At 46.2% G+C, this 72,089-nt stretch overlaps 4 long non-coding RNA genes and 1 other non-coding gene across 6 annotated transcripts; 1 reads left to right on the top strand and 4 right to left on the bottom strand.

Annotated features, from left to right (window-relative positions):
- Positions 1-2,032: 2,032 nt before the first annotated feature.
- Positions 2,033-31,454, bottom strand: LOC123330351. Its single transcript, XR_006546207.1, has 3 exons — positions 31,236-31,454; positions 15,082-15,207; positions 2,033-2,279 (listed from the first exon to the last, which is right to left on the bottom strand). It is a non-coding gene; the product is annotated as an uncharacterized LOC123330351 (long non-coding RNA).
- An 813-nt stretch (positions 31,455-32,267) lies between these two features.
- On the bottom strand, positions 32,268-34,171 carry LOC123330352. 2 transcript variants are annotated; one of them, XR_006546209.1, is made up of 3 exons: positions 33,778-34,171; positions 33,047-33,096; positions 32,268-32,428 (listed from the first exon to the last, which is right to left on the bottom strand). It is a non-coding gene; the product is annotated as an uncharacterized LOC123330352 (long non-coding RNA). The 2 variants fall into 2 exon arrangements; XR_006546208.1 differs by lacking the exon at positions 32,268-32,428 and adding an exon at positions 32,437-32,708.
- A 1,814-nt stretch (positions 34,172-35,985) lies between these two features.
- LOC123330396 lies at positions 35,986-37,716 on the bottom strand. The gene is made up of 2 exons (XR_006546273.1): positions 37,105-37,716; positions 35,986-36,062 (listed from the first exon to the last, which is right to left on the bottom strand). It is a non-coding gene; the product is annotated as an uncharacterized LOC123330396 (long non-coding RNA).
- Positions 37,717-43,573: 5,857 nt separating this feature from the next.
- TRNAG-CCC lies at positions 43,574-43,646 on the top strand. The gene has a single exon. It is a non-coding gene; the product is annotated as a tRNA-Gly (tRNA).
- A 23,640-nt stretch (positions 43,647-67,286) lies between these two features.
- Positions 67,287-68,280, bottom strand: LOC123330397. Its single transcript, XR_006546274.1, has 2 exons — positions 68,087-68,280; positions 67,287-67,911 (listed from the first exon to the last, which is right to left on the bottom strand). It is a non-coding gene; the product is annotated as an uncharacterized LOC123330397 (long non-coding RNA).
- Between the last annotated feature and the right edge of the window lie 3,809 nt (positions 68,281-72,089).

Here is a 72,089-nt window from a genome sequence, read left to right on the forward strand (position 1 = left end):
ATACTGGAGTGGGTAACCTTTCCCGTCTCCAGGGGATCTTCCCAACCCAAGGATTAAACCCAGGCCTCCTGCATTGCAGGCAGATTCTTTGCCAGCTGAGCCATTCACCATAGTCACCACAAAAATACAAAGAAAAGCAAATACTGCACCTCAGGAAATGCAGAGCAAAAGCAGCATCTCCAACACGTGACGCAGCAGCTCCTGGAATTGGGGCCCGTGAGCATTACAGTCACTGGGTCCCCCTTCACCATCCTTCACCCCTGATGGAGCTCCCTGGTGGAGCTCAGCCTCTGAGCCTACAAAGTGAACACTAATTTGAAAGTCAAAGTCCTTTTTGCAAGAGAACTGACATTCTGAGATAAAGTTCAGACTTAATATACTGAGTCTTGGCGATACTGTATGTTGACAGGATAAGCTGTCTTTAATATTTCTGCTTTAAAAATTACCAACAACTGTTCAAGTTCAGATCGGAACATGTTTTGCTCATGCTGAACGGTACCGAAGTTAGATAAAGTTCAAGTCTCCTCTTCAGAGACTCATGACTTGCAGGCAGTGTCGTGGCGAGGCGGGGCTGTGTCACTCAGCCCTGCCGGCTAATCGGGAGATCTGGGTCCCACCCAGCCCACCCTACTCACTCCATGGTGACAGACAACTCTGGACAGCGCCCTCTCCACTGGCAACACACGATGTACACCAGAATTTCCAGGGCTCTCATACCCAGAGCCAGATGGGAACAGAAGGAAACAGGCTGGCATACTCTCTATCCCCATCTGAAGTCCCACATCCCCAGGGAACTATATCCCTGCGTTCCTGCTCCCATTCCAGGCTCTGACCAGTTTACACACACCCATCTGGACTAAGAAGGACAGCTTGACCTCCCGGCTGGAAAACCATGGACCTCTCCCACTCTGTTCCTACAAGGCAGCAGAGCACTGTCCCCTTGTCCAGCAGAGCTGACTCCCAGCCCAGCACAGCAGGCTCCACACCTCTAACGGAATGAAAATAAAGCTCCCTTAAGCAGGGAAAGAAGGGAGGGGTTTCCGACTATCCCTTCTCTGGGGAGCGTGAGCTAGTGGCCTCAGTGGCAGCTGGCTTCCTCAAGAGGGAGGGGAAGGAAACCTGCCTGAATGATTCTTCCCAGGAAATGCAGAAAGGGAGGGAGGAGAACAGGTACCTGGGGAAAGAACATTCCTGAAGGGCTGCAGATAGAACAGGAGAAGGGGAGGGACAAGGAGACGGGTGTATGTATGCCTGTGTCTTTCAATCAGGCAGTTCAATCTCGGGTTATTTTATTTGACAAATAAAACTAAACTGCATATTTATGGACTAATGATGTGAGATATTGCTCTTTTACTCAAATCCACTGCTGTTTAAAGACCAACTGTAAATATTCCTGGGACTTTGCGCAGTTTTGTGCGGCAGAGGGAGTCGGCCCCAAGCACGATCTGGCAGCTCTGATGACAACAGCGTGGCCTCGAGGTCAGGGTCATGATTTCACCTCCTTAAGAAAACTCAGCTATGGAGAGTGTCTCCTCTCGTAGGCCTCAGAACCGTGTGTTCTTTCAGGAGTGACCCAGTGTCAGGCTGTCTGCTGGGCTTGGGGCTTCAGAGCTGGCTAGAGAACACTAGGCGCTGGTCCTGATGGTCAGCCATCGGGAGGAGTCGTTTCCCAGGACAGAGAAGACGTACATAACCATTCCACACCCGGAGCTGGGACAGGTACCCCTTTCCTGCCCCTCGCCATAGGCTGATGGGCACCCATCATGAATGAGGGCAGTTTGATAACTGTCCTTCCAATACAAGTGAAGGGCTGATCAGTTCAGTTCAGTCACTCGGTTCTGTCCGACTCTTTGTGACCCCACGGACTGCAACATGCCAGGCCTCCCTGTCCATCACCAACTCCCGGAGTTTACCCAAATTCATGTCCATCAAGTCGGTGATGCCATCCAACCATCTCATCCTCTGCCATCCCCTTCTCCTCCTGCCTTCAGTCTTGCCCAGCATCAGGGTCTTTTCCAATGAGTCAGTTGTTCACACCCAGTGGCCAAAGTATTGGAGCTTCAGCTTCAGCATCAGTCCTTCCAATGAATCTTCAGGACTGATTTCCTTTAGGATGGACTGGTTGGATCTCCTTGCAGTCCATGGGCTTATAGTTATAGCCAGAATGTGTTTTTTATCATTTGATTTCATGGCATTTGCCACCAAAATTAGGAGCAGGAGATGGGGGCCACTTGAGAAGAAAGATCTCCTTGTCTCTTGTCTCTCCAGGGAGGAAAGAGCTGTGGGCAGTAGAGAACAGGTTAGAGCTGGCAGAGGGGGTGGGGGTCCCGAATGGTCCCTGCATTCTACCCAGAGGATACTGGGCCAGTGGGTGGGAGTGGGCAAAGGAAAAGGCTGCCCCTGGAACCGAATGGAGGCAGGTGGGACCAGGGGGATGTAAGGTTCTCAGACTTCAGAGGGGGCTGAGTGTGCTGCCTCCCAGTTCCCATGAGGCCCAGGCAGTCAAAGCAGGCTGTGTGCTCAGGAGGCTGTGGCAGAATAAATCCCCCTGGTGAACCCATGGGCCACCTCTCTATGGACTGGAACTGACCTTGTCCAAAGAGGGGGCATTGGGGTGGGGAGGGGTCACACAGGAAAAGTCCCAGGAAGACTTAGCCTCAGGAAGACACCAGGTAAATGGGAGTGGCTCTCATGGAAGCACCATACCACATGGGCCTGAATATTCATTGGAAGGACGGATGCTGAAGCTGAAGCTCCAATATTTTGTCCACCTGATGCAAAGAGCTGACTCATTTGAAAAGACCCTGATTCTGGAAAAGACTGAAAGTAGGAGCAGAAGGGGATGACAGAGGATGAGATGGTTGGATGGCATCACCGACTCAATGGACATGAGTTTGAGCAAGCTCCAGGAGATAGTGAAGGACAGGGAAGCCTGGCGTGCTGCAGTCCATGGGTTGGCCAAGAATCAGACACGACTTAGTGACTAAACAACAAGGATAATAACTCACGGAAGCACCACACCACGTGGGCCCTCTGCAGGATGTCTCCCAGCTGAGAGATGGCCCAGGCCAGCCATCACTCAAACAGAAACCCTACTCTGCAGAAACCCCACCACCTGCACGTGGGTCGGGGCCTGTCCGCGGAGACGGAGGCCTCCGTGTGGCATTCACCTACAAGAAGCTACCTCCATTAACAGCTCCTGTTCAAGGTCTAATGAATTTTTATTGCCCATGGTGAGAAAGATGTACTTCACCATTGGCTGTTCCAGGGACAGCTCTGGTTTCTGCAGCTCCACTGGGCAGTCCTCAAAGATACTATGCGCACAGCCCGGGATGCTGCTGGTACCCACAGCCCTCTCCCTTGGTGGTCAGCCTGAGCCATCGCTTATGCAGCGGCTCACTCAAAGCTAAATATAACTGACACAGATGTCTAACTGCTCCCTCAGGTCCCTAGCCTAGGGCTCCTCCAAAGCAAGCTGATACGGGAAGCCTAGCTCTGGCCTTGTCTCCCAGGCCAGAGACTCATTTCTGAACAAGGTTTCTGCTTGCATAGTGTGCTTCAGGTACTGTGGGGCACACAAGGGAACATAACCTGGCCCAGGGCTCAGAAACAAGTCAGCAAAACCATGGCACTGCTGCACAGGAGGTGCCCTCGGGTGGCATTCACTGCTGTTCACGTTGTGGCTTCTCCTGCAGTGCCCTGTCCACAAAACCCAGTGAGTCCTTGGATCTGATGGGTGAGTCCAGCTGGACTCATCCCAGCCTGGCTGAAGGTGGGGGATCCCCAGGTCACCCCACTCTGCCCTCTGTCCTGGTCCCTTCTCACCACCATCACCCCATGCTCCTTCTCTCTCTACATTGCTTATTGCTGCTATTCAGTCACTCAGTTGTGTCAGACTCTTTGCAGCCCCATGGACTGCAGCATGCCAGGCTCCCCTGTCCTTTACTATCTCCAAGAGTTTGCACAAACTCATGTCCATTGAGTCGGTGATGCCATCCAACCATCTCATCCTCTGTCATCCCCTTCTCCTGCCTTCAATGTTTCCCAGTATCAAGGTCTTTTCCAATGAGCCGACTCTTCGCATCAGGTGGCCAAAGTACTGGAGTTTCAACTTCAGCATCAGTCCTTCCAATGAATATTCAGGACTGATTTCCTTTAGGACTGACTGGTTTTATCTCCTTGCTGTCTGTGCAAGGAACTCTCAAGAGCCTTCTCCAGCACCACAGTTTGAAAACATCAATTCTGTGGCGCTCAGTCTTCTTTATGGTCCAACTCCCACATCCATACATGACTACTGGAAAAACCATAGCTTTAACTAAATGTACCTTTGTCAGCAAAGTGATGTCTCTGCTTTTTAATATGCTGTCTAGGTTTGTCAGGGAGCCTTGAAAAGTTTACACAGTGAGAAGCTGATACGCAGAGCAGCAGAGCTCTAGGCTACACAAGAACACGGGAAACTCCTGCTCACCAGTCTTTGCGTAGTTGCCCCTCCCCTAAAAGGAACTCAAACATTGGCCATAGAAAGAACATTCCGGAGTCATGATTATCCAAGTCTCACTTGACCAGAGGGAGGGGAAGTAGGAGGGACCCTCCTCGGAACTCTGTGTTTGAAAGAGAGAAACTCTCGGGCCAGCGAGAGGCTGGGCTCAAGAAGTTGGGAGTTTCCCTGAGGAGGCGAAAGATGAAGCGTTTGTGTTTTGTTTGAATTGATAATGATGTCAGTTTCAGTTATGGGCTCATTACAACAAACCTGGGACGTATTAACGGCTCTTTAATTGAATTTGGAAATAAGAAGGAGAGTTTTCAACGGTCTTGTAAAAAGCGGATGCACGGCCCCCACAGCGACTGCCCGTGCACGCTGAACAGAGCTGGAACGCAGCGCCCCCCAACGGCGGTCCCTCTCAACACCCTCAGGTCCCCAGGTTACACTGTGAGGCCGTCTATGTCCTTCTTGAGCTCATGGCGGGGCTCTGAGGACAAAGTTAAAACCAAAAGGCATTCCCAGAGAGTGAAAGCAGGCCCCATGAGATGCCATGTTCTACTTTCTATTTCAAACCAACAACGGAAGAGGAGTTGCTGACTATCCAGTCCCAAGCTGAGAGCCCTCCTGTGAGCCCCACAAGGTCCATGGCAGCCCTCACCCGGATGATGCATGCCCGATCCCCATCCGCCTTCCCCACCAGAAAGTGTGGGGGTGTCCCTGGAGGCGGGAGGGGGGGGAGGGGGGGGGGAGGGGGGGGAGGGGGGGGGAGGGCGGGGCGTGGGGTGCGTCCCTGGCCACATCCTCTTGGAATCCTAGGTGTCTGCTCCAGGCCCTGACACACAAAATCTGAACAATCGTTTGTAAAGTGCACAAGTGAAGGCATGACTCTGCACCTGTGGGCTTTTCCTTTTTCCCCCTCACCCTCTGCCTCCCCGCTTGACTTGCTTCCTATCAACCCCTATGCAGCCTTTTCCAGAAAACCCGTGTTAATTATCTAGAATGTTTGCTTCTTGATTTACTTCAAGCCAACATATTGATGTGCTGTATGCATGCTCAGTCACTTCAGTCATGTCCGATTCTGTGCGACCCCATGGACTGTAGCCCTCCAGGCTCTTCTGTCCATAGGATTCTCCAGGCAAGAATACTAAAGTGGGTTGCCATGCCTTCCTCCAGGGGATCTTCCCGACCCAGGGATCTACATACAAACACACATCCTTACACATATAAATACACACATGCATGCATCATGTACATACAAATGTCATATTGGGGGGAAAGGGAGATAGTTGACAGATTTAGCAAATGAAATTACAAAACATCCAGTTAAATTTTAATTTCAAATAAACAACAAACACTTTTTCAACTATTTTTAAATAATTTCTTAGTAGCCTGGTATTCAAATGTATTAAGCATTCTGTATTTTATCTGGCACCCTTGGGAGGAAGGCAGTTTTCTTCTTTTGTAAATCTGATCATAGGATTCACACACTCTTCTCTCTTAGTTCCATGGATAGCTCTCCCATTCAACAGGTATTTGCCTAGTGACTACTTTTTAATGGATTCATAACGTTCCACAGCGTGGCTCTTTCTCAATTGCCAGCAATTATTTCTACATTTGGTTACTGTGTCACTGTAGCATTGCTCAGCAAATCCCCATCCTCAACCAAAGGAAGGCAACATGATTAGCTGTGTCTTGGCTCCCTAAATTAGCTGCCCTGGCAAAGTCAGACCCCAGAGCCCACAGCAAGAGAGTCCATTGCTCAGAACAGTCATGAGACCCTACAACTACATCAGAGGCTGTGGCTGTGAAGGAAGGACAAAGGAATTTTGATTTACCCCTATCCAACAAGGACCAGAACAATGGAGACACTGAAATGCCTGCCTCTGACTTGAAGCTCGAAATACTCGCAAATGCAGAAATCCAGACTTGGCTCCTTTGGCAAAACCCACGCCAACCTAATTATTGTGTGTGGCCCCTCCCACCCCTCCTTCATCACTGGTATCTTTAACTTCAACCTCGTTGCTGAAAACACAAAATAAAAAATACGTAGCAGCTCGGCTGACATTACAGCAACAGCGTAAGCCTCATTTTACCAACCATTTAACTCCCTCTAAGGACCCCGCTCAGAGACACAGGCACGTTGATGGGAGCTGTACAAAGGTCAGTGATTTGGAGGCTCTTTCCGACAATTTGCCAGGATTTTGGCATTTGTAAGCATCCATAGGACAGCTCTCTAGCAAGCTGACCTTGACAGCGAATGGGATAAATAAACCTTCAATTTACCCCCTCCAGCTCTCCGCAAGCCGGGCAGGTCCCCACGGAGCCTTCACCTGTCCATATCGTTCAACTGCCTGCAACTTTCAACTGACGAACATCCACAGCTCCGCAGCCCAGTGACAAACACCATCTAACAGATAAGGCTTCTGAAAAGTCAAAGCCAATACTGCTTCCATTGAAAATTTAATGCTGGCTCCATCTTTACCCATCATTCTTCTGACTGTTGCACGTGTCCCAAGAGGCCCTTGAAGCTAAAGCAGTGCTCCATAACAGGTAATGACGTGGCATTTAATGATACTGTCCAAAGTGATCCCGGTCTTTGGGAAGTAATGTGCACTCATGTACCAGATAAGCACCGCCAGACGTACTGAGCTGCCGTATCTTTCACGGCCCTGTCACCAGATACGATGCGACACATCCCCGGCCATCGTACCTGCCGCTCTTCCGACCCCGCGCATTTTCAGAGCACAGCTCCAAAGCGTCCAGGGAATTCAGGCAAAAGGTAGGATGGTAACATACCCGTAATTAAGTATTCACAGCCTCTTTAATACTTCAGTGCTCTTGGATTCGCTACTAAAATCTGTGAATTATACCTCATTGAAAAATGTCCTTAATCGACTCTGACATGTTTTATTGGAGGCAGAAAAAATGTTTCAGTATGATAGATAAGGTTAAAGATGTTACTACTCTGATCATTTACTCTAGTGCCTGGCAAAAAAACTCCAAAGCCAAAAACCATTTACATCATTCATCGGATGCAAGAGGGGAAGAAGGGGGGAAAAAAAGCCTTATCTGACAGCCCATTTTAGCTGATGGGAGAAAGTGCAGATTTTCAATTTTCTGACAAAGTTATGTTGTTTATGTAGATAAGGGGGAAACAACTGTAACATCGCTGCAGCATGCCATGAGGCCTGGAAAGGGGGCTTCCGCAGCAAACTATCCCCCGGGCATGTGGAGCGCTGAATAACCTGCAAAACCATACCTTCACGCATCTGACCAGATCATGCAGGGCTCGTTTTCCTCCTCAGAAGCAGCTGAGGGTTTTCAAACTGCCCCAGAGCCCCGCTGGGATGTGACAAGTCTACAAGCACAAGAAGTCCTTTCCTCCCCAGATGCTCTAGGAAGCTGCAGAGGGGACCAGAAACTTACCAACAGAGAGGCCTTTTAGAAGCTGACTTTTTCCACAAACATTGAGTTTTGCAGTTTTCTCTGCACATTGACTGGTACCAGTGACCCCAGAGGTGGGAATCTAAGCTCCCGACCTCTACATACCCTTCTGAGGGATGACAAGTGACAGTGAAGTCGCTCAGTCGTGTCCCGACTCTTTGCGACCCCATGGACTGTAGCCTACCAGGCTCCTCCCTCCATGGGATTCTCCAGGCAAGAGTACTGGAGTGGGTTGCCATTTCCTTCTCCAGGGGATCTTCCCGACCCAGGGATCAAACCTGGGTCTCCTGCATTCCAGGCAGACGCTTAAACCTCTGAGCCACCAGGGGATGGGTCCCATGCAATTAAACCTGGGTACACATTGGGACATCACCTGCAAATCCTGTTAACCCTTCCCCAATGTTCACTCCAATGCCACCTCCTTCCAGACCTCATAGACATGCTCCCCTAAGCAGACTCGCCTTTCTCCCTTTACAACAGCCAAGATCTCGGGCACAGCACAGAGGCAACGGATTTGGGTCCTAACTTGCCAGCTGGAGACAAATCTCCTGTCAAGGGCTAGGCAACGACGTGATCTCAGGCCAGCGACTGCCTCTCCCTGTGCTTCATCTGTAAGGGGAGAGGATGGCAGGAGCCGAAGTGAGGATCTTCCAAGCACCGTAGCTAATACCCTGGTTACAGAGGCTGGCAGTGGTTGCTGTGGGAGGAATTTGGACTCCAGCTCTCACCAGGGAGAGTAGACTCAACCTAGCAGACTGACTGCTCAGAAACACATCCGGTGACATTTTCCAAAAGTAAGTCGCTCTTAGGGTTTCCCTGGTGACTCAGCGGTAAAGAATCCATCTACAATGCAGGAGCCCTAGGAGATGTGGGGATGGATCCTTGGGTGTGGAAGATCCCCTGGAGGAAGGCATGGCAACCCATTCCAGTATTCTTGCCTGGGAAATACCATGGACAGAGGAGCCTGGCGGGCCGCAGTCTATAGGGTTGCAAAGAGTCAGACACAACAGAAGAGATTTAGAACACACACAAGTCTCTCTTAGGCCAGTCCTAGACAGGATTGTTTTCCAAATAGACTCCAACCCTGTGGGACTGAAGTTCATTATAAACCCAGCAGATAACTTATCTGCTCAACCCATATCTGAGGAAAAGCATCTCAACACCATGGTCCCAGATCAGGGTCCCCTGGGTCAGAGAGAGTTCAGGAACTTCACAAGAAAACTGGTTACAAATCAATTAATGGGATTAAACAGTAAGCAAGAGTGAGAGGAAAACACAATAACACAAACGTTGCCTCTTTCCAAATTCCTGGTTCTGGGCAGCCAACAAACACCCTTCCTCTTTGAGCCACGTGGTCAGAGCTCACGTGGCCGGGTAGGACTTGCAGACGTGCTGGTTTTGATATGTATACGTGTCACTTCAGCGCCTCCCCTGACACCTCCCATGCGCAAGCCCAGAAGGCCGCATTCCCAGTGACCTTATCCCAATCCTACCTCCCAGAGTTGGAGGTGCTGCTTAGTAGCAATAGCATTTATAAACTAGCAACGGTAAAAATTAGGAAATTCAAACAACAAGGTCTTACTTGGAATAAGGCACAAGAAACTATATTCAATATCCTGTGACAAACCATAATGGAAAAGCATATATATATGTGTGTGTGTGTGTGTGTGTAACTGAATCACTTTGTTGTGCAGCAGAAAGAACACATTGCAAATCAGTTATACTTCAATACAATTTTTGAGTGAAAAAAATTAGGAAATTCCACATTGTCTTTCAAGGGAAAAAAATCAGGATTTTTCTAGGCCTACCTCCTGTTTCTATCAAAAGCGGGAAGACATTCTGCACCTACGGCCAGCACTCACCGAGACAAAATCACCATGAACACAAGACACTGTCACAGACCAGAGGAAGTGAAAGCAACGTGATGACTAAATTCAATGTAGAATCCAGGACTGGATCTACAGTCCAGAAAAAAGGTGGGGGGGTGGTATTTATGGGGAAATTGGTGAAATCCAAACAAAATCTTAAGTTCAGCAATAGTAATAGACCAAAGCTGGGTGTCTTTGTTGTGACCGCTGTCTCTAAGGGATGTCAGCTACTAATGTTAAGGGGAAATTAGGTGAGGGGCGCATGGGGACATTCTGTATTACCTCCGCAACTTTTCTATAAATCAAAAATTATTCAAATTTTTTAATTTCCCTAAGAAAAAAGTCAAATGGAGAACAAAACTCTTTAAGACCACTTCTTTTTTTTTTTAATTTTGTTTAAAAAAAAAAATGGAGTATAGTTGCTCTACAATGTTGTTCATTTCTGCTGTACAATGAAGTGAATCAGCTATCAAGCCAAAAAGATATAGTAATTGTAATCATTTAAGGCAATGGCAACCCACTCCAGTACTCTTGCCTGGAAAATCCCATGGATGGAGGAGCCTGGAAGGCTGCAGTCCGTGAGGTCACTAAGAGTCGGACACGACTGAGCGACTTCACTTTCACTTTTCACTTTCATGCGTTGGAGAAGGAAATGGCAACCCACTCCAGTGTTCTTGCCTGGAGAATCCCAGGGACGGGGGAGCCTGGTGGGCTGCCGTCTGTGGGGTCACACAGAGTCGGACATGACTGAAGTGACTTAGCAGCAGCAGCAGCATGCACCAACGTAGAAGCACATAAGTATATAAAGCAAATGCTAACAGCCGGTCCAAGATCACTTCCTACATATGGTCCACCTCACTTTTCGGTTTGATGCTTGGAGCCCAGAACCTTTTGAATTCTGGACACCCCTCCCCCAATACCTCCTTCAGCGGGTGTGTATATCCTGTCTCCTGGGGCACATACGTGCCTGTCTCCTGGATAACCTGGTCCACATACAGGACTTGGGGTTCCCGTAGGAAACTGTGGGGACCCCCAAAATCTGGTTGGACCTTGAGGAGCAAGGGAAGGGGTCTCCTGGGGCAGCTCCAGGGGAGACGACACCCACCAAGCCTCCTGAGATAAGGATGAAGGACCCTAAGCAGAGCACCTGGGCACTCAGCCCAGGTAGGTGTGCCATGCAGCTTTCCCTGTGGCCAGTGTCAAGAAGGTGGGAGATGTCCTCCACAGAACACCTATCACTCTGCGTACCCCACCCCGGGGTGCTGCTGTCAGAGAACAGACCTCAGTGTACCCCAGCTTCTGTCCAGCAGAGCCGATACCTCTATCAGAGGTGCTGGAGCAAGTATCTTACCTCCCCTCTGAGGGCAGGCCCCCCCATTTATATCTCCCCAGAGCACCCACCCAGGACTGAGCACAGGCTCTCAACTCTGAGGATTTTTGCTGAATGACAAGTCCCTGCTGGACTAATCCTAGGGCCGAGGGTCAGTCAGCACCTGTGTGTGTGGTGGCGGGCTGGTGGGGGGTGCTTTGCTGAGCTCTGCAGGGAGCATGGACATGTTAGACCAGCTCTCTGACCTCCAGGAGATGACCACTCTGCCAGAGGGATCATCTCCAGGTCACAGGACAGGTTACTGGAGGCAAACATCACCTGGGGGTGACGCCCTCAGACAGAATCAGGAAGGAGCTAGAACACCAACAGGACTTGGGAGGACACTCCAGAGGAGTGGGAGGGGAGGTGGGCAAAGGGGAGGGAGACAGATCCACACCCGCAGAGCGGTGAGGGCAGGGAAAGGCCGAGGTCTGCTCGGTCGCAGAGGCAGGTCCTGAGTGACTGCAGCTTAGGACAAGCTGGGCGCCAGGGCGACGGTGGCTTCCCTGCTACCTCCTGGGGAGAAAGTACCATCACGGCAGCACACAGAGAGCCCTAGAAGCCAAGGCAATCATCTAGGAACCGCTACCTCGGGAGCATCCAGGGACCACATCCCAGGGAGAGAGGGCACCACAGAGTCACGTTACTCCTAAATTCCTTTACTGTCCTGTGACCAGCACCCCTACCATGCAGAGGGATTCTGTTTTTCAAAGTGTCGGTATTTTTAAAGGCAATCATCTCAAATAGAACTCAGTGCTTTTAATCTTGAGATTCCTTTATTTTAAATTTTTTACTATTATTTTTATTCAAATTTGTTTGGGGCCTCTGCCCCCTGACCTTGTAGCTGGCCACCTCTAGCCAGATCCCAATGTTTGGGTTTAGAGCTCAGCTCTGCCTTCACCTGTGGACACTGGGCACCCTCCGTGCCTCATTGTCCTCATCTGTGAAATGGGCATAATAAATCCAGCACCCACCTAGCAGAGTTGCCATGAGGCTTAAATGAGCTAATAAGTGTCAGCTGCTGCTCACAGACCCTGGTACCGAGAAACCAGTCCTGAGTATCAGTGATGCACCCCATGCAGGAAATGAGCCTGGGAAATAGTCCCAGAAATATGTCGTGGGCAGATGTGGCTGGACATGAGGCAGAGGAGAGCTTCCAGAGCCTTCTGTGCAAGAGTGACCTCACAGGGGCCACATTCCTGGGAAAATGGCCCCAGGGGTGAGGTTAGGTCACAGTGATCCCTGGGGCTAGCTCTTCAGGGCAGGCCCAGCCCAGGCCTTCACAGACCTGAGCCCCATCCTGGCCAGGTGCAAGCACAGTCCAGGATGAGGGGTGGGTGAAGTGGGGGGTCCATTACTCCACCCCAGCCATCCGCCACGCCTGCCCCAGCCCAGGTCCCCCCCTCCACCGCACATCTCCACACAGTCGTGCCTTTCAAAGAGCCCTGTGCTTTGGTTTGTTTCAGAAATAGGGTCATAAAATGAGTGTATCTTTCTGGTTATTAATTTTCTGCCTTTTTTTTTTTTTTTTGCTTATTTGTCTAAATGGAAGATGTTTTATTTCCTAACCAGCTGTTATATGAAGTGTGAGGAGCAATTTAAAACCCAGTTCTCTGTGTGGCTGAAACCCTATCAGTTGAGGCTGAAAAAAGGATTTTTTCCCCTTGTTGGAAAGAAAAGAGACAGAAAAAGAGAAAGAATAAAGGCAGGCAGGCAGGAAGGGGCCCTTGATTAAGTTTGGTTTATTGCTGCATTTACTCAAGTGATTCCCTTCTTGAGTCAGACTGTCAGGCTGGGCCCCCAAATGGGATTCTTGCCCCATGCTGCCAGACCCGGCTGCTAAAACAGCAACACCTTGGCTCCTAGAGTTGCTACACACCTTTTGTTGTTGTTCTTCAGTCGCTCAGTCGTGTCCAGCTCTTTACGACCCCATGGACTGCAGCATGCCAGACTTCCCTGTCCTTTACCATCTTCTAAAGTGATGCCATCCAGTCATCTCTGTCACCCCCTTCTCCTCCTGCCTTCAATCTTTCCCAGCATCAGCGTCTTTTCCAATGAGTTGGCTCTTCGCATCAGATGACCAAAGTATTGGAGCTTCAGCATCAGTCCTTCCAATGAATATTCAGGGGGTTGACTTCCTTTAGGATTGACTGGTGTGATCTCCTTGCAGTCCAAGGGACTCTCAAGAGTCTTCTCCAGTATCACAGATTGAAAGCAACAATTATTTGGCTCTAAGCCTTCTTTCTGGGCCACCTCTCACATCCGTGCATGACTACTGGAAAAACCATAGCTTTGACTAGACGGACCTCTGTCAGCAAAGTGATGTCTCTGCTTTTTAATTTGCTGTCTAGGCCATGAAATTAAAAGACACTTGCTCCTTGGAAGAAAAGCTATGACAAACCTAGACAGTGTATTAAAACCACTTACTGCTATGTAACAATTACCACAAACAAAGCAGAATAAAACTCCATCCATTTATTATCTCAGTTTCTGTGGGGCAGGGAGCATGGCTCCATTGCCTCCTCTTCTCAGGGTCTCACCAACCACTATTAAAGTGTTAGCCAGAGCCTCAGTCTTTCCTGAGGCTTAGAGTCCTCTTCCAGGCTCACTGGGTATTGCAGAACCTTGTTTCTTGCCATGGTAAGACTGAGGCTCTCAGAAAACAGGGGCCGCCACAGATCCCTGCCACGTGGCCTTCTCCACCATGCACCAGTTTGCATCTTCAAGACCAATAAGAGAGCGTCTCTGCTGTTTCAGCTCTGACTTCTAGACCCTCTTTTAAAGGGTTCACCGGATTAGGTCAGGCCCACCCAGGCGCTCTCCCTTTTGATTAACTCAAAATTAACTGATTTGGGACCTTCATTATATCTGTAGACTCCCTCCTCTTTGTTGCACACCATGTCCTAATCACAGGTCTCACTCACATTCAAGGGGAGGGAGGGATACAGGCTGTGCCCACCAGCGGGAATCACAACCACCTACCATACTGTCCTGATGGAATTCCATCCCAGCCAGGAGGGCAAGTCTGGGCAAGTGATGGCAGAGGTGGTGAGCAGGGGACAGGGTGCCATGGGAGGGCATCTTGGCTGCAGGGAGGACTTGCTGTGTGCCATGCCCACCACTGCCTGCCACCCAGGAGTACAGCTCAGCCTCTCTCTGCTCACACATGCTCCTCACACATTCTGTGTGACAACTGGCACTGGCTTATTCATCATTTCAGATTGCAACTTTCTGTTTTCTCAGACACCCACTTTAATACCCTGACATTTCTGTAGAGCCGTAACATTCTGTCAATTGTTTATATCTCCTTCTCACACTGATCGCCTTTTCTGTTGAATTCTTGGCCCTTCCCAATCCTGGTGTGTGATGCTTACCAAGAGGTTCAGAGTCGCTTCTCCTCACTGCCCACACCACTGATTTCCAGTAAACTGTGCTACATCCCCACATCAATTATCTCCCAAAGCACTCACAGCCTATGCTCCAATCTCAGTATAGACGCTGCCTGAAAAAAGGCAGCTTGCCTAAGCAGAAATTCTTTGCCTGCACATTACTAGAGGTCTGTTTCCAGATCCCACAGGTGGGTAAAACTGCCCCTGCACTTTTTACCTGACTTTCCATCTGCCCCAAGTCTGGCTCATCAGCAGGACATGTTGCCCATCCTCTGCAGCCACACTGGACCACCAGGCTGGACCACCACCATCACCTGTCCCCAGCCATCCAAGCACTAAACTATGTTCCCACATTCTCCTTTTTCTCCTTCAGTTCCTCATCCACGTCACAACAGGAATGGTCTTCTGAAAACAGGGTGTATCGCTGCTTTGGCAACATCCCTTTAGGGGCTTCTCATTGTACTAAGGATGCAATGCAGACTTCCCTCTGTGGTCCACAAGGCCAGGCAAGACTTGACAACTACTTACCTCTTGCACCCTTCTCAATCAAGCCCTCCCACATTCCAGATTCTGGCCTCAGGGGCGTTCCTTTCAGCTCTTCATGTTCTTTCTACAGCAGGGTGTGCAGGCGTGTGCTATTCTCTCCATGCCCTCCTATTCATGGATGGAAAGATAAATCTTAAAATAAATGGTGTTGGGAGAAATAGACAACTGTTTGGAAATAAGAAAAACAATGTTTAGCTCCTGTGAAGCTCCTACCTACCACGTAGGATTGGACTTAACCACCAATTTCTCAACTGGAACTCTCCCAACCACCCCAACTAAAACAAACTTCCTCTGCTGTTCTCCGTCACACCATGTTAATTGTTTGCTTCATATCACATGCCATAGCTTTCAATTATTTTTATTAATCTTCTCATTTTTCTTTTCTTGTCTCCATGCTATAATTCAAATTCTAGCAAGGCAGGGACTTGTTAGACCCTGACGTGACAGGACCATGTCATTGATCCTGCCACCATCACTTCCCTGGTCATCACGTTGCCTGGCACACAATGCAAGCTCAGAAGCCTTCTTTAGTATGGAAGAATGAATGAGAAACTAACTCTGTGAACTCATGCTAACTCTGTGGTTAAAAATGTAAGTTTGTTGTATGATTTGAAATGTAAGCAGGACAAAGGGAGGATCTTTGTCACACTTCATAGAAGAAGCCATTCTAAAAAGATACAAGAATTAAAACAATAGCATTTCCAATGAAGAGTTAATACAGGAACAGATCAATGGAATAGAATCAGAGATCAAATCAATAAGCAAACCCATCATTCAAATATTTAAACAGTCACTTTTCAAATAAGCAGGAAAAGATTATTCAAAACTTGGTCTGGGACAACTATCTAACAACAAGGAGAAAAAATAAGTGAAGTCTGAGTTCGTTACAATGAAATAACTGAATTTGGAATGTAGTCAGTTCATTTGAATGGAATGAACCATAATATCATAGAATAAAATTTCTGTTAATTAGAATGGAATCTTGAAATGAAGATATCTAAGTATGACACTACAGAAAACACTGATATATTCAACCATGTGAAAATGAAAAGGTCAAACTTAAAAACAATTATTGTGGTAGAAAAACTTCCAGCCATAATGGAGAAAAGAGATCAGCAATCTTTCTCCCCAGAAAACAACTACAGAACTGGAATAAAATGTCAAAAGCAAACATTTAAGGACTCTAGAAATTGACCAACAGCAAACAGCAAATTGGAAGTGTTTATTCATAAAAAACTGGTAGAAGTTTGAGAATCTGTGGTTTTCTTCCTAGGGCTGCCCCAATTTACTTCCTCAACTCAGTTGGTGCAGTAGTTATGTCAGGGCAAAACTGGCCGTGAAAAACAGCATTTTACTGCCAAAGGGGGCTGACCTGTCTTGGAATGGAGGGAAAATCTTCACCTGATGGTGCTGTCAGTAAAAGTTGCAAACTCAGAAAAAATCAATGTAGGGGAACCCATAGTTAGGCTAGTGTCAAATTGTAGTCCCACTTAGGCTGAGTGAAAGAATAGCCAGAAAAGTAATGGGGAGATCCTGGAAGAGCTAACTAAGCTATCCACACACTTTTGGCTGCCTGGAGAACCTCTGGCATAGGCAGGTAAGACTCAAGAGAAGAAAATAAAACTAAATCTTGAGGCAAAGTTGCCTCAATGCTTAGGAAGCCAGAAGTTTTAAAAACAAAGCAGATATATCAATAGCCACACACCCTTAGAAGACATATTGTACAGACTAAGTGTAGGTAAGTGCAGGAAAAGTGAATGGGAAGCAACACTTTAATAGGCACAAGGTTTCTTCCTGGAGCAATAGAAATATTTTAGAACAACATAGTGAGTTTACTGAATACCACTGATTTATACACTTTAAAATAGTTAATCTTATGCATGTGAATTTCACCTCAGTAAAAAAAAATTTAATTAAAGGAATGTGCTCAGAGGCACTAGTAGGTAAAAAACCCATCAGGAAATGCAAAAGAGGTAAGAGATGCGGGTTCAGTCCCTGGGCCAGGAAGGTCCCCTGGTTGAGGACATGACACCCCACTCCAGTATTCCTGCCTGGTGGACTACAGTCCATAGGGTTAGTTGCAAAAAGTCAGACATGACTGAAGCGATTTATCATGCACTCTCAGTCGCTCAGCCATGGCTGACTCTTTGCAGTCCCAAGGACTGTAGCCCACCAGGTTCTCCTGCCCATGGAATTTTTCAGGCAAGAATACCAGAATGGGGTGCCATTTCCTACTCCAGGGGATCTTCCTGACCCAGGGAATGAACTCGCATCTCTTGTGTCTCTTGAACTGGGAAGCAGGTTCTTTACCACTAACGCCACCTGTGTAGCCCAAATAAAGGAATATAGAATGGCATTTATTCAAACCAAGAACAAAAATAGAGAAGTATACGCTTAAAAAATAGACCTAAATGAAAAATGATAATTCTAGAGTGAAAAATACAGTAATCAAAATGAATATTCACTAGATAAGCTCAATACCTGAGATGGCAGACTAGAACAACAGTAGGAAAATAAAACTTCTCCAACATGAATAACAGGGGGGAAATTTTTCATAAACGGAGACAGACTTGTGGAAATTATCAAGTATGCTAATACACATATAGTAGAATTTCTTGAAAAGAGAGAGCAAGATGCAGGAAAAAAGAATATTCAAAGAAATAATAGCCAAAAGTTCTCAAATTTGATGAAAAAGTGTAATCTACAGATGCAAGAAGCTCAAACAAAACATAATATAGGATAAATATATTGTATTCAGCCTGAGGAGAGCCAAAGACAAGCAAAAAATCATAAGAGTGGCAAGTGTAAAATGACTCAGCATGCAGAGGAATAACATGACTAGCAGCTGACTTTTTGTATCGAAAACAGTGAAACCCAGAAGGCAGTGGAGCGACATATTCAAAGTGCGAGGGAAAAAACCTAAAGCTGTCAACCAAGAATTCTATAATCAGCAAAACAATCCTTAAAAAATGAAGACAAAACACATTCCCAGAAAAACACTAAGAAACTTTGTTGTTAGTTGACCTGCCTTATAAGAAATACCACAGGAAGTTCTTTAGGATGAAAGGAAATGACACCAACTCAAATCCATAGGAAGAAATACAGAGCCCAGAAATAGTAAATATATAGGTAAACGTAAAATTTAATATGAATTTAAAAATTTTTTTCTTTTTTCTTATCTTAATTTCTTCTAAAAGCCTAAGATTGAAACGAGTAATTCTAGAATTTCATTGTTGGGCTTATAATGCCTATGCTGCTGCTGCTGCTAAGTCGCTTCAGTCGTGTCCAACTCTGTGCGACCCCATAGACAGCAGCCCACCAGGCTCCCCCGTCCCTGGGATTCTCCAGGCAAGAACACTGGAGTGAGTTGCCATATAGATGACAATAATACCATAAAAGAGGGGAGAGTAAATGGGGCTATATTGTAGCAGAATGGCTAAATTTTACTTGAATTAGGTGAGTGTTAACCTGAAATGGTGATACCTCAAGCTGTGTATTTTAAACCCATAGAGCAATGACTATGAAAATATATATATATAAACTAGAGAAATAAAAATGGCATACTAAAAATGCTTGTTTAATACAAAGGAAAGCCACACAGAAGAAACAGAAGAATCAAAAATCTATGACTTCTTAAAAATTAATAGCAAATGGGTAACAATTGGAAAGTTGCACAGGGAGGCTGCAGGCCATGGATGTTCACAAGGGATTATCATGGAACTGCCTGTTTCTGTTCTGTGCATTTTTCTACATGTGTGTTATATTTCATTAAAAAAAAGCTTTAATAGCCTTAAAGAAAAATATATTGCATTCAGTACACTGAAAATTGTATGTCTTTATTATATAATCGGCTTTTATAAATCAAATGGGCAAACGATTATCATATAGAAAACCAGAAAATTCAAAAACTAGAAGTACAGGTGTCTAATAAAGAGTTTTTAATAGTCAATATCAGAAATCCAGTAAAGTTAAATTATATAGTAGGCATGTCCAACAATAAAGGAATTTCCATGTAATAGGCAGCTATTAATCATTTAAAATAGCATTTTAAATAATATTTTGATACAAAATCATAGTCACGACATAGTAAGTGAACAATATAAATAATATAAAACTATTTGAATATTGAGAGGGAGAGCCCTTTATATATTAAATGAAAAGTCCATGTTATAAAACTGAATATAAATCATGATCCATTTTAAAAAAGAAATCTCTGTGGCGATCAAACCAGTCCATCCTAAAGGAAATCAACCCTGAATATTCATTGGGAGGACTGATGCTGAAGCTGAAGCTCCAATACTTTGGCCACCTGATGTGAAGAGCCGACTCATTGGAAAAGACCCTGATGCTGGGAAAGACTGAGGGCAAGAGAAGAAAGGGACAACAGAGGATGAGATAGTTGGATGGCATTACTGACTCGATGGACATGAGTTTAAGCAAAGTCAGGGAGCTAGTGAAGGACAAGGAAGCCTGGCATGGTGCAGTCCGTGGAGTGGCAAAGAGTCGGACACAACTGAACAACAACAAAAATATATGGATATGTACCTAGGCCTCTGCATAAGAAACAATGGGATGAAATGTTTCAAAAGTCTGAATTCCTGTCTCTGAGTGCTGAGGTTAAGATGATTTTAATTTGATAATTCTTTAGATGTGTGTTCTAAATTTTTCACAATGAGCATGTATTAGTGATGAATTAAAAAAAAAAAAAAAAAAAAGATGTTTTTAAATAAGAGTCCAAGAAGTATGAAGCATTGTTACAGCGAAGCTGTGGGACACGGCAGGGCAGGGAAGGTCCACCCTATCCACCACCCCGTTAACCCCTTGCAGCAGGAATTTTTTTTTTTTTTTATAAATAAAATAGATCAACACCTAATCTACAGCAGCAAGATGACTCTGTCCAAATGTCAATGCTCAGGCAAGCAGTAAACATGAAAACCTCGGAAGGAGCCCACCAGCCCATATGGCAGAAAGCCAGCGGAGAGGGAGGTGAACATTTCCTATGAAAATATGCTCATGCCTAGGGTGGGATCCATACAGGTAGCATGTAAAAACCCAGAATATTGAAAGTAAACGTGAAGGTGTGTACATGGTGCTCATTCACTCAGCCGTGTCAGACTCCTTGGGACCCTATGGACTGTAGCCCACCAAGCTGCCCTGTCCATGGTTCTCCGGAAAAAATATGGGAGTAGGTTGTCCCCTGCCTTTTGGGACTGAAATCACTCCTCCTGCTTAGCGGGCAGATTCTTTACCACAGAGTCACCTGGGAAGTCCAAACATGAAGGCACCTCACTGAAAATACAAGTAAAATCTCTAGGAAACTTTGTTAATGTTGTTACTTTTTGACCACTGATCAGATTATTTTTTACTTTAATTGTCATGAGGAACGCCAGGATGTCAACAGAGACCGCTGTCTGAGCCACCTAAAAGGTGGAAGGATACAGCCAAAGCAGCCAACACGTTAGCATACCTCCCAGGACAAAGAGAGCTGTGCTCACCCATCAGACCATCTTGGGCAGGGTTAATAAAGGCTTCCGCTTAATTCTAGCTCTCCAGCATGCTCTGGGGAGGGGCACCTTTTAGCAATTATTACATGCATAAAGTGAGTCAAGACTGCAGCATCTAATAACCACTTCTCAGCAAATTTTTCAATCTCCCTTTTCTGATGGGCAGTAGGAGTTGTCCAACTGTGCCCAGACACACCCTGCAGACAGAAGCTGAGGGTGGGGGCGGTGAGGGGTGTCCCAGAGGACAGCAGGAGGACAGGGCACCTGCCAGCCTCTTCTAGAGTCGGGTTCATGCCAGAAAAAGCCAAGCACCGGAACCATCAGGAGAAAGAATATAGGGCTTTCTGACTCCCCTCCCCCGACAATACCTAATTATAACTCTAAATAGCAAACATACATTAAGTTCAAGAAAAAAGTCCAGATTGTTTTCCCCATAATGTCCATTCTGATTTTGGAAGTTATCATATTGGTTTTCCTCTTTAATACTCTGCTTTGTGGTATCTTCGGCACTTTGCCCATTCATGACATTGGGATGGTTTTGTTTCCTATTGCCCCTTTGAGAAAACCTCTAGGTTATGCTTTTCTTCACAACCAGATGAGTAGCACCACTCATGGGAAAGAGTTGGGCTGACTCCTGAAACCTTCTAGATGAAGGAGCCCAGACCTCGCTGCAGGACTGTCCACCAGACCTTTGCCTTTCAAGGAAATGCAAGCAGCAAGTCACCTGCTGGAGGAATCCCAGGGACTGGAAATCAAATTGCTCTTGTTTGTTACTGCTTTCTTTTCATTCCAGACTTAGAGTGCACAATTTTTTTAGAAACTGGAAAATAGTCTTGGATGGTTGGGCTTTTCTAACTAATTGTTAGACAGAGATGCGTGTATATCTTGGCCAGAGCACATGTCATTAAAGATAAGGGGGGTTGGGACTCAGAGCTTGCTCAGTCCCCTCCAGAGGGAGAAGGTGCAGATCAATCACCCAGCCACCGATGGGCATGGACTCTCCGACTGAGTCCTAGAGATGCTGCCCTTGCAGTCTATTGCATCAGGTGTGGACCAGGTTCTAAGCCTGACAGCCATCCTTTTAATTCAACTCAGTGAAGTGCTCTTGCTGCCCTGAAAATATTCTTTTGTGTGCCAAAGGAAGTGAATAATAATTAAAGGGCCCTTTGGACAATATCCTTCTGCCTGAGGAATCGTTTACTCAAATAATCTAATTTGTAAAAACCTCTTCACTACCTTCCTACCCAGGTTCCATTTTCTTTTGCATATATTTTTGACACTCAACTAATGATGGATAGAGGGAATTCATACATGGTTGACTGCATCTTATAAAGACACTTGGATGTAGTTAAGATCACTAGCAGCTTTTTTTTCTTTCCAGCACCCGATAGCATAATGTGTTTTCTGAACATGTGTATAAGACACACATTGATACCAAAAGTTGTATTCTACATAGCCTGATAAAAAGGACGACACATCAAAAGCCAAAATGAAAGTCTAATGTGTACTATAATCATTTAAGAGATTAAAGAAACTAGTGTAAGGTTAAGGTCACCAAACAGTCTCCACGCACTACCCATATCCATGAAGGTGATGCTGAACAGCCATGAAAAGATGGCAGGACTTCGGTGCCCACAATGATGCGACATCCATACTGCAGCATGCATTTGTCATCACTTGCCCTAGCTATTTCTGAAAACACGAACAAATGCATGCAGTGATGAAAGACACTCAGTATATCCTGAGTGGCCTCTAGAAGCAGAGGAGGAACATGCTGTCAGGGCCGGGCTATGATATATTTCATAATATAATTCAGCCATTCCACCGTGTGTCCCAAGCCTGTTAAGCAGAACTTTGGGTTTCAGGTCAATGTAAAAATGAGCTGGGACTGTCCATTCGGACTCAGAAGAATGCGGTGGCACTGTGCTTGGGCTCTGCAGCAGACCTTTCTGGACCAAACCCTGGCTGTATGGTACCCTTGCCTTGTGACCCTTGGCAAGTTACTCTCCAAGTCCTGCTTTCCTTATTGAGACAGGGACTCAATACCACTCCCTGAATCCCAGGATTTTTATAAGGATTAAAGTAGCTGGCCCAGGCAAATTAACACATTGTCTCTTAAAAAAGTAAATGATCAAGAGATGTTAATCCTCATTTTTAAAGCAAAGAATAAATTCATAGTGAACTTAAATCATTTCCCAAAGTAAATTCCATGGGTCAATTAGAATATTAATAGGTGCTCCATGGGATAAATAAAAAATTACCTGGTCAGTTGAGGGAGATAAACAAAGTTGACCTGGTTTCTACTTCTCCAAGTCTTTTAACAGGTAAAGGAAATTGTGAATATCTCACAACTGATCGGGATTTTGTGAACGGTGAGCTGAACAAGACTATAAAAGAAATATCCAGCACATTCAAGATGCTGTTAGGGATAGACTTTTGTCAAGAGCTTTAGCATGAGGCTGAAACAGAACCAGGAAGGTGTCCAGGATAACCCTGAAGTCACCTCCAAACTCTGAAGGAAGAGTAACAAAGAGCAGGGTTCTGCTTAGATGAAAAAATAGACTCAAAATGGAAGCTTCGGTAGAAGGCAAATACCTCCATAAACTGCTAAGAATGTCAAGTGAGGAATGGACATGATCAAAACTTGACATTTGTTTTGCCCTCTCGAGGGGAGCATGATTTTGAAGGAAATGGTAGCCACTGAGGAGTTTTTTCCTAAAGCTGTGGATTTTCCAACTAAGCATCATTTCCTAGGCGGAATCCTCATGCTCATTCCTGACACTTGGGAACCTCCCACAAAACCCTCAGCGGGAACCCCAGTGACTGGGTCTTTGGTACACTGACTGACCCTCCTCCTCCACTCTCAGATCTTAAACATCTCTCAGTTTGCCATGTGTAGGAATCCTTTAACACTTGCCAGGTTCTGAGACAGACCAAAGGAAAACACTTTGACCATCCCCCCCAAGCCCTCTGCTTCACTTTCTCCAGGAAACAGTTTCTTACCAAAAGTGATCAAACCCAACTTGACCACCACACAAGACTCAGAATAATCGCTAGCCATTCTGAAAACCCCATCCAAACACTTTCAAAGCATGAAATCACTCTTGTCCAAGGCTTGCACATAAAAGCAGGCGTATTCCTAATGGTCTAAAAATGCTTTGTTACACCTGAAACTAACACAACACTGTAAATCAACTATACATCAATAAACAAATTTTCAAATGCTTTGTAACAATAATAGCCTTCTTACTTGTTTTATTAAGTACGTAGATAAGAAGACCATTTCACAGGGGCAAACTGGCCGGTTTTAAAGGGTCAGTCTCCTTACTGAACAAAACTGCCCTGAGCCCTAAACATGATACATCCTGTTGTTCATTAATTTCTATCAAAACAGCCTCTTGGGCTTCCGTGGTGGCTCGGTGGTAAAGAATCTGCCAGCCAATGCAGGAGGCGTGGGCTCTGTCCCTGGTCTAGAAGGATCCCACATGCCAAGGAGCAGCTAAGTCCGTAAGCCACAATTGTAGAGCCTGTGCTTTGAAGCCCAGGAACCGCAACTACTGGGGCACGTGCCTCAACTACTGAAGCCGGAACGCTTCAGAGCCCATGCTCCACAACAGAGAAGCCACTGCATTGAGAAGCCCATGCACCGCAATTCAAGAGTACCCCCACTCGCTGCAACTGCCAACGAAGACCCAGAACAGCCAAAAGTAAATAAATGAATGAAATTTAAGAAAAAAAAAAAAAAACAAAAACAGCCTCTATTTCTTTTTAAAAGATATGGGAAAGCAAAAATAGATGCAGGAAGATATACTTTCTGTGTGAGCAATCTTGGCCAATTCTCTATGAGATTCCCCCAAATTCACCTAAGTCAGAGTTGAAGATGTGCCTGGAATGATTGGGTAAGTGAACCCCTTACACTCCAGGAAGCTAAGCCAATCGTTCACCATCAAAGTGCTCGACGATGAGAAGGGCAAATCCTGATGAGCAGAAAAGGTGACACCCCCAACTTCCAAAGTTTCCCCCTGATGAAGCCAATGAGTTTCTAAGGAGGTCTTTTCTTCACAAAGAAATACGTCCTCCTGGACAAAGAGCCGTGCAGCCGATTAAGACATTTCCCAAGCATCTGCTAACCTACTTACAGGCATCATTGCTCCCTAGGGCCTCGGGACCCTTCCACCTTCCTGAAGGGAGTAGCTGAATAGGTAAATGGGTTATATCAGGCCAGGAAATCAATGTGTATACTGTGTTCTCAGCCACAGATGAGCATGTCGAAGCCATTTTATTATAGCTCTAGGAACCGTATTGATCCAGCTGTAACTACTCAGAGGTGGCCGGCACTCCAATGAGGACGCATCCCTCTGTCCATCCAGCCACCTCTCCCCACTCCCTCCCCACCGACTCAGTAGTGCTTAGAGAGTAAGTGTTTGCAGATTGGATTAATTTAATGTTTGCTTAATCAAAACTGACTGCCCTGGAACTTAAATGCTATTAATTACTAAGAGAATCCAGAACTGATCCTCTAACACAGCAAAGCCGGGGAGGAACAGCAGCCCTGCAGAGCTCTCTTAAGAGTCACTCTTAAGGAGATTCTGATTGTCATTCTTTCCAAATGTTCATTTCATTTCCTTCTCCACTTCCACCACCCCCGTTTACGCAGCCACTTTCCCCTGCAGCCTTCTAGAAAATACCTGCTGCTCTTGTCACTCTTCTTTATGGTACAAATGGTATGTGCGTTTCCCCAGCCTCTGATGTCGGGCGGTATGCATCACGTCCATCTCCCTGCTTCTCTGGTCAAAGAGCACCCATTGTGCCCTGTTGTTAGTTCCATTAGAGTGCTTTCCAAGAGCACCTAGAGCTCCTCAAAGACAGGGGCTGTGACTTATCCATCGGTCACAACCCCAGTGCCAGTGCTGTGCCTGGCATGTAGTGGGCATCCATAGGTGTCTGCCAAATTTCATTTGGACAGATAACAATGCCCACCCGCTCCCCAGGGACTCTTTGTTTACAAAGTCCTCCTCTGTGTTGACATCTCTCCAAGGACACCATCTCAGAAGCTTTGGTTCAGCTGGTACCTCCATCAAATTTTCCATCTTCTCTACTCATGAAAAAACAGGAAAGTCTTTCCTTGAAACCAAGATCTTATGGCTATCTTGATCATGAATTAAACACCATCACAGGAGAAATGGGAAAGGATGTGTCTGCCTCCAGATCTATCCCACTGTTTTGGAAAATAGTAACCATGCACCAGAAAACACCACGCAGCTCAGCCAGAGAGCTAGTGAGAACCAGGAAGGAAGCTGGTGCTTTCTCCCAGCAATACCAGAAGCTTTTAATAAAAATACCATGCTTCTGTAGTCTGGCTGCAAACACATGCAGTGTCTCTTGATCACCTCCCCACTAGCAATGAATGGTCCCACCATCCACAGTACAGAATACACAACACATCTATGTATTGTAGAGAGAAAGCATGCCCTGCTCCAAGCAAAACTCCTCCGCTGAGCGTGCGTGCATGCTGAGTCACTTTAGTCGTGTCCAACTTTGTGACCCTATGGACTGTAGCCTGCCAGGCTCCTCTGTCCGTGGGATTCTCCAGGCAAGAATACTGGAGTGGGTTGCCATTTCCTCCTCGAGGGGATCTTCCCAACCCAGGGATCAAATCTGCATCCCTGCATTGGAGGACAGATTCTTTATCACTAGCGCCACCTGGGAAGCCCCCTCTACTGAGCAAAGGCCTCAAAGGCAGCCACCTCTTGAACCGCTGAGAAGCAGTTCTGCTGCTTCTCAGCCTCCAGCAAACCACTGGGGAGCTTGCAGCAGTCATTACAGGGGACTCCAACTCACAGGCCTACAGTGAAGCAGCTGATTAAGTCCATGACCAAAGCAAGTAGAGTATATGTCAATACAGAGGGGTGAGGCCCACAGCCAAATAGCAAGCACATACTCCTTTGTGAGTTCTTGCCAGCTAATTCCCTGAGGAACACAGGGTCAGTCTGAACAAATCTTACTTCTGCCAGAGAACACCTAAACGTGCGAGGCTGGCAACAAACTCAACTTTTAAAACCTACATAAGTGTGCATGCAAGCTAAGTCACTTCAGTCATGTCCAACTCTTTGCTACCCTATGGATTGTAGCCAGGAAGGCTCCTCTGTCCATGGGATTCTCCAGGCAAGAATACTAGAGTGGGTTGCCATGCCCACCTTCAGGGGATCTTCCCAACCCAGGGATCGAACCCACGTCTCCTAAGGCCCCTGAACTGCATGCAGATTCTTTACCATTGAGCCACCAGGGAAGCCCCAAACCTACATACATCATGCAAATGAAGTCTATAATTTAGTTAATAGTATTGTACCAACCTCAGTTCCTGGTTTGGTAATGTATTGTGGTTACATAAGATATTGTCATTGAGAGAAGTTGGGAAGAACACACAGAGACTCCACATAGTATTCTTACAGTTTTTTTATGAATCAAATTGTTGCTGCTGCTCAGTTGTTAAGTCATGTCTGACTCTTTGCAACTCCATGGACTGCGGCACACCAGGCTTCCCTGTCCTTCACCATCTCCCAGAGTTTGCTCAAACTCATGTCCTTTGAGTCAGTGATGCCATCCAACCATCTCATTCTCTGTCACCTCTTCTCCTCATGCCCTCAATCTTTCCCAGCATCAAGGTCTTTTCCAATGATCCAGCTCTTCACATCAGGTGGCCAGAGTATTAGATTTCACCTTCAGTTCTTCCAATGAATATTCAGGGTTGATTTCCTTTAGAATTGACTGGTTTGATCTCTTTGAGGTCCAAGGGACTCTCAAGAGTCTTCTCCAACACACAGTTCAAAAGCATCAATTCTTTGGCACTTAGCTTTCTTTATGGTCCAACTTTCACATGCATACATGACTGCTGGAAAAACCGTAACTTTTATTATACAGATCTTTGTCAGCAAAGTGATGTCTCTGCTTTTTAATACACTGTCTAGGTTTGTCATAGCTTTTCTTCCAAGGAGCAAGTGTCCTTTAATTTCATGGCTGCAGAATCATGGCTGCTGCTGCTGCTGCTGCTGCTAAGTCACTTCAGTCATGTCCAACTCTGTGCGATTCCATAGACAGCAGCCCACCAGGCTCCCCCGTCCCTGGGAATCTCCAGGCAAGAACACTGGAGTGGGTTGCCATTTCCTTCTCCAATGCATGAAAGTGAAAAGTGAAAGGGAAGTCGCTCAGTCGTGTCCGACTCTTAGGGACCCCATGGACTGCAGCCTACCAGGCTCCTCTGCCCATGGGATTTTCCAAGCAAGAGTACTGGAGTGGGGTGCCATTGCCTTCTCCAAATCATAGCTGCAAATTACTTCAAAGCAAAACATTAAACACACACAGGCCAAACTGCATACCTCAAGCAGCCACTGGTTTGCTCCCTTAAGTGTGTTGACATCCCTTGACCAAGTCCAAACAGGATTAGTGGCAGTCATGACTCCCAGTCCAGGTGGGATGAGGACCCACAGATTGATATGAGACCCACTTATAGCCAACTCAGCTATTGACTTCCTGACCCCAAATCTGTTCCCTGGAGGTGAAACCTGCTATAGATTTAACTCACTGAACTCCTGCCCATGAAACCCTATCCAGACTTTTTAAATCAAATCACCATGGCACCACACAACACCTACTCATTCATATGCATTTTGCACAAATAATTCTTACTTGATGAATAGAGCGTCAGACTTACAATTCAGCCACAGTGTGGTAAATTACACTGGCCAGATTAACTGTATAAAGAACATGTCTCAAAACAATGATTTCAGTTCAAGCTAAGGAGGAACAAGTGCCCTTTCTTTCATTTCTAAATTACATTTTCAATCATAAATATTGAAAATTATGTTTCTGATCACTGCTGTCGCCTTGTGAGTAGTGGCACATGAGCCCCCCAGACACATGGATTGTTACAAAAGGAAAGCAAGGGCCATTAGAACACCCAACCCACTTTGAGTTTTTAAAGGATTTGTTCCCCCAGCCCACAAGATTATAAAAACATGGCACCCTTTGGAGTTTCAGGAGGCAGAGAATGACAGTCCTGTTTGCACACTGGTTGTTAAATATATGAAATTATTACTCTGGGTGCATTTTACCACCTATTATGTATGAGCTAGTTCAAGTGTTTCACAGGTAACTAGGGTAAAGCCATTACCCAACTCAAAGGACATGAATTTGAGCAAACTCTGGGAGATAGTGAAGGACAGGGGAGCCTGGTGTGCTGCAACCCATGAGGTCACAAACAGTCAGACATGACTTAATGATTGCACAACAACAACCAGAGAAGTAGGTAGGCAAATCGCCTACCTTCTGCGTGGTAGACCCTTAAAACATCTGAGCTATAAGCAAAGGAGTTTTTTAATATAAAATATGGGCTAGAAAGCTCATATTCCCCTCAAATAATAGCAACAGCCAAAGCTCTAAGGACAGAGAAAGTCTTCAAAAGAAAAAAGAATGAGATGTTACGGCCGCGTGGCTAGGAGAGTGGTAGGGAAGAAGCAGAGCTGGCCACTTGGTTCTAGCTTAGTGAAAGGAAGGCTACAAGAACCTCTGCTAGAAACACATGATTAGGGAATAGTCAGCTTGAAGTATTATAGCTGGTTTAGTTCACCAGGTATTTAGAAATTAACATGAAAATAAAGAGTTTGCCTGCAAAGAAGAAATTACCCACCTCAACCAATGATGTCTATCCTCCAAGACATGTACCCTTGGTGCCATCAGGTATAGCCAGACTAGGTTTAACTCTTCTCTAGATCCACATACATGTCAGTATGTAGAGGAGCCCTCAGTAGACTCTATCAGTCTCTCCACCCAGCTCAACTGCATCAAGGATGCAACCCTACTTGTGCTGGATCATGCCAAACCAAGGCAAACTGAGACCACTAAGTTGCACATGGAGTATCTCCTATTGTAAAGATAGAGCCTGCAATATATTCTTTGCAATCCTGCATTGCAGAAACTTCATCACATTAAATGTATATTCCTATCATTTTTGAAGGATAAAGTTTTCTGAAGCATAAAGCTTTATAGACCCCGACATAGTGGTCTTTGTATAGAGCAATCAGTGCCCTGCCATACTCCCTTGGCACGTATATTCTAGTACATGGGCCAAGGGTGTTCTGCTGCAAGCATGTGCCAGGGAGTTAATAACAATGGCAGACAGGAATTGGTGAATTAACACCCTAACCATCTCTCCGCTCACCTGGAACATCTCTGAGGCTTGTTTTAACACTCTCTCAGAGTTCCCAACTGTTAGAGCCTCAACTGCCCAGGACAGAAACCTGTTTTGATACACCCTGAATTGTCTTCCCTCACTTCTCCCCCAGGCCAGATGGGATCAGGACCTCGAGATTTCCTCCATGCATCAGGATTCTCCAGAGAAATAGAAGCAATAGGGGGTGTGTGTGTCTGTGTGTGTTTGTGTGTACAGACATGTAAGGAATTGGTTCACACTATGCAAACTCAAAATCTTCAGGGTGGGCTGGCAGACTGGAGACACAGGGAAGAGCCAATGTTACAGTTCAAGTTCAAAGGCCATTTGCTGGTAGAATTACCTCTGCATGGGAGGAAGTCAGTCTTTATTCTATTCTGGCCTTCAACTGATTAGATGAGGCCCACCCACATTCCAGATGTGGCCTCACCCCCATTACCTGCCTTATTGAAAATCCACCCATTTAAATGTTAATCTCCTCCAAAACCACTCTCATATAAACATCCAGAATAATGTTTGACCAAAATATCTAGGCACCATGGCCCACCCAAATGGATACACAATATTAACCATCATACCTCCCTCAGGAAATGGCAACCCACTCCAGTATTCTTGTCTGGGAAACCCCATGGGCAGAGGAGCCTGGCGAGTTATAGTCTATGTGGTCACAAGAGCCAGACGTGACAGAGCAGCTAAACCACCACTTCCATCTCCCTCGCTCACCCCTTCCTTCCAGTGTGCCCTAAGATCACCACTCAGATAAACGGCTTGCACTTCAGTTCTGGAAATGGGATCTGTTTCTGAGGAAACCCAACTTAGAGACATTGTGCCTTTGGCAAACTACAGCTTAGAAAATAAATGCAAGTTTACACATTTCCACTCCTCTTTCAAAAGCCCAGTGGCCCATGAAAGAGCTCAGCCCACAGTTCGGGAACCACTGTATCACAGAGGCTAGAGGGTTTTTTTGTTTGTTGGTTTGGTTTGGGGGAGTTTTTTTACTGAAGTACAGCTGATTTACAATGTTGTATGGTTTCTGATGTACAGCAAAGTGATCCAGTTACATATAAAATGTTGCAGAAAAACCCAAAAAACTTTTTGGCCAACCCAGTATATATATTCAGATACACACACACACATATATATATTCTTTTCCATTGTCAGTTATTATAAGACACTGAATATAGCTCCCTATACTATACAGGAGAACTTTGTTGTTCGTTTATTTTATATATACTAGTGTGTATCTCTTAATTTGAAACTCCTAATGTATCCTTACCCTCACCTTCCTTTCTGTAACCATAACTTTCCTTACTATGGTTGTTTCTGCTTTATAAATAAGTTCATCTGTACCATTTTTTTTGAGAGCCCACATATGAGTGGTATCATATGAAAACTGTCCGACTTACTTAGTATGATCATCTCTAGGTCCATCCAGGTTGTGCAGCTGGCATTATTTCATTCCTCTCTATGGTTGAGTTAGTATATACCGCCTCTTCTTTACTCGTTCATCTGTTGATGAGCACTTGGGTAGCTTCCATGTCCTGTGCTGTGTTGAGTGCTGTGCTTAGTCACTCAGTCGTGACCAACTCTTTGCGACCCTATGGATGATAGCCTGCTCTTCTGTCCATGGGGATTCTCTAGGCAAGAATACTAGAGTGGGTTACCATGCCCTCCTCCAGGAGATCTTCCCAACCCAGGGGTTGAACCCAGGTCTCCCACATTGCAGGCGGATTCTTTACCATCTGAGCCACCAGGGAAACCCCTGTATTAGCTATTGTAAATAATGCGCTATGAACGTTGGGCTGCATGTATCTCTTTGAACTAGTTTTCACCTTTTCCAGATACATGCCCACAGTGCTGGAGTTTAATGCCTAAAAAAGGTCCCCATGATCTCTGAGGCCATGTAAACACAGATGCATGTAAACACAGATGTTTCCATAGACATTGATCATGATTTTAGAAAGACTGCAACATCCTTAAAAATGACTCCCATATTAGGACTGACCAGGCTATCCAAGAAGTCCCTCTCCAGTCCTGTGCATGCCCACCTCCAGGGAGCTGGCCACTTCCCAGAAGGGTATAAACCCTTCTCAGAAATGCATCACAGTGTAGAAGGCAGCAGCGTTTCCATTTCAAAACAAATCCCTTCCTCCGAGGGCTTAGAACATATTCACAAAAGAAAATACATTTTTTGACATTCCTAAAAATGCACGATCATATCCTATGTGGCAAGACAAGACCAAGTGACTCATTGAAGTCATAATCACGGCAAACTGATTGTATTGTTGTCTTTGAATGAGAATCGCCAGAGGACTCAAGCTCCGTTGTCTCAAGAACCCTAGGCAGTCATTTGCCGCATCACGAGACCCAAATCATGTGAAGCTGAAGATCATCTCCTCCTCTTTGTATTTCATTAGCAGAGATCAGGTTAATAAAAAGTTTAAAAGTTGACTGCCTTCCCCCGGAGATTTATTTAGACCTCCTCCACAGCGATGAACCGGGAATGGCAGCAGACACTCATTTCTCCAGAGCTCGCTCTGTCATCTCCCTCTGTGGTCCCTGAAGTCTGCCAATTAAAGACCTCCTGGATGACATTCCGCTGCCGAAGTTATGCACACATAAATCACAGTAATAAGAGAAGATTGTTATGTTAACCTTCGTCATGCAACCCTTTTCCTTTTGTGAGAAATACGGAAAACATTCATCCGTCTGGCACAAAGGAAGCGATTTCCCAGCAAATGCCTGGGAGACTCGCCTGATGCTGCCCCTTCCTTGTGGTTACGGAGGCGGTGCCTGGTGCACCAGCAGGCGTTACTCAACTCAAAACGCCAAGCAACGAGGCCATAAACCAGGTGGCATGACGTCACGGACAGGATGCTCTGAAATAAAGGGGGAGCTGGTTCTATCCAGAGGAACATTTTTCCATGTTTAACCAAGCAAAGCTGGGACACTACTGCGCACAGTTTCAAAGGTCAATTCTTAAGGAGCCTGGTTCTGGGGAGAGTTGTCGACTGCTTTCTGCAGCTGTGGATGTAACCACCCGCCCCCCGCCCCAGGTGACTGGAGTTTCGCTCTCAGTATGAGGGGCTAGTGTGCAGCAAATGTGAATTCCACTTTGATGGGAACAATTACATCCTCGGCTGAGCCCCCGGGAGCAGGCAACGGTGGCACCCGTGGACCTAAGAATCGAGGTGCCCACCCTGGTATGATCCCTTACCTGCATTGCAAATCTTCATGGGCTGGTCTCGGGATTTCCCAGAGAGTCAGCTTTGAAAACAAAAAAACAAAGAGAATTCTTTCTTAACACCGGAGTAGATATTAATGATGTATTAATGACTATATCTACATGTTCACTTTAGAAGCTGATGTTATTTGAACGATTTGAAAAATAAACATCTAGACACGAACTGGGTTGCTTCTCTCTATAATATGGCTTCATTTTATTAGCTACCCCACTCCAGAACTCTTGCCTGGAAAATCCCATGGACAGAGGAGCCTGGAAGGCTGCAGTCCGTGGGGTCGCTAAGAGTCGGACACAACTAAGCGACTTCACTTTCACCTTTCACTTTCATGCATTGGAGAAGGAAATGACAACCCACTCCAGTGTTCTTGCCTGGAGAATCCCAGGGACGGGAGCCTGGTGGGCTGCTGTCTATGGGGTCGCACAGAGTCAGACACGACTGAAGCGACTTAGCAGCAGCAGCAGCAGCACTAATGGTAAAGAGCTCGCCTCCCAGTGCAGAAGACACAAGGTTTGATCCCTGGGTCAGAAAGATCCCCTGGAGGAGGGCATGGCAACCCACTCCAGTATTCTCGCCTGGAGAATCCCATGGACAGAGGAGCCTGGCGGGCTACAGTCCATGGGGTCACAAAGAGTTGGACCCGACCATAGCAACTTGGCACGCATGCACGTAAGGCTAGTTTGTCTCTAGCTTGTGACTGAGGTACCTGCCACCCAGATGTAGCCCCTCCTCAGAAGCTGCCTCACTTGGGATGTGCCAGTCAGGGCTCCAGCCTGGGTCAAAAGCCCCCTCCTTTCATTTCTAAGAGCCTGATTCTCAGAGCCGCTACCCAAGCACATCCCGCCTGTGCGGAGCAAGTTTACAGCTGAAAAAGGTCCTGGTTCTTTCCTCTCAAGTGATGTTTTTCCAAAGGAATTAAATTTTTCTAGAAGTGAAATAAAATGGTGTGTGTTAAAGGGATTGGTGGGGAAGGGATGGAACAGAATTTCCGCTACCACAATTTCACAATCAGAAAGAAACTCCCCTCTAATTCTCTCCAGAGCAACCCACGTGCTCTGTAAATTGTCCCAAAATAACCCATTGCATCTGATGCTATTGAATTCTTGGCACCTGGCGATGTTGTTATCTCATTCTCTTATCTCCTGTTATTCTTTTCCTTGGAAATGTAGAATGAGATGCTTTTTTCTTTAATCTGGGGTGGCCAACCTTCCTGGTTTACCTGAGATAAAGGGTTTCCAGAGTGTGAGACTTTCAGGGCTATAACCAGGGAAAAGTCCCATGCCTACAGTTGAGTCGCTTACCTCTATTACGCAAAGCATTCTGCTCTGGTGTAAGCATCCCAATAGATGACAAATTAAACACAGTTGCACCGCTTTGTGGTGGCAGATATAGCAGACCGTCCACCAGGCTGTGGAAAATGGGTCGTACTTGGGAATCTGAAGAGAGTCAGTCGCTGTTGAGAAGTAAGCCACCTTATACTGGAGGGAGAAAATTAGGTTTTCGATGCTGCTACTGACTCTTAGAAGCTTCCCAGGTAGCACTAGTGGTAAAGAACCCACCTGCCAACGCAAGAGACTTAAGAGATGTGGGTTTGATCGTTGGGTCAGAAAGATACCCTGAAGGAGGGCATGTCAACCCACTCCAGTATTCTTGCCTGGAGAATCCCACGGACAGAGGAGCCTGGTGGGCTCAGTCCATAGAGTCGCAAAGAGTCAGAAGTGACTGAGCATGCATGCACTGACTCTAAAGCAGGACATGATGAGGGCTTGAAGGAGAAAAATAGAAAACAATGAACAGCGGAGCACATAGTCCCCCACAGAGGTCTTGCGAATGGCTCCAAACCAGCAGTTCACACAATTTTCACCAGTTAGCACAGCCCCCAACAGAAACAGTTCCCCTGAGTTTCCCACATGAAATAACATCTTCTCCCCAGCATATGTTGCCCAAGGACTGTCCCATCACAGACTTGCTATTTTTAATCAAAATATATAGGAACAATTAACAGTATAGGAAGACAAATATCATACAATATCACTTATATGTGGAATCATAAAAAAAAATGATGTAAATGAACTTACAAAACACGAAACAGACTCACAGACTTGAAAAATGAATTTATGGTTATGGGGGAAACAGGGGAGGGCTAGATTGGGAGTTTAGGATGGACATGTACACACTGCTCTATTTAAAATAGATAACCAACAAGGACCTACTGTGGAGAACAGGGAATTCTACTCCATATTCTGTAATAACCTAAATGGGAAAAGAATTTGGAAAAGAATGGCAATGGGATTGGCTTAGTCACTAAGTCGTGTCTGACTCTTGTGACCTCATGGGCTGTAGCCCGCCACGCTCCTCTATCCATGGAATTCTCCAGGCAAGAATCCTGGAGTGGGTTGCCATTCCCTTCTGCAGGGGATCTTCCCAACCCAGGGATCAAACCCAGGTCTCCTGCATTGCAGGCAGTCTCCTGCACTGCAAGCGGATTCTTTACCAATTGAGCAACCAAACCACCAGGGAAGCCTGAATACGTGAAGGTGTATAGCTTAATCACTTTGCAGTACACCTGAAATTAACACGTTGTTAATCTACACTTCAATATAAAGTAAAAAAAAAATTTTTTTAGGTATAGAACCAGTATACCTGGTCAATTACGGGCAAAAAAAGAAAATTTAATTTGGATTTTGTCATCTAAATAGCTGTGAGACTCCTGACACTTTTCAGGCTTTTAAACCCCAGAGTATCAAAAACACCATCACACTAACCAGTGGGTTGCAGCGTGGAAACTGGCCATAAGATTGGAACACATTCCCACGAGGGGAACCTGGGACTCCTCCAGGGGCCATTATGTGTGTGAGTTGGACTGAAGTCCTTGGCTAAAACCACTGTTGGATTTTTTTCTTTATGCGTTATATTATTATTAGCTGGACACCTGAATTCTTCCACCAATCCCAGATCCAAATTAGACGTGTCACTTCTTAAAGGGTGAGGCTGGAAGACAGAGGATACTATTAGTAATAGGGAGGCAGAGGAGACACCCGTGAGCGCTTCCTTTCGTGTCACTGAGTGCTTCTTATGTTACAGCCATAGGAAGCTGCCATTCTTGTGGGTCCGGTTTTTATGTCATTCATGCTAATACATTGTCTCCTAGAAGCCTCACAATAAGTGCACTGATTTTACCCTGTTTTTGTATGAGAACACTGAGGTGCGAGAATGCAATTCCAGGCCATGGGCGATCCCAGCTTGCCCCAGGTCTAATTCCAGACACTGTACTCTCACCCATGACCCTTAAGGGCCCATCTTTGACCCGATTCCGCAAGCCTGCGAACTTCTGATGATGAAGGGTGAGCAAACATGACTGACCAGGTGTTGCCCAATAAATGGCCACACGCAGGCGGCCATGTGGATGGGGGGCAGGGTGGACTGACCGCCCTGCCTTGGGCAGCTGCGCCTTCACCCGACTGTGGCAGGAAGCTCAAGCTCATGGACCCCAAGTGCCTGTGGACTCTCCCGGAAGAAACAGCAGGGCCCCTCGGGGAGCCACTTGTCCCTTGAGGCCATGCCTGGGAAGGACACAATGTGATCTCCACACCTCTCCCTGCCTCAGGCCACCAGGGCTGATGACCCAAACATCGAGGTCCCTGCCCAATGCTTCACTGAGGAAAGCCGGGTGCCCACCACACATCTCGCCCCTGCTGGGAGGTCAACACGTAAGCTGTCTTCTCCTTACGCCCTAAGTTTATTTCACAGTTTGGACCTTGCCTGTTCAGTCTTGGAAGTATCTCAAATATGCATATACTGTGTTCTGAAGAGCTTCCACAGACACTGTTTATTAGTCACTTTGATCTAATTCATCACACAGAAAAATCTCAAACAAGTACCGAGAGTCCTTTCAAGGGGCGGGGGGGGGCGGGGTGGGGGGAATGCATGTTGAGACAATAAAAGTCTGCCTAAGCCCCCAATTCCCACAGCTCAGCCGTTGGTGCCATGGGTTCAAAAATGTAATTAAAAGGAGACCGTCGATTTCACTCACCATTGTCAAAAGGCCGCGTCACCCCCTGGAGGAGAGGCGCGCTTTAGTCAATTTCCCCGTCCATGCCAAAGTTTCGGAGAGATCCTTCACTTTATAAATCAACTCACAGCTTAGAACATCCTGGCAGCCCCTTCAAGGAACCTAAGGGAATGACAGGCAAAGAGAGGATAACCATCATAGCTTGACTGGATACAGGTGTTTGCGTTTACAGACGAACCGCAAACGCCTGGATCTCTGACAGGCGTTGACGCTATCAGTGCATCGCAGCTATTATTGGCTCCGGTCGCCAAGGGCTGGGGGGCCTCTCCCTTAGCAACATCTCTGAGGCTGATAACATTTGGCTGAACTTTTCAGATCTTAACCTCCCTTCTGACTTTCTGCAGTCAAACCCGCCTAAACTGATCAGAAGAAGAGACACGCAGTGGGAAGACAAGTAAAATATTATTGACTGGACTGTTTCATGTCTATTAGGAAGAAAGAGCAGAGAGCGGAGGGAGAACCTTACAGCTTGACAGGCTTCAAGATAATCAGGGGAGGAATCAGGGCTGCACAGTAACCCTCGGTGAGGTTGGAAAGCACGGGCTCACGAGAGGTCATTGTTCTGTGCGGGAAACAAACAGGGTGCTGGGCAAACAAGCGCAAGATTGCATTCCTCCGCCGGACCCTGCTCCTCTCCAGAGGCAGGCGGACTCCTACGCCGAGCACAGGCTTGAAATCAGGGAGCCCTGTGGCTCCAGAAGAGGTCTCACCCTGAAGGCTTTTTTTTTTTTCCTGGCCTCAGGCACATCCCAGAACCTTTGTTCAAGGCTGAGGCAGGCCCTGCAGACACAGGCTATGCTGCCCTTGAAGAACTTGGCCCTGACAATTGGTATTGTCAATTTGTTTCACTTCCCTGCTCCTTGCCCAGAGGGGCCAGGACTAACCTCTTGACCTCTCCAAGTTCAAGTCTTCTGCAGTCTGTGTGTGTGTGTGTGTGTGTGTGTGTTGGAGGGCTGGTGGCTGGAAGGGCCCTGCTTGCTCTGAATGACCCTGAGGTCAGTCACCACAGCCTTCCATGACCCCACAAAGGGGTCATTTGATGGAAAACATGCTCCCTAGTGCCCCCCAACCCACTGGGAAGGACAATACCCCACTTGATAACCACACACAAGGTCAAGTTTGCTGTCCAAAGCAGAAGCCAGGGTCTCAGATGCCGAGTTGGCCCTCTGTCGATCTCCAGCGCCACACCCCCTGTTACTCACACTTTTTTATGCAGGTGAGAACACCAGCAGATAGACACGGAGACCTCAGATGCCCTGCTGGCGCTCCCCACTGTCCTGGGGGTCTGCTCATCGCGGAGCCATCTCTCTTCCAGAGACAGGGCCTGTTTTCCCCTGCCGTGTTTCTACTTTGCATCTCAGCAGCCTTGATCTGTACAAACAGTTGGCTACTGGTTGGCCACATACACTGTCCTCCCATCCAGGGAACTATCTGCTGCTCTGGAACCACATGACTTTGTCACCGGGAGTTTCTGGCCCTGCAGGAAGAGTGGGTGGGTGACATTTCAGCAAAACCCCAGGAACAGGGTGACAGAGTTAGGATGACAGTACTAGAAGGAACTAAAAAGTCCGCTTCTCCAATTCTTTAATCCCAAATACAGGGAAACTGAGGCACGAGGCAAGGAAAGGAAAAACACTTGGGTTTATAAAAACCTGTCCCCCACACTTGCCTCAAGACATGCTCAGATATATGTCCGTCCAGGCTCAACACCTCCTGCTCCCATCCCCTTACTGTCCTGTACATCCACGATGGTCTTTGATTTCCCTCCTAGGACCTGCCACAGAGCTTTCTAGAAGCTGTTTCCATGACATGATGGTGATAATGATGATGACGATGACAGCAGCCATCAGGTATCAAGCACTGCTCTACGCCAGGCCCTGGCCTAAGGCCATCACACAGATCATTTCACTCAGTCCCCAGCATGGTTCTGCTTTGCATTATGGAGGCTCCAACCCCATCATGGAAGAAGCATCACCATTGCAGGGGAAACCCAGAGAGGTGACGTATCTTGCTCAAGCTCACATAGGAGAGCCAGGAGTCGAGCCTGTTTCTCCACATAGCCACCCACCAGGGTTGTCCCAGAGTAGGTGGGTCTGTCCCCAGGATTCTCAACATCCCCAGTCTGGAGACCTCTCAGTCTCCAGACACTCCAGGGGTTTGACTTCCTGGAGACCTCTGGGAAATGGACCGCAACTTTCCCCTCCTGTATCAGCCGCTTCCTGGCTGCTCCTCTTTCCCCTCAGCCCAGAACCCACATAGATTCATCGAACTGACTGCTCTCAGCTGCAGACTCGGTGTCCTCACCTGACCCATCTTTTCCCTGCCACCAACCAAGTTCAAACCCTGCTCCATCCTTTTCTGTATTCACTATGCAGTGTGAGGTCTGCCACCTACAGACTTAGAAACTTTTGTGGCCGTACCTCCTTCCCATCTGTCTCAGCAAACCATCCTTCTGCTGAAGACAAAACCTTCTCTCTCCTCTCCTCCAGTCTCTCCATCATCACTGGCTCAAGGCTCCTCCAGCCTAAACAAACCACTTCTCCTCACTCGATCCTCACTTGCTCCCCTTACCTGCTCAAGTCATCCATGACTTTCCTGCAGCCAGATCTAATGGGCACTTCTCAAACCTTACACTGGTGGACACTCTGCTGCATGTACCACTGGTGAACACTTCTGCCACCTTGAAACTGTCTACGTCCTTGAACATTGCTTTTCCTTCTATCTCCCTCACCACTCAGGCTCAGTTCCATCTGTGGCTTCTGCATTCTCAACCTGCTCCTTGATGTTGGTTTTCTTCAGGCTTCCACTAATAATCCTTACACCTTTAATTCCCACCCCAGGCACCATCCAACCCATTCCCTATAGACTTCAGACTTAGGTTATATCTGGCTGGACCGTTGCCTTCAACAAAAAACATGTGCTCATGCTAAGTGCCCTGTGTCTATGATTTTTTTCATGGTTATTAGGTAAGCTGGTTTGGGATTACAGCTGGCTTCCTGGGGTGATTGACCACGGGGATAAAGTGTGCTGATGACAACCAGAGGTGAATTTCCAGCTCAAGGTCATTCTATTTCTCATGTTGAATTAACAGTTAGTTCCCCCAGCATGTGAAAGAGATGAGAGTTGGTCTCAGCTCTGATAACCAGACTCTACCAAAGATGAGACCTTGAGCTTTGGAAGAGGAATCAAGAGTCAGCCACCTTCTTCTCCCACAATACTGCACAGCCATGTCCATCTGTCCTTGTTCTAAGCTGATCTCCACTTGCACCCTTTCTAACCCGAGTCTTCTGGGCCCAGTGCTTCCAGGGCACAGGTGAGCCATGGTGTGGCTCTAACCTTGGTGCATAGGGCAGGCCCCATTCATGTACACTCCCCTCCGGGAATGGGGTGGCCCCCTGTAGCTGTGTGATACCATGATTCTAGGAGAGGGTTGGGAGGTGGTCACAGGAAGAAGCACCCTCTTTAAACAGGTTTGACATTGCTCTTTCCTCAAAATTGCTGCCCCTGATGTACAAGGACCTGAAGGTGAAGCAGGTGATGGGTAGCCATTTCTTCTTTCTCTCCCAAATCTTACAATCTCCATGCCTGTGTACTAAGTCATGTCTGACTCTTGGGGACCCTGTGGACTGTAGCCCTCCAGGCTCCTCTGTCCATGAGATGCTCCAGGCAAGAATACTGGAGTGGGTTGCCATGCCCTCCTCCAAGGGATCTTCCCTACCCAGAGATTGAACGCACATCACTTATGTCTCCTGCATTGGCAGGCGGGTTCTTTACCACTAGCACCACCTGGGAAACCTCTTAGAAGCTCCATCCAAGTCTGAAGACACAAAGGGTTTGGGGGAGGAAGTTTGAGGCTGGAGGCCTGCATTCAGCTTCCCCCTGTGTCATTCACGTGCTGATGACTTTGGGAAACTGGGTTGATTCAAGCCTAAGGCAATGCATAAACCAAGGGCAGAGGTTATAGCCAGGGGTGGGGGTGGTGTCTTCTCGGTCCCTTCCTGGGCCCTCCTCCTGCTTGTCCCTCTGCTGGCCCCCTGTCCCCAGCTGGCTCCTTCTCACCTTCCAGGTTCAGCAGTCACCTCCTCGGAGAGGACTTCCTGCCACCCATGATAGCATAGTGCCAAATCCTGTCACTTTCTAACTGAAGGCTCTGTTTTATTTTCTGAAGAAGATATGAACGGGCATTTTTAAAATTTATTTATTAGTTGTATTTCTTAATTCCCTGGTGGTCTAGAAGTTCTAGATCTTAGTCTGAGAGAGAATGTGCCTGGCTCATAGTAGGTTCTCAATAAAGAGTCACTGATTAGCAAATGAAGGAATGAAAAACTGGTGATTTGACATCCTCCACCCTAGGGTGGGGTGGCCTCAGGGCTTTCAAAGGCCCCATTCTTATATTTCAGTGGTTCTGCTTTTCCTCCAAGCACTTCATCAATGATATAATAGCTGGGAGTCCTCTGGTGTATGTATCCCCACTTTGGATTCAGGGTCCCTAAGACAGGGATGGGTCCCACCGTCACCCTGCACCCTTTCAGAAGAGCCCATCCTGGATCCAATCCCCCAGGCACTCCTGTGCACTATGTCCCCTAGAGAAAATGAGAACTATTCCACATTAGATAGGATCAGACCTTCCCCATGCAAGAAATGTCTATTGACACCTTCTAAGAACAGAGTGCTCACGGGCAGCGGAGCTGGGACATTTATCTTCCCAAAGCCACTCCAGAGGAGGCCCAGGTGCCCCTCCCCTCTCAAAACCCTTCTTCCCTTTGATCTCATGTGATTCTCCCCAAAGTTGAGGGGCTTCCCTTGTGGCTCAGCCGGTAAAGAATCTGCCTGCAACGCAGGAGACCTGGGTTCGATCCCTGGGTTGGGAAGATCCCCTGGAGAAGGGAAAGGCTCCCCACTCTAGTATTCTGGCCTGGAGAACTCAATGGACTGTATAGTCCATAGGGTCGCCAAGAGTCGGACACGACTGAGCGACTTTCACTTCACTTCATTTCAAACTTGTGAGTAAGCGAGATCTAACATGTTAATTTGTACGTGTAACAAATCCTACTAGTGTCCAGGGTCATCAGCATTGTGTCTGGTGGTTCCACAGCTGCAGCTGCTGCTAAGTCGCTTCAGTCGTGTCCGACTCTGTGCGACCCCATAGACGGCAGCCCACCAGGCTCCCCCATCCCTGGGATTCTCCAGGCAAGAACACTGGAGTGGGTTGCCATTTCTTCCTCCAATGCATGAAAGTGAAAAGTGAAAGTGAAGTCATTCAGTCGTGTCCACAGCAATTACACCCAAATCTTGACTGTCTGTCCTCAGGGGCCCTGCTCATCCTTTCTCTCCACCTGGACTACAGCCCCCTGAGGGCTAAGTTGGGACACCTCCCCCAACTTATGTAAATAAGAGTTCACTAAAGAGCACCATAAATAGAGAGTGCTGGTAGACCAACAAGCCATCCTGTTTGGCTGATATATAGATACACCAGGAAGAAAGAAATGACATAGGGGAAAAAAATGAAAAAGTAGTTTGGAAGGGGGGAGGAGTCATATGTGGAAACAAAGAAAGATTAACGGCAAAAATTCATTAAGATCTTTCAAGAAAAAACAACTATTCATGGTATGTGCAGGAGTGAAGGGCTGTGAGTTGAAGGTTAAGCAGAGCTGTCCTCTTGGCCTGAACAGTCTAGTCTTACATCAGCCCTCTCTGCTATCTCTCCATGCTGTAAGCCATAAGCAGCTCCATTCCAGCAATTTCCAGGAACAACCAGCTGTCCAACCCTAGAAAAGTCACCCTCTGATGCAATGATGGTCATCAGAGCAGTGTCCCCCCAAGTCCTGAGGAAATCCAGGCTGGAGGCAGCTTTGGTCCCTCAATAGAAGTTTACCAAATGCCCTTGGCAGACTTTCCTGTGCCAGGCAGATATCTGGAAGGAAACTGCCTTACAATCCTTCTGCTGTCCTTATTGCTTCTTAGTCAAGCTCACCTTGGCCTCTTGGAAAACCAACTACCTAAAGTCACAATAAACAGCCCAGTTGCACGCATGCATGCCTTACCCCTGGGGCTTCCCAGGTGGCGCTAGTGGTAATGAAACCTGCCTGCCAACGCAGGAGACACAAGAGGGGTGGGTTTGATCCCTGTGTGGGGAAGATCTCCTAGAGTAGGAAATGGCAACCCACTCCAGTATTCTTTTTGTAATTATTATTTTTTTTACTTTAATTGGAGACGAATTACTTTACAATGGTTTACTTTACAGTGGTTTTTGCCATACATTTTCACTCCAGTATTCTTGCCTGGAAAATCCCGTGGACAGAGGAGCCTGGCGGGCTACAGTTATGGGGCTTCAAAGAGTCAGTTCAGACATGACTGAGCAACTGAGCACGAGCCTTACCCCTAATGGGTGGGCACAGGAGATATTACTCAGAAAGCTGAGGTAGGGACTTCCCTGGTGGTCCAGTGGTTAAGACTCTGTACACCCAATGCAGGGGTCCCAGGTTCAATCCCTGGTCAGGGAACTAGATCCCACATGCTGCAACTCAAAGTCCTGCATGCTGCAACTAAGACCCAGAGTAGCCAAATAATTTTTAAAAAAAAAGAAAGCTGAGGTAGGCTGTGTGATAAATGGACAGGGCTCCAAAAGTCCCCTGCCATTTCTGTGGACCACCCCAGAGTTCAAGTCCAGAACAAGAGCCTAGAGGTCTCTGAAAGCCCCCATGGGTACCCCCTTGGTCACTGACAGCCTGCCCTTTTCTGCATGTTTTGAAGGGCTTTTCATATACACAGACTCCTTCATCAGCAAGTCTGAATTTATAAACAGTTACTCTTATTCAGGAAAGCAGAGATGAGCAGTTTTATGTAAAAGTTACATCTCCATTTAAGAAAAAATATATAATTCCACATTCTACTGTCCCTCGAACTTTATTCCCGTTTATGTAGATCTTAATACAGTTATATAGTCGCAGGGCTAACGTCCCCTTTGGATGGTAATGAGGTCCTCTCGAACCCTTTAGCTGCTATAAAGTATGCAGAAGTTAAATGCACAGATGGAAAAAAATTTGTCTCAATTTTATACTTCTGCAAAATGGTAATTTTGTACTTAAAATGTACAAGATGGATGTTCAGAAATATAGGCTGATAGCCTAAATTATATTTGGTCATAATTTATGTAGTACAGTCCCAAAGAGATACAAAAAGGCAGAGCATAATTTATCTGCTGGAATCAGCGATAGCTTTGCTAAAACTACCATTTAGTCCATCCCCCACAGTTTTGAGCGGCCTCCGTCCTCAGGGCTCACTCTATTTAAGTTCCCCATACTGCTGTTTGATCACATATTGTAGTCTATAATTTGCCTATCATCTGAAGCAAATTTAGGTCCCAGAAGTTATGATCTCTATGTAGCAACCACTTTATTTGGTAAATGCAAAATATTTATAGCAATATAAAAACCAGATGAAAATAAAATTCCTATAATCATTGGAACATACACACTTTATCACTGGGGCTCATAACGACCGTCAGAGAAGAACTAGCATGTTGCCTAATAAAATTACCTTTGGATGTGTACTTGAACTTGCTGATGCTCGAGAACCAGAGAAACATGTTCTCCAGCATCCTTTTCATCCTGCCAGTGGCAGGAAATGCCAAGCATGGGCTCTAGATAGGGTTGCCCAAAAGGAAATTAGATGAAAGGCAATGGGCAGGTAAGTCATTGTGGCACCTTGGATATGGAAAGGAATTTCCAAGTAGAAACAAATCAGCTGGTGAGGGCACTGCTCTGGACAGGTTCACCCCCTTTCAACCAGGGACACTGACCAAATAATGAATGTTGACCATAACCACATCTTTGACCCAAGTGAACTTCCACGTTGATGAAATGGCTTGGCTTCTTCTTTGGGCCGTCTTTCAATGCCAGCCTTCTCACACCTCTAATTGTTTCTCTTTGTGTTTCCAAAATGTTCATGTGGGAGATGGTCAGGCCGGACCCTACAGAAGACCTGAGACACAGTCTGTCAATAGCTCCTTTAAAAAGCAGCTAGCTCTTCAAAAGAGTGTGGGGAGAAGCAGAGAGAAGACAGACCTCAACTAGAATGGACATCTGGAAACCAGAGTGATGGCATCTATGCAGTTAATAACAAAACACTTGTTGAGTGCATGTTCCATAGATAATATTCCTTATAACAACCCTGAAAGGTAGAGTTTGTCTTTCTTTCATGATCTATATGCAAATTAAGACCCAGAGAGTTTGGTCGGTCAATTAAGGGGTCTAGGTGGATGTAACACCCAGGTCTGACACCATTCAAAATGATGGTCTCACCTGCTGAATTTTTCCATGAGCCAACACAGGACACCAAGCTTTCCAAGACACCTCTGCAAGAATATTGCTTCTCTATCCTCAGAATTGTCTCCACCCATCTCCCCCTCCTTCCATGCAGCCCTCAAGGTTGCCTTCAGCTGAGTGAAGATGAAATAGAGCCCCAGATACATCTCTCAGATAAAAACTTCAACTGAAGCCTCATATATTTCATAGATACTAAAGAGCTCATGGCTCTTTGAAGACGAGTGTTAGTATTAATCATTGTAGTTGTTCAGATCATTTCCTCGTTTTTAACATCACCCAAGCCCTCCCACTAAAAAGGCACCATTTCTGGGTCCTAGGGAGCCAAACCCTAAAGGATGCACTGGAATTCTCTGGATACTTACTTCCTTCTTCCTTGCAACGTATTTCCAGTTCCAGATACTTAAGTCTAAGAGAATATCCCGTTTTCAATTCTTTTTTACCCCCAAAATGCTTAAGCACACATTTCATAGAATTCTGCTTAAATCCAAGTGTAATTTTACAAGGTCTCTTTTATTTTCCATACATCACACTGAAAAGAGGGAAAGAAAAAGACCCAAAAATAAATGCACAACCCAAAATTAAAGAGGACGTAAGAAGGGCAAAGGAAATACCTTAGGCTAATTTATCCCCAGGTTCTATAATTGCTTCAAGACCAAATATAGGCTCTGAAAGTATCTGAGTGGGAAGAAACTCTTAACACATGAGAACTGTTCTGCAGTGGGAGAAACTAAGGTTCAGAAAAGAGACATAATAAACCAGTAAGGAGAACAATTATGTTGTGATTTGGGTCTTCCCAGGTAGCATGTGAACAATGAGTGTGTCCTTCAGTTCAGTTTGGTCGCTCAGTCATGTCCGACTCTTTGCGACCCCATGAATCGCAACGCGCCAGGCCTCCCTGTCCATCACCAACTCCCGGAATTCACTCAAACTCACGTCCATCGAGTCGGTGATGCCATCCAGCCATCTCATCCCCTGTCGTCCCCTTCTCCTCCTGCCCCCAATCCCTCCCAGCATCAGGGTCTTTTCCAATGAGTCAACTCTTCGCATGAGGTGGCCAAAGTATTGGAGTTTCAGCTTTAGCATCAGTCCTTCCAGTGAACACCCAGGACTGATCTCCTTTAGGATGGACTGGTTGGATCTCCTTGCAGATCCACACACACTTGCAAGGAGTGTGTCCTTACCCTGCTATATTTAAAATGGAGAACCAACAAGGCCCTACTGTACAGCACAGGGAACTCTGCTCAACATTACGTGGCAGCCTAGATGGGAGGGGAGTTTGGGGGAGAATGGATACATGTATACGTATGGCTGAGTCCCTTCACTGTTCACCTGAAACTATCACAACATTGTTAATCAGCTATATTCCAATACAAAATAAAAAGGATTTTTAAAAAAATTGAGTGTGTTCTCAAAAGTCAATACCTATTGCCCTTAGAGGCGATGTCAAGAACATGTGACCTACAGAATCATCCATAATGAGTCACCAAGACCTCCTCCAGCCTGGGAGAGAAAGACTTGAAGGCAAGTTTGAGAGACTGATGGATTTCATTCATCTGTGGCCTGCCAATCTGCCCTCCTCCCCATGCAGAAGCAGAAAGAGGAAGGGAGCAACACTGACTTTTGTCAGAAGCCTGCCTTGCGGGCATTTGGTTTGCGTTCTCTCTTTTGATCATAAATAATCTTGTGAGTGATTCCATTGCACGGGTACGGTACAGGTGCTCTACTACAAAGGCCAACTACTTTCACAAGGACACACACAAACGGATCACAATTCATATAGAAATGCTACTATAGAGGTTATTTCAGGGGGGTAAACTACTAATGATACCTGGGTGGGAGTGGGGGAGACCACATTCAAGTTGAATCTTGCCAGATGGGATGGTATTTGTGATCATAGTTCAAGGAAGGGACAGAAGTCCAGAGAAGAGATGCTTTAGAACCTCACAGGAAGTGCTTCTCCAAGTGCTGAGCCAAAGGGCTGTGTTGTTCATTACCTTCTCAGAAGTCATTCAAACCAGCACCGCCTCCCCGCCAGTCTACAGTCAGGAGCTCTTGATATGCAATATTAGAGAGTGCCAGGATGGGAAAGGCACCGCATAAAATCAAATTCTCTTCTATTTTAAGTTGAGTGGTGCACCGGTTCAGCTTTAAAACCTAATTTCTTAAAAGTTTCAAAGGGGAAAAAAATGTCCCTTTGCAATTGGAATCGAGTCCACATAAATTAACAGGCCGGCTCTCCGTATCCATCTTTCAGAACTTGCCCTGATTGTTCATTTTAATCAAGCGGCCCACATTCTTTGACTTTTCATCCTTCACTGCCCAGAATGATGCACTGCAGCTACTGATGACACGCAAATGTTAATTTTGCTCAAGTTCAAACATCGTCCAAAAAGGGCCTATTTTAAAGACTGCTTGGCAAACATCAGCTGAAAATGAGGATGAACAGAATCAAACACCAGCAAGAAACTCAGAGGAGAGAAAGCTCTGGTCCTCTGGAAACTCACAAGTTTTCATCTCTAAACCCTCCATCTCTCCCAGGTCGAGTAGAATCGCTGATCTCTTGAGTCAGAAGGGAACACAGATATCATCCCAGCCCTTCCAGAGGTCATTCAGCAAGGTCGTGGGGGAGCTAACAAACCCTTGGTAAAGGAGCCTTTAGTAAATTGTGAAACACAAGCCTTTCAAGTCTTGCTGTCATTTACCAGGCTTCAGGAAGAGGAAGGCCTGTCGCACACACAGACACACACACGTTTAACTAACAGGCTTATGTAGACCTCAGGCGCCCCGTCACCAATCACCTGCTACCTCGACCCTGTCTCTTCAGCAGGGGAGGCCACCATTGCCTATGGAAGGACATAGAGTAACAGCTGCTCAGAGGGGCTGCAAAAGGAACTGCATGCTTGAGTGAGGAGCACCATCCCAGTTCCTCTCTAGAGCTTGTCAAAATCCCAACCGTGTCCACAGGCGTCTGATCAAGCAAGATTCAGATTCACATTCAGAAGTCCTTTAGTGAGCACCTACTTCGCCAGCAGGTCCCACAGTAGTTATCTATGGGTATATTGTGTCATTTAATACAGCCACACATAAAGAAATTCACATGTATTACAATCAAAGCAGTTTCATATTAAAATAGATTGGAAAGAAATTGAAGGAACTGGGACCCACTTAAAAACTCTGAAAACTTGTATAGACTTTGTCCCTCTTCACTGCCCTGGGTCACTTTCCATTGGATTATCGTGTTTTATTTTCTTCGTATTTCCTCATCACTGAAATTAACTGAAATATCATGTTTGTCTCTGCCCTACACCAAGAACCATCAGAAAATAATCTTATCTGTATCAATCACTACTGTGTCCCCAGAATACTCAAAGGATATCTTTGAATGAATGAATAAAATAATTATGATCTGTTTTTCACCAGGATTCTCCAAAGCTAGATCATGCCATAAAGCCCCCCAGCAGAAAAGGCAGGGGTCTGCAGGTCCCCAAAACTTGGAGAACCATGTCCCAGCAACATGGCCCTAGAGAATAATTTAGCTGAATACTGTGGTCCAGGCATCTTGGTGCCCTTGCCCCCAGAACGCCAGCATCATGTAAACAAAGCATCGGCAGTGACGAGTCCCGGTTTCCACAGCTCATCAGATGAAACTGCTCACCGTGGCCGCCCATCTTCTGCCAAGAAGAGGCAAGACACTTCCACTGCGACGTCAAAAAAATGACTGCAGCTATTCCCTGAGCGATAACAGCCCATCTTGAAATGCGGGACATGTTTCCTTTGCCTTATAATAATTGCGTTCTGTCTTTTAACCCTCAAAGTGTTAAGTGTCGTCATTTCCTCTGGGGATGCAAAGATCTGGGGTTAACAACTTTCTCTTTTAAAAATTCATAAAGGTGCAAACAAACAGCCGTGCAGCCGATGGCTACACCCGGGAAGAAGCCAAGGGAGAAAGAGGGAGAAAAAACAACCACCACCACGTTCTCCCCCACAGGACACTTGGCAATTAACTCCAGCTATGTCAGCAATTTTTTTGAAAAATTTCCTAAACATGGAGAAGGCTTATCCTCACCCTACGAAAGACAAAACCACTGCAGTGATTCTCCCATGCATTACAATGTGTGTGTCTTACTTCTTAACCAAGCCGCTAATCACGCAAATTATTGCAACTAATTACATCTGAAGGTCTAATTAATTCTTTCAGTACCACATCATTTAGTACGCATTCACAACACAGCACCTGTTTTGAAAATCCTTGCAGTTAATTTGTTTATAAACAAACACTATTTGCATAAAATGTTTAATGAATGGTTTAACAGTTAGTACAATACTCCAGTTTTGTCTTAGTAGATTTGAGGTCATCAAAGGCCACGATAAATTAATTTTAAACTATACAAATTAATTTAAATAGAATGTGTGAATTTCTCATTAATAAAGAAAACATTTCCAACATGTTAATTAATATCTCTGTAACAGGCTAATTACTGCCTGCACAACAAGTACATCTTGCGAGCAAACCTTAAAGATTTGGGGGGCAAGGGGGTGGGGACTATTTTAAAGCTGCAAGAAAAAGTGCAATTCAGAGTCTGCAAACCAGACCCAATTATTCTGAGGAATTGAGTGTTTCGAGCAGGCCAACCAGCCAAAGAAGTGATCCCCTTCCCTTGCTTTCTGGATACAGCACATTTCAGTCATCAAGAAAGAGACAGTTAAAAACTGTTTCTATCATGACTCTGCAAAGATGGGTAGAAGATGCTTGCCTTCTGGTAGAAACATGCAATTAAGGAAAATATTAGTTCTTCTGAAAGGAAAAGATCTCTCTTGTGAATTTAGGGCATACTGGCTGTATGTGTGCCCTAGTGGTAAATATGGATTTTATTAAATAAATCTGCATCTTAACAGCAGAATCTGAGGCTCAGCCACCATCATTTCCCCTGTGGTAAACCATGGAAAGACACTTCATGTAGAAACTAAAGAGGAACAACATTATCGCTTGGCGTGGAGCACAGCCCTTACCAGAGCCATCACTGAAATATGTTCACAACCCTAAAGTTTGTTTCTGATTTGCAAGCATTTTCGCATTTGATAAGCACCTGTTGTAAATTTACATCCACTCAGGAAGTATTCTTACGATAGGAAGCTGAGCATTGTAAAGCATATTTATATTCTTACCCTTGTGCAGCGTTGCCGCTTAATGCTCAGGCTGATGAAATCACTGGCTATACAGGACCCAACGGGAAGTGCGGCACCACCTAATTCTCATGGCATCATCCCTGAGGAACTGCAGGTCCCTTCCCCTGGAAAGGATTTTACTGGCACTGATCAACAAGCACTTGGGTTTTAAGTCCATTAACTTGAAGTGTGTGTGTGCGCACGTGTGTGTGTTTGTGGAGGCTGTGGGGGTGGAATGACAGACAAAGAGAAGCACAGACTTCACACTTCCTTGAGACCTGCCATTACACTACAGAATCAAGAAACCATCCCAAAATAAGTAGGAGCCTCAGGCCCTGAGCACCAGGGAAAAGCAGGCACTCGCCAAGCCTCTGATGGAACCCAGATTTCCAATCTGGTGCCGCTGCCCACAGAAGGGAACCCACTGGCCACATTGGCCCTCGGTCCTGATGTTTCTTTAGAGGCCCATGAAGAGTGAAAACGTCCCAGGCAATCCACTGCCAGGCTGCCCCAGAGGGTGGGGGGGCGGGGGGCTGTGGGCTGTGAGAATCCCCTGGCTTGGCTCTTTTGGCAGATCGGTGGCAGCCAACATCCATGTACCCAGGAGGGCCCCAGCTGTCCCGGCCCCATGGTTCCACCCAAAGCCAAATATTTCCCAGAGACCCCGGGCGCTGATGGCTGACACAGCAGAGGAATGATAAATTTCAGAAAAGGCAAGCAAGCCCGTGCTGCTCTTTTAAAACTCTCTTCATTCTTTCCAAGTTTCCCACCAACAGCCCCACAATAAAAACTCAGTGCTTGAGAGACAAACATTTCAAGGGGACAGGCAGGGATGAGGAGAAACAAGCTCTTCGCCCTCAGGACACAGATGTAAGCTGCTTTACCTCTAAAATGCAAACAAACAAACCCTAAGAGTCAGGGCAGTTAGCACCCGGGAGCTGACATGGGGGGGCGGGGTGCGGGGGCTGCGGGGGGGGGACTATCAGAGAATATCTTCCCATTCCAGAAAGAACAGGAATGGGCACCTGGCTCTGCTGGAAAAGGTCAGAGAGCCTCGCAGCATAGATGGAACCAGGGAACCCTGACGGCCACGTGATTCCTAACTTCTCTCCAAAGTCGGCGGCAGAAGGCGTCCGGACGCCCCTCTTGCACAAGATCCTTCCCAGATCTGGAGCCTGGCCTTTTCCTCTCCCCATTAAAAATCACCAGCATTTCGCAAATAAAGGCGATCACCATGTGAAAAATTATCTTTTAAAATGGAGTTTAATTTGCATATAAGGAACGAGAGATTTATGACGAGCAGCATCGTCCAGTACTGCATCTGCCTAGCATCAGTCGTAATTTAGATTGTTTGTGACTGATCTTAAATTCTAAAGCTTGGAGAAGATGAAGTACTCTGTTGCTGTATTATTGTCAGGAGTCTAAGACTTACCAGAGATTTATTAGTAATCTTATCACAAACATGTCTCAAGTTTTTGCTTTTAATATGTGCCAAGCTCCTCTGAGGAATTTTCCTCGCTGCAATTATATTCCTCAATGCATGCATTCTGAAGCTGAGTTGATTTCCTTCCCAAAATAAAGCGACCTATCATCACACCACAGCAGCTCTTGTACATTTTTCCTCTGCTACTTAATAATCAATGTATTCATCATTAAAATCTGAGCCCTGAAGCAATGGTTTTTAGCATATTCTAATGACTAGCGACTTGCAAATTACAATGACCTTTCATGTACATTCTGTAAGCACCTTGTTCTAATGTGTACTGTATTTATAGTTTGCCAATACAAACTAGCCAAAGATTGGATAATTACTGTAATCTATTAGCTCGATTGCTTTCCCTGCTCATTTATAGCATGTGCCACGCAGGCCATTTTCAAAAGCTGGCCTATCTTTCATCTCCCGCAAGCTCAGAAAGTAAGGGATACTTCATCTTCACAATATACACACTTACTAACGTCTGAAGAGCGGCCCATCTCAGCTCAAGGAGGTTTCAAAAATAAAGAATCTTCCTTCCTATTAGTGTCATAATGCTATTTGTGACTGACAAAAAACACCACTCCGAGAGTGTAAACTTTCGTTGAAGAATGTCAAGGCCAGTTCCATTTTCTGCCCATTACTCTGACCTCCAAATAGCATTTAATAAGATCTGCTTGTTTTCCTCGCTTTGAAAGAAAAAGATAAAGGCACTTCCCTTAAACAAGAAACAATTTTTTCGCTATAAGTAAATGTTGCGAGGGAAGCATTAAACTTTTTTTTTTTTAAGCACGGTGCTGTGACTGGGGAGCCGATAAGAGCCGTGTGTTGGAAGTACCAGCTCAGGTCGCCCGCTGACCCTCGGTGACGGTCTATTTCAGGCAGTTATGGATAGATAACATTACAGACACTGGTAATTAAAACAACACTAATTTTGTCTCGGTGGCCACGCTTTGTTGTTAGAAGCCATCTATCATGGCCTTCACGCATCACACAATGAGAAGACATTTGTCTACGTATATTGTGCTTGGTCAACGGTTTTACGGATCTCCCTGCGTACCTGGACGCCCAGGCACTTTTAAAGACGTAGTGCTTTCATTTCTACTCTGGTGCTCTGATTAATAAAACATTTTGCATGCTTAGTCAAAACACGCTGCGTTTTTTTTCCACCACATATATTCATGGGGGAAAAAAACCATGTTAGTTCCCTTCCTTTTAGCAAGAAAATAACAACAACTACAAAGAAATTGTCATTTGGATTAGAAGAGAAAGAAAAAAAAAATCAAAAATGGAAATATTTGCCTTCTCTGTAAAACAGAGAACAGCCTAATGGAGAGCATGATATTAAAACACACAGGCAACACAAAGCATCTCCTTTAAGACGATACATATTTTTGACTATATGTGCTGTTGATTCTTTCCCCTGCATCCATTTGTTTGATTTATGGACACTCTATTTCAACTTCCCCTTTTATTCCAACATCTACAGTTGCATGAAGAGTGATGGCAAGTCAAATGTTTTTATATTTTGGTAATAAAAGCAAAAGAAAAGATCTAGTCCACAGGCACTCCCAGGAAATTAGAGGAGGCCGAAATGCACGCTGCCTGGCGTAGTTCTGCTGTAATAACTAAAGGGAAACTGTAATGGTGTATTTCAAGGGATCTTGACCAAGTGACACAAACAAGAGAAGCAGCAGACAGGACCATTTAACTTCAAACTCCACGGAAGCGAACCAAAACGTAGATTTCCTCCAGCAAGCCCGGCTGGCTACTGGGTGGCCATCTTCATTCCTCAGCAGAAAAGCCACCCCCTCAAGACGCTTCAGGCTCCCCCAACTGCATTTCTTATCGAGTGTCTAGAAGGTGGGCGCTGTTAGAACGCTTTTCTCTAGGTACAGATGATCACAGCCCCTTTTCCCCCTTTGGCTGCAGACACACGTGGAGTTTCAAATATTAGCTGGAACTCCGGTTCCTAATTGCTCTCTGAGGGAAGGGATCGTAAACGCAAGTATGGATGACAAAGATGCAGGCAGGAATCCTGCATCAAAGCCGTTTGCAAAGTGACACAACTAGTTATTAAAAAGTACATTTTTATTCTAGGCTTGCAATTTGCATTCCTCAGAAACCCCGTGGATTTTGAAATGCAACCACAGAAACGTTGGGGTAACTGACCGTTCCTCATACCCACAAAGGAAAGACACCTCAGTATTTTCCCCACCAGTTTAATACATTCAAGCACTTCTGTCAATAAAAGTAACCCACTCGTTTAAATGAGTTAATATTAGCACATCTTTCTTACCCGCTGCTATAAGCAGTCTGGCTGCAGCAGGTAAGCAAAAAAGGCCAAGACAATGTGAGTTTATCTGGTCCCACCTGCATTTCTACTCCTGATTCTGCTGAAACAAATGGGAAAGAAAAACTTACTGACTTTTGGCAAACTACAAAGGTTAACTCTATTCATCATGGAGGAATGGATGCTAAGTGCTTTCTGTCTGTCCATATATTTTAAAGATTTAGAAGGCACCTGGTCGTGTTCTCAGGATAAAGACAGCCGTGTTCATCTTTGGCATATGCAGAGTTTTTCTCGCAGCTTTCTCTTTGTATTGCTGGAACTATTGAAATCCTTTTTGGACTACGGAGTTCTGGAAACAAGGTTATTTTTCAGCGATATAAAAAGCCAAAGCTTTTCCTTCTTCGGATCTTTTGTGAAGTCTTTTAAGGTAAGTGAGAGGATGTGAAGGTGCCTTTACCCCTTGGAGGAGAAGCAGCTCACTCGCTGTAAAGGTAAGAATATAATTCTCATCACCCACATATAGTGATAAGACGTGCCTCTCCTGATATCGATAAAGCCTTCCCTGGAGAAGATTTCCAGAGACTTGGAAGCAAGTGAACGGTACACTCAGAGGAAATACAAGGTGAAAGAAACCAGGTGGCCTGGTTTTTCGATCTTAACTCTTAAAGCAACAGCTTCCAAAGTTCAGAGCCCAACCTGCCATCTGCTATGTGGCCTCACAGGGGAAGGGACAAGGAAGTCTGGAACCTGACGACCTCCCTGGTGGCCATCAGAGCCTTGCTCTGCAGCATCCAAGTCCCCACCTTTGTGACTCACCCACCAACCAATCTTATCACTTTCTCCAACTCATTTACATGAATTTACTTTTTTGCCTTAAGAGGTGGTTGTATGTTAAAACACACAGTGCAATTTTATCTCCATAATATCACAAAAGAAATATTATGTTAGTATAAAGTTAAAAAAAAAAAATGCTTTCAAAATCTGCTGCTCGGCTAGCAGCGAAGCGCTGCTCAAAAGCGCCACCCACAGGCGGGAGGGGTGTCAAGCCATTCTGGGAGTGATCGTTTTTGTTAATTTCAGCAATCCGAGTGTAAAAAATGACAACGCCACGCAAGTTGACGGAGGCTTTTGATTGAAGTGAGTGATTGCCTCAGCTGCACCTGCGGAAAATTGATGACAATGCTGTCTAAACCATTCATTAGGATTGGGAACTTCATGGCGATGAACGCTGGATTCATAAATTTGCTAGACATGTGTTGTAGATAATATGACAAAGCACTGTTTCCAAATGAACATTTCTTTGACCTAATTTTATCGAAATCATGCGAAGGAAAGGAAGAATACTTGTTCCCAAACTCTTTGGGAACAGCTGCAACTAAAACTGAGTCTCTCTCATTCTCTTTCTCTCTCTCTCTTTCTCTCTTTGTCTTTCAAATAAATTTCAGTGAAACATATTTGGAATATATCTTCTGGTTTGCTTTAAAATATTTGTTAGAATGACAAGGCATCTATTTTTACCTCTTACGGACAATGTTACTCTCTTGTTTCTCAGATGAAGAAAAATTATTTTAAGGTTTTTTTCAAGATCCCAAATTTGCTAAATTGAGCACTCACAGAAAATAGATGGTACTACTAATAATAACACCTTCACAGACATCTTGGGAGGAACCATTTCAGTACCAATTGGACCTGCATTCTGTGAGAACTAGACGGGCTACAGGTTTCAAGGGAGGAGAAATCCCTTTAAAAATGGACCCTTCTGGTCAAAAAAGATGAAACCAGGAAAAAATATGCCATCTGTACACATTTTATATAAGATTCCTGACGTGCTGTTGATTTTAACGTATTGAAACACTATCAATATTGAATGAAGCTTTTTCTGTGTGTCAAAAAAAAAAAAAAAAGGTTACTGAGAGGGGAGAGAGCATGGAAAGCATGGTGCTCAGACCTGGCTTTGCTTAGCTGCACGCAGGAAGGAAAGGCGGTGGCTGAATCCCTCTCCTAGAGCATTTCCCACTGGAGGTTTGACTTGTTAGGAAAGAGTTACGTTTTTAGAAAAGAATACCTGATACTAAAGAATCTGAAATTCTTGCTGTAGAAATAGATCTGACTCCTACAACAAGGACCCTCTGTCTTGTACTTGGAATCCCCCCCAAAAAAACAAAATGAATATTTATTAACCTAAGAAGAACCTGGCGCAGGTCGGTCCCATGCATCCCAATCTGCCAAACTGCTTCTAAATCTCTTCTCCGGCATTTAAAAGAAATCTATTTTTATAAATTCTCATGAATTTAGGTTTTACTACGAGTAAGGTAATTTCTGATTAGGCATCTTGATTTTTTTTTTTTTTTCTTCTCTTTTTTCCTAACGCGTCCTTGCAAATATCAGGTGCTTATGTTAACCCCGCGCCTGGGTGGAGAAGCACCGCAGGTGTGAACAGCAAAGCTAATGGAGCTGAGTTCTGCCAAGCATTTTCTTACTGCTCTAGCAGTTACTCTGAACTGGGAAACATTATCCAGACAAATCCAAACAGGGCTCTTTAAGGATGCTCTGCCCAAGCTGCTGCAGATACAAAATTACCAAATAGATATGCGAAAACCCCTGAATACAGAACATGCGAGTTGTCTTCTAATTGCTATGCTTCATTTTCTAATGGGGGAAATGTGTAAAACAAATAACAGGGGACGGGGAGCTCTGAACAGTAAAAGCAGAATATTCCTGTGTTTCAGTACATCATTTAACTCTCTAATTTAGCCAGATCTGGAAGCCTAGAGCTCCAGCTGCCTCTTGACTATTCAGACCCCATGTGTCTGCTTCACATTCAGGGCAATATGTTTAAAACAATTTCTAGTTCGTCTTGGGTGACCTTCACAATGAGAATCCCAGGCCTGCAAAACGTCTGAGGTCAAACATGCACTGACCTCAACAGTCCACCAGCAAAGAGAGACACATGAGCCCTGGCTGTACTGCCCAGTCCTGGGTACCGAGAGGAATAGAAGGGGACGGCAGAGGATGAGATGGCTGGATGGCATCACTGACTCGATGGACGTGAGTCTCAGTGACCTCCGGGAGTTGGTGATGGACAGGGAGGCCTGGCGTGCTGCAATTCATGGGGTCGCAGAGTCGGACACGACTGAGCAACTGATCTGATCTGATCTGATCTGATCCTTGCCCTGGGAGATGTTACAATATGGTCAGGGGTGTGTGTGTGGGTGTGAGGGGGTGCATAGGGAGTGAGGAGCAAGGAAGTATGGATGTAAAATATGCATAAATTCTTGACAGGGCAAGTAAAGAAAACCCTGATGTAGGGGCATCCCTGGCAGTCCAGTGGTTAAGACTGAGCAGGGGGCACAGGATCCATCCCTGGTTGGGGAACTAAGATCCTGAATATTGCATGGCACAGCCTAAAAAGGAAAAAAAAAAAATCTAATAAACTACTTTTTGAGCAAGCTCTGGGAGTTGGTGATGGACAGGGAAGTCTGGCATGCTACAGTCCATGGGATCCCAAAGAGTCAGACATGACTGAACGACTGAACTGAACTACTTTTAAATGCTGTTAAAAGAAAAGATAAGAAAGAAAGAAAAAGGGGGAAACTCAGCTGCCCAGATGGCTCCACTCTAGGTTAGGTTGACTGGCAGCTCTTGGAAGATGGGGACACGCAAACACAAAGAGTAAAATCTTTGGAGGGAGGGGTAGCAGGGGCCTGTATGGCAGAGATATATATACATATGTCTCCAAGGACACATACAGACTAACCTGGGCCTGCTCTTTCCTCCTGCAATTAATTCCCCTCCAACCGTTCTGGCATGGTTCAGCCAAGCAAAGACAAGAAGGGTGGTTCGGGGTGGACTCATTCCCTGCCAACCCTGGCTCTGGCCTGGGCAGACACCTGAGTCTGTAATCCCTGATGGAGATAACCACTGCCCCCCCCTCCCCTCCACCTTCCATTCTGGCACTTTTTCAGGAAGCCTTTATTCTCAACATGAGAAAAAGAGTTCTTTTCCTCCAAGATCTTTAGCTGAGAATCATTTTGCTCATCCTATATGTGCTGGTAATTTCCTTTTTCCAATTCCTTTTGCTCAGAAAGCCTGTGTCATCAACATAGTTTGGGAGTCTACACTTCTTCCAGTGAAAACTCCTTGGACGTGGGGTTTTGTCCCTTTGCCGTGTGAGTCCCCTCAAATTCTACTCCAAATCCTCTTCTTTTGTAGCCTGCAAAGGGATCCTTTTTGAGCAAGGTGTGAGACAGCTTCTGTCCTTACTGGGGTCTCAAATGCTGAATTCATCTTCACTTCCCCTTAAACACAAGGAACGAAGACCAAGGTTTTGTTTTGATTTTGTTTTTAAGACCAAAGCTTTTAAACAAAGATTCCCAGAAAAGAGAGCCCAGCTTGAGCCAGATGCTCCTCTCAGGTGCCTACCATCTCAGCAAACATCTTTAGCTGTGGACTGGCATAATGAATGGTGCCTTGAAGTCCAACCACCTTGGCCGGGGAGCCAGGCCCTCACACCAACAACAGCTGTAGTGGGGTGCAGGGAGGATGCCTCTTGGAGAAAAGGAAAAGAAGGTGAGTGCCCAATTTCAGGATAGCGAGTTCTCCTTGATAATGAAGGTTTTTGAAGCACCTACTCCCTCTCCAGCTCAGGTTGGACTAAGATCTTGGAGGTCCATAAGAAAACTGTGTTCCAGGGCTGAGCCTGAGAGTTGTAATAGGCAGACAACACAGGGAGTGGGGAGAGGAGAGGGGAATGAAGAGGTTCCACAGGAAAAGTAATCTTAAAAATCTGACCCAGCTTTCCTTCTTTGGGAAAGGAAATGGCTAAGAGGCAGAGGCCAGGCTAGGACCCGGGCCCACAGGATTTCTCCGCACGCTTCTCCTCCCACGATCTCAGGAGCCTGCTGGACCACAACCACTGAGCTAAGTTAGCAACTTCCCATTCCAGACTTGAGAAGAAGACAGAGCTCCTTTCCCATCCATCTATCCATCCAGGGACCCAGTCAGTTACATCCACCAGTTACAAGTCTGTGCTGGAGATACAAAGATGAATATGATAGCTGCCCTGTCCTCCAAGAGCTGCTGGTCCAGCAGGAGACAGTGGCAAGAAGCAAGAGGCAGGATCTCTGAGCTGTGTCCCAGTGGCAGGGATGCCTCGCACACAAACATCCACACTCTTGCTGTATCTCCCCTTGTGCCAGGCCAGAATAGAGCTGATGGAGACCCCATCTGGGCATGCGTACACACACATACTTGAGTGTATCTACACATATCTCACCACCACCGGGAGGGAAAGAAAAAATTAACCATTGGGAACAACGGTGTTGTGAGACCCCAAACCTCAGCAGGTACCAATTTCAGAGGCAACAGCATCTTTAAATGCGGCAGGAATGCACTCCTACCTGAGGCAGGTATGCAGAGCTGGCCTTCTACCCTGGCTTTGCAGATTGCAAGGGGGCTGCACAGGAAACCCCTTACACATCATTCTCTGTGGTCCTTCCCGAGGCTGAGAGGAGCTTGCTCTCAAAAGCGTGGTTGTGTCTGGGCTGAAAGAACATGGTCCCAGCGGAGAGTATGAAAGATCCCACCTCTGAGCAACGCAGCTGACACTCCTTAGCCCAGTTGTCACTTGTAACAAACCCCAGCTGGCCACACAGCAAGGGGGGCAGGGCCGTCCAAGGCAGTGGCCGCTGCGTCCCCAAGCAGACACCAGTGTTGTGTAAATACCTGCAGCAGCAGGAGAGCCATTCAGATCACCGGGGTGGGGAAGCCTGCCAGTGCGAGACGCAGGGAACAGGGACTATGGGGACCTGGGAGGGGTCGGCGCCATCTAAAGGGGCAGGGGGTCAGCCCTGATGGGTTGTTCTCTGTAGATGTGCGGACTTGAATTTTCCAGCCCTTTCAAGCATTCAAATGAAGCCAGAAATCCAGATAAATATGTGAAATCTCAGATTATGAAACATTGGCAATAAATTCATATTTCTTTTTAATAATCTGAGAACGAAGCAGAATACATCTGTGGGTGGCTCATGCCTCCAAGATGCCCAATTTTGTGACCCTGGCCTAAGTCCGTCCTCCAAGGCTCCTGGGAGCTCACGCGACCCCTTTACTTCCTCTCCTTCCCCTGAATCAGGTGTCGCCCCATTAAATGGGTGACAGTCTACGCTGGCCCATTGGGGCCGGGGCTCATCAGTGGGACCGGGTCGTTTGGCAGAGTTCAGAGGCTTTGTTCTGAACATGTGATATCAGGGCCTTGCTTCTGGGACGAGCCCCAAGACACCCCCAGAGAGTTGCCAGATATTCAGCACAAGGTTCCACAACCTCTCTGGGGAGCAGGCTTTGCAGGAGGGTTCATTTGAATGAGACCAATTTCTACTTGCTGCTTCCCCATGGAAGGAGGCAGAATTACCCCATGGTTGTAAGGGAATCACCTCTTCACAGATAGTGTGTGAGCTGGGTGACTTAAATTTTAGCTTTTGTCAGCAGTTGCTTCTATCAGATTTTATTCTTTTTATATATTATATATTTATGTATATTTACAAATATACATAATTCAGAAATGTACTTATTGAATATATATACATACATATATTTTGTCTCTTTCCTTGCTACAGATTGAGCCCAATGCAAAAGTGAAAATATCACATTTCAACAAATGGGTTTTTCTGTATTGAAATACGATAGCTGAGGCTCAGTGGGAATCAATTTGCTCTCAAGTTCCCCGATTCTGGGCCCTCTGATTTCAACAAGGAAAGCAGGGGGCTCCAGGTGTCCCCACTCAGGGGCTGCCACTGAAGGATCTACCAAATCTTCACAAAAGGGGGACATCGAACAGATCCTTTTTCTCTTCTCTTGTGTGTAACCGTGTGGGTGCATATCCGTGAGTGTTTGCATCTCGTGTATTTAAAAATCCTATTTAAGAATGCAAAGGTCCATACAGTGTCATTAAAACAAATGAGTATAACCCTTTGGTCATCTAGGTGAAAGCATTTTGTTGGTTTTTTTTTTTTTTTTCAAATTGCTATTGCTATATATAAATGTAACATATAGCAATAACCGTAGAAAGATACTGTGCCCTTGTGTATGGATAATTAAAATAGGAACATCTCCGGACTAAATTAAAATGTGTAAAAACCAAATCCTTATAGCATCCATGAAATTACAGAAGCTACAAGTGAATCACTAGCCCAGAGACGAAGCATTTCTCTCATTACTTCAAGAATCTCTTCCATGATCACAGTTTTGCATTTTCACAAATCTACATGGTTCTTTTTATGTCACTAAATATCTCACCTCACTTTGACTGCCCTCTTTCTATAGATGCTAGTTGGTAACAGCGTGCAAACACTCTCCAATCATTTAAGAGAATCCAACACTCTTAGTGCTTTTGATGACACGATGACTACACATCGTGAACTAAAAATTTAAATAGGATGGATAGATGGAGATAAATCATATCTTTATGAACATAAAGAAAAAAACACTCGTGTGTTTCAGTTTCAGAAAATCACACCCCACAGGTCATAGTCTATGAATTAAGAGGGTCTGAATACCTGAGGACCTGTACACAGATTTTTCACCTTAACCTGTGACCTACACAATCTGAGTGATTTCCCCCGACGGAGAGCTCCTGGTATGCCCTTTCCTCCTCTGTACTCTGAGCATAAGAGGTGTTATTACCCATAACTTTTTATTTAAAGGAATTGTGCAGCTGGGAAAATGAATGAATTTAATTATCAATGCAGTGTGAAAAAAATCATTAGAGCAAAGGCCTGGAACGCCACATATTAAAAATAAACAAAGGCTATTAAAAAACAGTTCCCAAAAAGAATGTCAGTTTTTCTTCAATTCTTAAAAGGTAAATACCAAAAAGAAAACCATATGTAAACATCCATAGTTACAGAAGAAATTACTCTTTAAGAAAATGGTAAATGACTGACTGGATCATTTAACTTTAAATCTATACTTTATGTGGCAGTATGGGAAGGTCATTTGATTGCTATGCATAGAAAAATGAGAATTCTAATATGTTCTCAAAGTTTCACCTTCATAAGACAAAATTTTCATTATAAAATTTTATTTAATGGTGAGCACACGGAACTTCTGGCTCAAGCTGTACACGATGACACTTTCATAACCAGACAGCAAGCTTGCCTTAGCCTTTTCAAAGACAGTAGAATTACATCTTTTAACCAAATTATTTAAAAAAAAATTCTTTATTAATATTTCCTCACAAATGGAGGGTGAACGCATTAAGTGTGGGGGATAAATAGTAAGCAAAGTCACCTCAAAGGGCATCTCTGGTTGGAAAAGGCCACAGAGAAGCACACTCTGCAGACAAGCAGGGATGCTGAACCGCGTGAGGGATGTGCAGGGCTTCCTGTTGGGACCCAACAGGACCTGTAGCTGCACAGACTCCCATGGGGTATTCACAGCAGCACCACTTACAGCTCTGATGAGGTGAGACTCAGGCAAGATGGACAGGGGCTCAGCCATTTTACACCAGGAGAAGCCATGTGCTGACAGAGATCGTGGCCCCCGAGGTCTACCTCCAGAGCCCAGTTAAACAGAGAACAGGAGACAAATTCAGGAATAAGGGAAGGAAGGGCAGAAGATTCCACCTGGGAGGGAAGGGCAGGGGGACTTTGCCTCCATCAATTCAAGGAAGCTCACCGACTCACGTGACCCTGAGACCCGGAACACCGAATAGGGTCAGAGATGCTGAAGAAAACGAGGAAGATGCAGATTGCAACAATGGAGGGTCCAGCCTACGGCAGAGGGGGAATGGCCCTGGGGGAGCTATATGCCCTGAGCTGTGTTCCAGACACCTGGAGCGGAGCTGCCTTCCTGTAGCCAGGAGGCGGATGTAAAGGCAGAAACTCACATCGGACAGGGGTCGCCAACCACGTCGGCCAGTGGTCCACACCATCCTGCTCACTTTGACGCAAAGCTTTGGTTTGTATGTGTTTCGCACATGGCTCCTATTTACACCCCTCCTCTCCACTGGGATTCCCTCTGGAAGATTCTAGGAGGGAGTCCAGTGGGGCTTAGCTGGTTCTTCCCAGCACCACTCCACTTGGAGCCCTGCCAGGATCAGTCTCCAGTGGTCCCCACCAGAACCTTGCCCAGCCCCCCGCCAGTCCCGTCCCCCAGCCTCAGCGGTGCCAACTGTAAAGCCGGGGCATTAAGCAAATGCATGGGAAGGTGGCTGGGCTCCTGAGTGCCTGCAGATGCTTGAGATCTCAGTCCCTGCTAGAGAAGAGCTCTTTGAAAACCCAATGGGAGCAATGGACTTTCTCCTCCAGGGGGGGAAAAAAAAGCTGGAATATTGCATACAATTTCTAGAGATCCATGGACCATCCCAAAGCTCATGCACAGACCCCAGGCTAAGAGCCCCTGAACTGGCTCAAAGGCAACTTTCTCATCACCAAGAGTTTTCATATCAAGGAAACTGAGGTTCCAGAGAACAGGACCAAGTGTCCCAAAGTCCCCCGAAAGTCGGTGTCCACACGGGTGAGAACGGTCTCCTCTGCACCCTCTCCCCTCTCAGGCAGTCTCCCGAGCCCCCAGTTTGCTATCTGGACACCACCATCCTTCCCACGCCAGAGCACATTTCCCAGCAAGGGCAGAGACATGGGTGGGTGGGGGGAATGGAAGAGGTGGGACACAGAGCCAGAAAAAGTGACACAGTCCCCCAAATGCCATTGTCATCCAGCAAGCCCCAGGTTGTCACTGCGGGGAAGGGGGGCATGAAGGGATCACCTGTGCCTCCCTAGCAGAACAGGGGGCCCTAAGTTGTCTCCAAAAGCACATTTGCTATCTTTAAAAAAAAATGTGGAGGAGGAGGAGGAGGAAAGGATGCTCAGTCTAGATAAATTCAGAATGATTTGAATACATTATTGTAGTTAAGTTTAGTACATAAAGTACTGGGGATGGCTCTGCGGCGCATTTCAATGAAGCCCAAAATAATGAGGCTCTGGCGGGCCGTTGCCGCTTCGTCAGAGCGATTCTCCCCTAATAAGTGGGAAGGAGGTGTCCACGGCCCCCTGCCCCTGAATTGTCCTCATGGGATTGGAACCAGCCTCAGAGGGACGGCAAACTTCTAATGGGTGTGAGAGGAGAGATTGAACACCTGGAGTGAAGGGCGAGCCATGGAGGTCATTTCCAGACCTGAAGCAGCAGCCAAAGTCTGTCCCCTAAACCTTCCAGGGATCCAGGGTGGCCGGCATGCCAGAAGGGGAGGGCGGCCACCAATGCTTCTGCCAGCTCTTCCTTCTTGCCCTTTGCCCCATTCTAGCTTTTGGCACCCACAAAAAATGGAAGAGTGGCATCAACTAAGGGGCTAAGAAGTTCCTTCCAGGACTTTTCAGAGGGAGGGGCTTAGGAGAGAAGGAAGGATTGGGGAAGAAGGGGAAGAACCGAAATATAGAGAGACAGTCTCCCAGTTGAGCCTCCTCCTTCCTTGAGTCAAGAGACATGAGGTGGGGTTTTCTCCAGCAATGCTGGGCTCAAACAGCTGAATCTGCCAGAGTTAAAGGAGAAAAGACTGACTCCAAAGCCACCCAATGAACCACATGTTCCAGGAAACATCCCGGGAGTCAACATCCGGGGAAGGAAGGCGGGGAAGGGTAGAGAAAGAATGCTAGAAAGACTGGTGACCATCTGTGAGGACTCTTCCCGGATCCTGTTTGTGACCATTCCATACTCAGAAAGCTAGAGCAGAAAGAGCCCGTGAAGACACCAGGACCACCCCACCCCGCTACCTAGGGCAGAACAAGCTTTCCTGTCCAAACTGACCCCCGCCAGGGGAGCTCTGAGCCTCCGGTAGGTGAGCCTAGCAGATGCGGCAAGCTTGCAAATACGGGGTGAAAGTTACTAGCCTCTGTATAAAAGGAAACCCACAGACTGTGAGCCAACCACTCACTGAGAAAATATAAATAGTTAAATGGGTAGAATCAGCCTCCTTTTCTGTTCTCTGGATATAACTTGCTCCTGGACTTCTGTGAATACTTAACTGAAAAGCTGTTGGGGTGGACATCTGTTGTTTTTGCCTGCCCAGCCTCTTTCCTCCTTTTACTGGAAATAGCATCCTGATTTTCCTTGAGGAATCACTCCTCCCCCATGCTCGATCCATGTGGTCTTGGGTGGAGCTGAACCCACCCGCAGCTCCAGGGATAGACAGGTGACCCAGACTGAGACAATGAGGACATCACAACCCACCAGCCACCGTGACTGGCTCAGAGGTGGGTGTAGGACATAATCAGGACCAGACTGACTCAGTAACAGGTGTTTGTGCAAAGAATCTTTTCCCTACAATTCCTGAGAGGATTGATTGCTGGAAGCCATCTCATCACCACAAAGAGAGTCCAAACTGCCTGAAAATGGAATCAAGGCAGAAGAAATCAAAGCTGAACCCTGCCAACAGTGTTCTTGCCCCTGGATCCAGCCACACCTGAAGCTTGACTTTTCAGTCACATGAGCTAAAATAATCTATGGTTTGACAAGCTCATGTGACTTGGGCTCTTCTGAAAGAGCCCTGACTGAGGTTGTTGCTCACTGATGGACTGATGGATATATAACATTTCCTATGAAATCACAGGAATGATGAGAGGCTGAAGGCTGTCCACTCCCAGGGAACAAAATGCCTACCAGGTTCCCAGGGACTTCAAAAAAAGCACCTGCTGGCCCAGTTGCATTTTGGGAGACACTGTGACTGAAGGACTCCTTCTCTGGGAATCTATCACGCTGTGAAGTATTCACAGTTTTAAAATTACTCATCAAGAGCTAGGTTGTTGTTTTTTTTTTTTTTTTCCCACTCTGCTACCTTAGTTACTGATTATTTCCAGATCCATCAGATATACAAACTCTTGTTTTTAAAATGCAATCAGCACACCCACGCACCCATCTATAGATAGTAAGGAACAGGTAGCCGAAGGTCCTAGAACATAATGTCATCACACAGGATGAAATGGATAGCATTACAAATGTATACTCAGCAGGAAAATACTATTTAGCTGGTAATTCAAGCTGGGGATGAATAATCAGTTCATTTTGAATAATGAACCAAGAAAGCACTGCCATTTAGAAAACTTGGGGTCCATCCTTCTCTTGGAAAGCCTGGTGTGGCTGTCTCACTCTGATGCAGAAGGTCACCATCCCTTCCAGAGGCCTCAGGCCATGGTCCTCAGCCAGCAGGGTGGCTAGCTGAAGACCACCCAGGCCGACTTCTCGGACTCTGGGTTTTCATCTGACTCCAGGTCTCTGGGAGGCCATACAAGGTTTCTCATTTCAGCAGCTCTGCAGGACAAATGGTGCATGGCTCTGTAGTCTCCGGACACATTTAAAAGCCCCATTTACTGTTTTCTTCTCTGTGCATCAGGTTCCCTCACCGACCTGCTCATGGCCAGGATCTGCAAGGTCCTTATGGGGAGGGGTCCTTCCAATTTTTCCTGACATGCCTCCAAACACTGCTTGGGTAATGATGTTTTTAAGCTACTTGAAGCATATACCAGAGGAGCGTCAGCACAGGAAAATATCTTAGAAAAAGGAACTCACATAACACCGCTTTATAGCTGACTTTGACCCATTTTGAAGAAAGTTGCTCCCTTTGTTAGTGTGACCATGATGTGATGTGTGTGGCCTACACTTTGATCTCCTTTTCAGATGGGAAATAAACAGACACTCCTGCCCGCCTGGCTGAGTCAGCAGCTTTGTCAGGCAAGGGGCCTGCAGCCTCCTTTGTGGTTGTCCAATTTCTTGAGCCAGTAGCCAGAGATCTCATCCCAGACCCAGGACCTTAGCCTGCCAGGCCAGGGGTCTGAAAAATCCACACATTCTGGACTTTGCTTTGGGCTGAAGCCATCCCCTCTCCAAAGGATTCTCAGACTCCATAAGAAGCTTTGGAACTTTATTCTCATGAAACACTGACCTAATCTTTGCATGGAGACTGCTATTTACATTAAAATTGGTCACATAATGAAAAAAGAAAAAAAAGTAGTTCATTAATATGCTAAGAAGTGCTAATTTGAACATTGCCGAAAAGCAATTGCAAATTCCATTTTGCAACTTGCAAATGTGATGCAGTGCAAATTAAGGCTGATGGACTCATCTTCAGACATTCAAACTTCATCTGGATACTTCCTTAGCATCCAGGTCTCAGCTGCATCCACCGGCTTCAAGACCCAAAGGGGTGACTTCTCCTTCATTTGGGAAGAAAGAGTGTACCTCCAGTAATGGGAGGGTTCCACTATGAGCCATTTCTACAACGACATCTGGTGAGTCCAAGTAAGGGCATCACGAGGGGTGCTGCTGAAATGACCCATAGCGAAAGAACAGAATAACTCCCAATCTTCACCAACACAAATCCTCTGTAAGAAGGAGCCATACCAGATTCACAACTTCCAGCCGGATCCCAGCCTCCAGCTCTCTTCCGACAGGTGACCTGTGATGCCCTGTTGACTCAAACTGGCTTGAGAAGGTAGCCTGAGATGCCCTCTCTCTGCTGAGGAAACCTGTGGGGGTCAGAGCCAGATTGGCAGGTGTCAGCCACTGTTCTCCCAGGGGAGCACCAGGGGCAACTCTGTGGATGGGAAATAAATTCCTGAGGACTATGTCACACTCAGGAGTTCCTTCCGTCTTCCTGCCACCCTCCCTGCTGTCTACACAGGCAGTGGAATCAGAACTTACATGGAGTGAGGCTCCCAAGTCAGCACATATAGGGCCATCTGCGTGGGCCTCGGAAGACCCTTAAGACAGGATAGCATCGGATACCAACATCCTTCTCCTGCTAAGTGCAGCATATTCACCTTCATCCATTTTGGTCAGTTATTCCTTCTTCTGTCGAATACCAGACGAGGTGGTTGGCTGGCTTTGGGGGCCGTACTATATTTTTGAAGTGTGTTATCTACAAATATATAAAAACTCATTAAACACCGCAAGATATTCCAGCTCTGAGAGGCACCAGTCAGGGGCCCCAATACTCATTGCCAAGGCTTGCCACCTTGGCAGGGTCAGCACAGGCGGAAGCCCCTTGTCATTGCCCCACTCCAGGTGGTTTCCCTGGAGGATGAGCAGCCCCACCTGCTGTCCCTTCAAGTCAGGAGCATTTAGTCCTGACCACATCCTCAGCTAGGCCTCAACTAGACTTTGCTCCCTTGACTCCCTCCCCACTGCTTCTCAAAAGGATCCCCATCAGACAAAAGGATGAAGTACAGAGATGAAGGGACCTGGGTAAGGCAAGAGCAGAAACATTAGTATAGAGCCAGAAATAAGCTTAATACAGAGTCAGGTGAACATGCGGTGCCAAGAGGGACATGAAAAACAGCTTCCCCGGAGGCAGAGCAAACAGGGAAACAAGAGGAGTGAAGAACTCTGTCCAGATAACTGAAAAGGCTCTTCTGCAGCTGAGGGCTAAGAGAAGTTTCTCTGGTGGGTCCCCTCCAAGGGAATGGACATTGAAGTGGAACCCAGAAACCAAGCATTTGGCAGGTCAGCTCCTGAAATGTTGCTCAGTAAATGCCCACAACAATCTGAAAAGGCAGTTTTCCCAGGTTGTTCCCTATCCCTGAGACACAGTCAGACCTGTATGTGTGTATAGGTCTGACTGTGTCACTCAGTCGTGTTTGACTCTTTGTGACCCCATGGACTGTAGCCCGCCAGGTTCCTCTGTCCATGGAATACTCCCAGCAAGAATACTGCAGTGGGTAGCCATTCCCTTCTCCAGGAGATCTTCCTGATCCAGGGACTGAACCTGGGTCTCTTGCATTGCAGGCAGATTCTTTACCATCTGAGCCACCAGGGAAGCCCTAGTGAGACCTATGTTTATCTCTAAAGTGTGTGTTTGCAGAGGATGTTTCTACTCTAAGATGGACATGAAAGGGAGATGACAGAGATCCATCCCACACGCACCTCACTATGGCTTCTGGGCCCCCCATGCTTGTCCCTCACACCAGCCACCCGGGAAGGCTCGGGGGAGCTTGGGCAAACTGATGCTTTCTCATCACCCAGGTTTCCTCTCAAATGCGCCCTGCTCTGTGACAAGTCTGCTCAAGCTAACGGTGCCTTCCTAGCACCTACCACCATCCGGAACTCCTTCCCAACTACTAGAATGTAAACTCCATGCAGGCAAGAACTTATCTTGCTCAAGCTAAATGCCAAGCACAAGGAACTTTGCCTGGTGCATGACAGATATTTAATAAATACTTGTGAAATAAATGAACTAACACACCCTTCTATATAGCATGTTCTATGGGCCAGGCACCGCTAAGCCCTTTTAAAAAATAATAACTCTTTCTCCCTCAGAGTAGCTCTCATACGTAAGTTTTATCACTAACCCATTTCACAGATGAGGAAACTGAGGCACAGAGAGATTTAAGTCATTTGTCTAAGGTCACACCACTAGTGGGGGATAGGACCTGGAGATCCAGCTCCAGAGTCACAGCCCTTGATGCCACAGCTGATAGGTGATGGGGGCAGGATGCCTGGCTCATAGCCAGCAGTTTTCATCCTCTTCCCCGAATTCAGAAACCTTGTTACACTCCTGCCCCTCATCCAGAGTTGCTCACACTGATTCCAGAGATAAGTAGCCTAATCCATTTAAAATCTTCTTTTTTAACGTTGTTGATTTTAGCTGAAATGCAAAGTGCAGCACAGAGGAGCCCAGACGGCATCCACTGGAGAGTCTGGGATTAGTTCATTAATAGGTTCGGCTGCTGCCCACGAGGCAGCATACCATTAGGAGCTAACTGCTTCCGACCACGCGCCACTTAGAACCGCACATTTGCAAATCAGCTCAAGATGCAGATCACCGTGAGAGATGGCAGTGTGAAAGAAAGGCATTTTTCATTTGTTCTCCTAGTAACAGCTATTATGGAATACGATTGGTGTAGACAATGCAAAAAAGTAGTTTTTCCCATTTGTTTTCTAAACCAGCCAACATACCCCATTCACACAGCACAACTCTGTGGGCAGCTGTGGGCATCTCAAACAGAAATCCTCCAGGAAGCAGTCTGGACCTGGGCAAACCAGACACGCCTGGCCTGGCCTGGTCCCCACATGCCTAGGTCCAGTGCTGAAAACACTGACAGTTTCTGCAGAACCCAGGAGAGGAGAATACACGCTCTGGGGAAGGAGCACCCTCTCTGTAAGGAAAGACCCCAGCTGAAGCCTGCAAAGTGGCCTGGCCCCCTTGTCCCAGAGACGCATGCTCTGGTGTGACCGTGTCATGTCTGTCATTGAACAAACTCCACCCGCCACTCTGTGCATCATCTCCATCCTCAGAAGATGCCCTCTCTCTTCTTCATTGTTCTGAGTATCCATGTGCTTCCTTTGCCTCCTGGTTTCTGCTGCTTCTGAGCTCCAGCTTTCTTGTGACTCCACTCTCCATGACCTCCCAAGGCCCCATTCACCTTGCAGCTTCCTTGCTGCCTTCAGCTTCAAGTGTGGTCTCCCACACTGAGAGCAAGCACTGCCTGGAAAAATAGCCAGAGAAACCAAGAAACTATCCTCTTCTCACTTCACCTTCCCAACTCTTTCCTCTGCAAAGAAGTATCTATGGGGTGTCAGGTCTCCTGGCATCCAGGAAGGTCAAGGAAACGGGTACCACTGGTTCTCCCCGAGCAAAGTTTAGTTTATCAGGCTTGTAGGAAATCGGAGCCAAAAAAGTAAAAATTAAGTTATTTAGGAGAGACCCTGCCTGAATGGATCTATCATTTGAGAAAAGTGGGCTGGCCCATTCCTCTTACTAATGGAACTACCTGCCTACTGGGGAAGATGGAAAACACTGTTGCAAGAAAATATCTTGGCTCCAAGAAATGCCAGCTTATGTTAATGCAGGAAGCCCAGTTTTCAGACTATTATCTTTCTCACTGTTAAGTAACACATTGAACTTCTGGGTTTATGCATCAGTCTCACAATTTTGACTAACGTGAGTCTATACCTAAGACAGATCCACTTACAGAATCTGAATAAACTCCAATTTCTGGATTGTGAGTTGAGAATCAAACTCAAGCTGTGATAGATTGCTAGCTAACAAAGGCCACTCTGCAGCGGCTACCTCTGGTTAATGGTCTCCCTCCCTGCTCCATACCAGGCCCTAGTAAAACTCATCCTGGAAAGGAGAGAGCACGCAAGCACTCACAACTTAAAGCAAGTGATTCTTAACCTTGGCTACTGAGTGGAGTCAGCTAGATCTTACCCCAGATACTCTAACCTAACTGGCCAGGCCTGCCCCATGGGCACTGCCCACCTCGTGGTTCTGTTGTGTGGTGAAAACCATTGACTAGAGCTTGGAAGCCCTCAGGTCCATCTCAGCTACCAGGGAAGTGTAAAAGGAGGGACAACCCACTGCAATTCAGAGCAGAAGCCTCTAGAGATGGAGGAAAACTTCCACCAAGGGCATAACTCACCTTGTCCTCCTCCACCACTTCCTCACCGAGTCCTGCCACGATGGCACTCCCCAAGAGTCAGGTGTCTGCGCTGGCTGATAAGAGGAACTGTGAGCTCTGGCTAAAGTTTGGAACTGCCTTTGGATGCAAGTTAAACCTATAATTAGAATTCACTGCCATTCCAATAATAGAGGACTGACCCACAGCCCAGGACTCCAGCGGCACCGGCTTCAGGCCAGTGATTGAAAACCTCAGTGGACAGATTTGCCACACCTTACAGCCATCTCCTGGTGGGCTGTCCCCTC

This window comes from Bubalus bubalis, chromosome 18 (genome assembly GCF_019923935.1).
Source record: "Bubalus bubalis isolate 160015118507 breed Murrah chromosome 18, NDDB_SH_1, whole genome shotgun sequence".
Taxonomy (NCBI): domain Eukaryota; kingdom Metazoa; phylum Chordata; class Mammalia; order Artiodactyla; family Bovidae; genus Bubalus; species Bubalus bubalis.